This window comes from Beta vulgaris, chromosome 4, assembly GCF_026745355.1.
Source record: "Beta vulgaris subsp. vulgaris cultivar EL10 chromosome 4, EL10.2, whole genome shotgun sequence".
Taxonomy (NCBI): Eukaryota; Viridiplantae; Streptophyta; class Magnoliopsida; order Caryophyllales; family Amaranthaceae; genus Beta; species Beta vulgaris.
The window spans coordinates 4,857,712-4,918,218 of NC_079205.1; the positions used below are offsets into that span (position 1 = coordinate 4,857,712).

A 60,507-nucleotide genomic window follows, 5' to 3' on the forward strand; every position below is an offset into this window, starting at 1 on the left:
GGAGGAGACGCGTCAGGTGCCATGAAGAGAGATATGGAAAGGTGCAGACTTTGAAGGTGAAGAAGAAAGACACGGCCAAGAAGAAAGGGCATGATACCATGTAATAATATGAGAATATTCCTTAGGAGGCTTAGTAATCATCTTTACATTATATACCAAAGAGTCATACAACCCTACTTACCATAAACCACTACTTTACATAAGTACACAAGTCTAAATAGGGAGACTAAATATATTAACATATATGTACACTAATAGTTTTATATCATATAGCGAGTTCAGAATTGAAATAGATAGTGTTATAGAATGTTTAAAATAAAAACATATTGTTGGGGATAAGGGAATTAAATTGAGAGTATAATTTTCGATGAGCTGCCTTAAGAAATGATAATATGTTTCATTTTTTTTTTTTGAATTATTACCTTATTTAGAAAATAAAAAAGTGCCAAGAATTAATAGAGAAGCATAAGTAATAAGGAAGATCCAAAAAGTAAGATAGAGATAATTGCAATTTGCAAACGCTAGATTTTCCTTGCCATCGTCCCGCATTTCCTTTAGGAACACCTTGAATAAACAAATGGAGCACTTCACAAGACAATATGAATTACATTAGGAATTAAGTTATGTTAATATATACAATATAACTATGATTTTAATAATTCACCTTAACAATCTAATCTCTATTATATCTATATATAAGTTCAAAGAAAGTTGAAATATTATATAGAGAATGTCAAACCTACCATATCATAAATCAATATTGAATTTTGAGATATAGACTCTAGATCAATATAGACATCTAATTTAAAAAATGTGAGGATCTTTCTTTGAGGAAATTATGTGAGATTATTTAAGAGAAAAACATATTTGAATTTCAATATATTTGTCAAAAAATATTCTCTGCACTTTGTTTGCTTTAATATACCATAATGCTCTTTAGACTCAAACTTTTATAAATGACCCACAAACGATTTAAGACATTTGTTCCCCACTAAAGTTAGGGTATCTTTGTGTGTTTGATGAATATAGATTAATCCATTATAAAACCCACTAAAGCTCTATTCTATTCAATTTGTTTTAAATTATTTCATAAATAATAAGATAAAATAAGATGAGATAAGATAAGATAAGATAAAATAAGATGTTAGACACACATAATAAATTAGCCTGTAAAATGATAAAATAAGATAAGATAGGATCAAATTAGATAAAATAAGATAAGGAAAAATAAATTAAATCAAACAGACTCTAAAAGTTTTCGATCAACTAACTCAACTTTTTTTGGTTACATGTCTTATAAATTAGAACTAAGAAGACGTATAAGATCTGGAAGGTGGAAAATCTTTGATGCAGTTACTTGAAAACTATAAAACCCACATACATAATTAGATGTTCAAAAGAGTTTAGGTGTAACTGTTATACAATAATTTATTTTATAATGACATATTCACACGTGTAATCGTATTCACCACAAATTTCAAAACCAGATTTATCACCCTCATTTTCATCTTCCCCAACTTGGTTTTCTTTCTCCTCTTCCATCCCCAATTTCTCTCTCAATAAAACCGCCCTGCAACTCATTGAAGTGGTCCAATAGCGAATTATTGCGAACCAGATTGCGGAGAAATTAGCAAAGAGATTGAACCATATAGCAAAGAAATTAAACCAGATTGCAATGTAATCAACGAAAATATCGAACCGCAATTTTTGTCGTTTGTTCTAGAAATGGAACCATGTTGTAAGGAAATCAAGTCCTCCAATTGCGAATGTTCGAAAGAATTCGAACTAAAAACAAACTGAAAAACTCGAAAAAAATAGGTGAGGAAGAAGCTTACGCACAAACTAGGGATTGCAAGCGTCATGAAGGAGAGAGATATGTGGTGGTCTTGTGGTGATAAAAAAGAAAATTCAGTGGTGGTGGACGGTGGTGGTTTGCTAGTGCTTTGTGAGCGATGATGTCACTAGTAGAAAAAGGACGATTTGCATCAAACCATTTGCGTCGCATGAAAGGCAAAACAACGCAAAAACATAATTTGCATCGCATGATATGAAGCGTGCGACACAAAACATCAATGCATAAGCACCAGATACGAGCTATATGCGTCGTACCTTATTGATGTGCGACGCATATAACTCATGTGCGTCGGACACTGAGGCCCATCCGACGCACATTACTGCATCATGTCTACGTCGTACTTATCTCATGTGCATTGCAAAAGGCTAATTTGCGTCAGACCTATTGGCCCATCCGATGCAAATTATCCCAAAAGACCCAACTCACTTTTTTTAAACATAGCACCTCTCTCTCTTCTTTTAAATTCCTCAAACCCTAAAAATACACCCTCAAACCCGTGTCTCTCTCACTCTCTCCCTCAAACCCTCAAACCCTCTCTCTCTCTCACTCTCAAACCCTCTCTCTCTCTCTCAAAGCTGTGTCTCTCTCACTCACTCTCTCTTACTCTCTCTCTCTCTCTCTCTCTCTCTCTCTCTCTCTCTCTCTCTCTCTCTCTCTCTCTCTCTCTCTCCTTCTCCTTCCCCCACTCAAACCGCCACGCCGCTCCGCTTATCTTTGTGCGCCTCAGGCAAACATTAAAGATCTCGAGTATAATTGCGACGAACAACCATTTGAAGATCTCGAGTATCGGCTTCTTCTTCGAGTATAATTTCCGGCGACTTCTTCGATCTTCTTCTTCGAGTATAATTTCTGGCGACTTCTCTCTCACTTTGACAGGTTCGGTTTTTTTCTTTCAATTTTTCAATTTGATTTTATTTTTGTAGTCTACAATTTTCTGTATTCAGATCTACAATTTCGTTTTTTCTATTTTTCATTTTTTAGATCTAATTTTCTGTTTTCTTTTTGGCGTTTATGTAGTCTATTTCGTTTTTAATTTTTTTGGATATAATTTTATGTTTTAATTTGCGAATTTGAAAATTTATTTTTTCATTTTTAGATCTGAAAAATAAAAACGTTCTAGATTCAGTTCATGCATCTGAAATTTATGGCCTTTTGTGTTTATATTTTTTATATCTGATTTTTTATTTACTTTTTTTTGGCATTTATCCTAGTCTAGGATTTTCTTTTTAATTCTCTGAAATTCTTATCTTCATTTGCAGATCTATGGTTGTTCTTCTCGAAGTAGTCGGAAATTTCGACAGCTGCTCGCTTTTGTCCTCGATTCAGTTTTATTTTTACATTTTTTTTACATTTGCAATGTAATTAGTTTATATTTAGTTTACATATTTTTGTCTTTCATCCTAAAATTTGTAATACATATTTGACATTATTAATATAAAATAAATACGAGTTTCCAAATTCTTTATATTATTAATGTTCCTTTAGTTTAAGAATTAGTATATGAAAAAACAAATATAAAGCTGAGACAAAAAACAACAAAAATATAAAGCTGAAAGTGGACAAAATTTAAAAGCATAAGATTCATTTGCGTCGCATGTTGTGTTGTGTGCAACATTGATGAATTTTAAAGGAATTATCATTTGGCTCAGACTGTTTTGTTGGTTTTAAGAGTTATCTGCGTCGCACCTTGTGTACTGTGCGACGCAAATCACTCATTTGCGTCGCACCATATGCTACGTGCGACGCAAATGGTTAAAATATCTGCGTCGTTTCTTGATACGACGTAGATCACTTATTGGTCATTTGCGTCGAGACCTGTTCCATCGGACCTATGTTCGACGCAAATATGGGTATCAGGTCCGACGCAAATCGACGTTTCTCTACTAGTGTGTGGTGGTTTTAGTGCGTCGTGAATGGTGGTGTGGTAGTATGGTGGTGTGGCGGTGTTGCTGGTGCACCGTGAGCGCGCGGGTGGTGCGGTGATGCTGCTGGTGCATCGTTAAGGGTGGGAGGTGGAGTGGTGAGTGGGGATTAGGTTTTGACGGGGAGGAGATAGAGAGAAATTTTTTCTTTTAATTTACTCGACCCTTAAAAAAAAAAAAAAAAAAAAAAAGAGGTACTTCCTCCGTCCCATAATATCAATCCTACCTTCTTATAAGATGTCCCAAAATATAGGTTATATTTCTGGTTTCAATCAATAATTATTCTCAAATATCCTTATCAAAATAATTTAATTCCCAAAATGTCATAATTTTAGAACCCAATGCACCATTATTAATAAAAAAAGGACCTTTTACCCAATTGAACTTTTCTACACATTAAACCATGCAACATTAAATGTTCAGTATTTATTTTTTTGTTAAAAAGAAAAAGCAATATAAGTGTTTCCCAATAAAAATGAATTTATTTATCCACAAGATTCCACCCACCTTAATTTTCGTATAAAAACAGAATCATAACTTATATTACGAAACGGAAGGAGTAATAATACAAATTTTTTGAACAAACGACGTAAAAGTGACAAATAATGATTTCATTTTTCTTGTAAATGATACAATGTTGGAAAAATAATATAAGTATGCTGAAAAAAAACATAAAGTGAGTAATAATTAATGATCTATGTATGTATAGTAATGATAAGATATATAAAGAGGTGAAAAATGATACTCAAAATAGGGGATAATGACATGAAATAATTTTAAAAATAATACAAATTTGTTGAAAAATAACAAAGAAATCAGTAATAATTACGTGAATCAAATTTTTAAAATTGACATGATAAGCTCTAATATGAAATACACAAATAATAACATGATATAATTTTATAACGACATGAAAAAATAATATTATTTCACATATATGACTATATGAGGTGTTATTACAAAGTGAATATTAAAAAGTGATCCACTCAATTATAATGATAACAGTAATATTATGGTTATAGCTTAGTCCTTGCTGAGTTGCTTCACAGATGTATGGACTCATTCACGTACATATTCCAGCTCCAAGAGGAAGGTTGGGACCAACGATGCAGGTCAATCCACTACAGCATTGATAATTACCGTAAAACGTGCAAAGTTGAAGTCTCTTTTGACACTCATCTTTTGGTGGTTGTGGTGTCTGACCTGAAGGCGTGCATATTCCAGCACCAATAGGAAGGTGCTCAATCCACGGTACACAGATTAGGCCTTCGCAACAACTGTATTCACCATATCCTAAACAAACTTCTGTTTCTATCCTACACATGGGAGGTTGCTCATCATTTTCCAACCCTGGAATTCAAACCAAAATTATTACTCCTCCATTTCATTTTAATCTACACACTTACTGGAATTCAAACCAAAATTATTACTCCTCCGTTTCATTTTAATCTAGCTACACACTTACATTTTTTACGCATGCCAATGTAAAACTTTGAGGACATATATCTTTAGTTTTATATGTGTAAAAATTATAAAAAGTACTCCCTCTGTTTCAAAATATAAGGCATTCATGCTTTACGAAAATTTGCTTTGACTACAAATATCTCTCAAATATGATAAATAAAAATTATAAGAATTATACCGTTGGATTCGTCTTGAAAAATACTATAATAATATTATTTTTTAAAATTTTCTATCAACATAAATTGAGAGTACTTAACGGTCAAAGTTCGACCTTGAATATCGTGTGTGCCTTATATTGTGAAACGAAGGGAGTACATTTTAATAAAATACATTTTATGATGAATCTAACAAGATCCCACATGACTATATTTTCTTCCGCGTATAAATCACAAATGATGTTCAAAGTGTGTTGAAGCTATGATGTATAACTCACACCACATGTGAGTGTCCCACATTGATTAAATAAGAGAGATGTGTTCAGTTTATAATGCAAAGGGGTTACTCCCCTTATTGCCATATGGTTTTACGGTGGAACCTCCTTTGTGTTGTGAAGTGGACTCTCTCTCCTTGTGATGGGTGCGGCCCAGACCCATATTTAACATGGTATCAGAGCCAGGTTCACGACTGGGATCGTTAATTACTTTGGGCCAATTGAAAAAGGGACCTCACATGTGAGGGGGAGTGTTGAAGCTATGATGTATAACTCACACCACATGTGAGTGTCCCACATTGATTAAATAAGAGAGATGTGTTCACTTTATAATGCAAAGGGGTTACTCCCCTTATTGCCATATGGTTTTACGGTGGAACCTCCTTTGTGTTGTGAAGTGGACTCTCTCACCTTGTGATGGGTGCGGCCCAGGCCCATATTTAACATGGTATCAGAGCCAGGTTCACGACTGGGACCGTTAATTACTTTGGGCCAATTGAAAAAGGGACCTCACATGTGAGGGAGAGTGTTGAAGCTATGATGTATAACTCACACCACATGTGAGTGTCCCACATTGATTAAATAAGAGAGATGTGTTCACTTTATAATGCAAGGGGTTACTCCCCTTATTGCCATATGGTTTTACGGTGGAACCTCCTTTGTGTTGTGAAGTGGACTCTCTCTCCTTGTGATGGGTGCGGCCCAGGCCCATATTTAACAAAGTGAAATTTGTGAATAGTGTAAAATATCAAAGTATAACAATTAAATTGAAACGGAGAGAGTAGTAATTTTTGTGAATATGAAAAAAGATTAAGGGTGATGTTCATCAGTTTTCTTCGAAGGGGTTTGGTTGAGGAAAACAACTTCTCTTAAAAAGAAAAATATGTTTTTAACCTTTAGTTTAATTTATAGAGAGTCCCATTGGAGGTAATTACATGTTTTTTTCTTAATAGGCATATGACATTGAAACCTGATACCATCTTGTCATACTGGCTCAAATATCATGTAAGATGACTAATTCAAACAAAGTTTAAGTTGATAGTTAATGACCTATAATTGATTTTATATTCTGTATGGAAGGATTTCCATAATCTCTATTATATAAGCCAAAGGGGGAGCTATGGTGTCCACCTTTGAAAAGACCTTTTAACCCTTCATTCAATAAAAAAACATTACCTATTAAGATTTTGATATATTTCTCGATCATAACCCTTCATAATTTAAAATATGTATATCAAATGAAGTTCAAAGTAGCTAAAATACACTTTCATAAAAATATGTGTATTAGAAGAAAAAGTTTATGATTGAAGAACAAATTAACATAATTCAAATCAATTATAAAACCAAAGACATAAAAATTTTAATTTTACCTAAACTTTGAAATGCAATAACAATATACCAACATCCATTAACAAGTAATAAAAATACCAAGAAAATAACTTCTTCATCAAGTAATTTTTATATTTTGTATTTATACCACATAATATTTAATTAGAACTAATGATGATTGTAAATTACATCCTTCAAAATTGCATTTAGATAAAATTTAATGATAATAGTTAAAGTAATTGACGTTCGCATCGCGTGCAAAAAAGGCTAGTATTATCTTAAATTAAGACATGGAGAATATTTGAAACATATTTTTTTTATACTTGCAAGGATAAGAGAAAAACTACCTGATACAATAAGCACCGAAACCGCTATCATGATAACGGACACGAAAGATATGATTGAAGTCTTACCCATTTTGTGTGTTTGAAAAGTAAACAATCTAGATAATTGATGCTATTTCCGTGCACCACCTTACTACTATTTATAGTACTCCGTACTGCGTAGCACACTGTCATTAAAATACTACCTCCGTTTCTTTTTAATTGTTACACTTTGACATTTTACACTATTCACAAATTGCACTTTGACCCTCGTTTGTAATTTATACGTGAATAAAAACATAGTCATGTGGGATCTTGTTAGATTCGTATTAGTTTGTATTTTATTAATATGTAGTTTTTATATTTTTTACAAATACAAAATTAGAGATATAAAGGCTCAAAGTAGTGCATCGGCATGCGTAAAAAGGGTAAGTGTAACAATTAAAAAGAAACGAAAGTAGTACAAAGCAATGCATAAATAATTCTACGACTTTTTCTCAATAAAACAAAAAAAAAATTCTCAACGCCTTCAGATTATTTTAGAAAATACGACTTTAATTTTAGGATAACTTAAATTTATGTGTTCTGCGTCATGGACAGCTTGCGTTTTCTACTACTAAATATTTTCGATGATTGTGGCTCCCACGGAATTGGATTTGATGAATGATCACAAGATCGACTCTTTACACCCTCTTTATTCTTGTGGTGAACGAGCTAGAATTTTATATTTGAGTTAGGTAATTTAATGAAAATTTGCTGTAATTGTTTACACTTCTTTTTTCTTGTGGTGAAAGTGCTAGGAGTTAGAGTTGTGCAAAGGTTGGGCATGTCAGTTGGGGTGTAAGTAGATTTTCGGTTCGGTTTTAAAATAAATTCGGTTTTCACATTTCAAATTCATATTCAAACCAAAATATAACTCAAACCAAAACGAACACCGAAATCATATCGAACCGTAAAAACCGAATTTTTTCTGATTTGCTAAAGGACGTCTTAGAATTTCCTAGTAATGCCCTAAATATGTATAATATACCGTATTTCGCATTTTCAGATTTTCCTGCCTTTCTTCCTTCACTTTCCCTCCCATCTTCTTCATAACCACTGCCGCACCACTACCGTCGCACCACCACCGCCGCACCGCTAGTGTCATTGTAGCTCACAATTAAAATCGAAATTTTGCAAAAAAAAAAAACCTTGTGAGACGTTATTTTTTCTCCCTTCACTTTTTCTCTCTCCTCTATTTTGCGCCCCCTTTCTTATCCATTTCTTCATACAGTCAAGGTAAAAAGAAAGGGGAAAAAAATTCTCTCAAATCTTCAAAAACCATTCATTTCAATGCACAATTTTCTTTAGAAACCCTAATTTTCTCCCTCAATCGTCACCGATTCACTGAGAAACTCCTCATTTACAGTGAATTTTTTTTTTTTAAAAAAGGCAGGTGTCCACCATGGACACCCCACCACCGGTGGAGGCGTCCACCATGGATGCCCCACCACCGGTGGAGGCGTCCACCATGGATGCCCCACCACCGGTGGAGGCGTCCACCATGGATGCCCCACCACCGGTGGAGGCGTCCATGGCAGTTGCCTAACCACATGGTGGAGCGCCTGCCATGGACGCCTCCACCGGTGGTAGGGCGTCCATGGTGGATGCCTGTCGTTTAAAAAAAATCAGAAAAAAAGGGGGCGTCCTTTGGCAAGCGCCTCGCCCAGTGGGTGAGGCGCCTGCCAAGGACGTCTCCACCGGTGGTGGGGCGTCCTTGCTGGACTCCCCCTTATTTTTTTTTTTTGAAAAAACCAGTCGGTGGTTTTGATTGGTTTGAATGAAGAGTTTCTGAAAATGGAGAAGAAGATGGTTGTGGTGGTGGTGGCGTGGCGGGTTTTTGAATTTGGAGAAGAAGATGGTGGTGGTGATAGAGTATAAATCTATTCATGGGGCCTCAACCATCAGCTTAAGCTTTTGGTTGAATTGGTCCTTTGACATGGTATCAAGCCAACATGACATAAAGGTCACGGGTTCGAATCTTATCCACCCCCTCCTTTCTAAGTGGAATATTTAGCGCTAGGTATGAGGGAGAGACCTGTGCTGCATCCACACTTTAAGCCTAATGGGCTCTCGCGTGAGGGGGAGTGATAGAGTATTAAACTATTCCTGGAACGTACTCCAACTACCAGTTTAAACTTTTGGTTGAGTTGGTCCTTTGACAATAAATAATAAGGAAGATCCAAAAAGTAAGATAGAGACAATTGCAATTTGCAAACGCTAGGTCTTCCTTGGCATGGTCCCGCATTTTTAGGAACAACTTAAATAAATATGGAGCACTTCACAAGACAATATGAACTACATTAGGAATTAAGTTATGTTAATATATACAATATAATTATGATTTTCATAATTTACCTTAACAATCTAAATCTCTATTATATTTATATATAGGTTGAGAGAAAGTTGAAATATTATATAGAGAATGTCAACCCTACCATATGATAAATCAATATTGAATTTTGAGATATAGACTCTAGATCAATATAGACATCTAATTTAAAAAATGTGAGGATCTTTCTTTGAGGAAATTATGTGAGATTAAGAGAAAAACATATTTGAATTTCAATATATTTGTCAAAAAATATTCTCTGCACTTTCTTTGCTTTACTATACCATAATGCTCTTTAGACTTAAACTTTTATAAATGACCCACAAACAATTTAAGAGATTTGTTTTTTTTTTGCTAATTAAGAAAGTAGATTAATAAAACCACAAATTTACAACCAAAACAAACCTAAAGAGAGACAAACCAACTAGGTTGGACCCTCTCTCTTAACGCTGGTAAAACAAGCCTACTTAGGCCACTAATTACAACTTTTGGAACCAATCATAGTCCTTCCTAGAAATCTTTTTAGGTAAGACTGCCCAAATTCAAGCTTTTGTAAGTGATTTCATTTGTTTAACCACACAGCTAACACTAGGAACACATTGTTGCCAATAGCTAGAGTTTCTACTACCCCATATCAAATATACTAAAGCTATTAGTCCAGCTAGTAGTACTTGGCTTTGAAACTTGGATCTTCTCCCATTCCGAATGCTCCTGATTAACTGCTTCAAGTCTGTAGAAGCTGATGGAATTCCAGTCCATTCTTTAAAGTGTTTCAAACACTCCTTACTATATTGACAGGTGAAGAAGAGATGACCATGATCCTCCCTAGCCTCTGCACAAATCAAGCACACATTTGTTTGACTTATCCCATATTGTGCTAATTTGGCAGTAGTTTGAAGCTCTGACTGTATCGCTAACCAAAGTATGAATCTATGTTTGGGAATAGATAATCTACTCCAAACAATTTTATCCCAGGTGACAGCTTGTTGCTCCCCAATGAGTTTGTGGTATACAATTTTTATTGAATAAACTATCATACTACTAAGCTCATTTTGTGAAAAGATCTGCTTCAGCCGGTCCTTCACCATACAAATCCTCTTCCAATACTAGCTAGCCTCTAATGTAGGCACATAAGTCCACCAATCTCTTCCTTTCAAATACATAGAGTTAACCCATTTAATCCATACACTGTCCTGCTTAGATGCAATAGCCCAAACATACTTGCCCAAGCTAGTTGTGTTCCAAACAATGATGTTTCTAAAGCCAAGCCCCCCTGCATTCTTTTGTTTGCATACTTGTTTCCATGCGATTACCCCTGATTTAGTATAATAATGCCTCCCACTCCACAGAAAAGCTCTACAGATTTTGTTAATCTCAGTGAGCACCCTTTTGGGGAGTATGAGTACTTGAGCCCAATATACATGCAAGCTAAGTAATACAGAATTAATCAGCTGAACTATAGCAGAGTAAGAAAGATTTCTTGAGCTCCAAATTCGAATCCTTGCAGTCATTTTGTCTATGAGTGCTTCACATTGCCCAACACTCACTTTCTTTGCACAAATAGGACCCCTTGATACCTAAATGGTAGTGTTTGCTGGGTGAAACCAGAAGCCATGGCAACTCTCTCTACATCTTCTTGTTTCATTCCACAAGTGTAATAGGCTGATTTACTTATATTAGCTTTTAATCCAGAATTGTCTGAAAAAAGCTTAAAAGCCCTCCGCATAAGGTGAACAGATACATAGTACCCTTTGCAGCACATGATCAAATCATCAGCAAAACACATGTGTGTGAGTTGTAGCTCTTTGCATCTCGGATGAAACTGAAATTGTTCTACTTCTCCAAGCTTTGTCAAAATCCTTGACAAATATTCCATGTAGATTACAAAAAGAAGTGATGATATGAGATCCCCCTGTCTCAGTCCTCTGGAAGACTTAAAAAAGCCTTTCATACTTTCATTCACCATCAAAGAAAACACGGTAGTTGATACACATTCCATAATGAGTGCTATAAATGATGGAGGAAAGCCCAGTGCTTGCATAATCTCATTAAGGAAATCCCAGTTTACTATATCATATGCTTTTTGAAGATCTATCTTCATTAAGCAGCTAGGTGTCACCTTCTTCCTTCCATAGTGTTTCACTATGTCTTGAATAATCATGATGTTGTGAGCTATGTATCTGCCATGCACTAATCCCCCCTGATTTTCCATAATCAAATCAGGATATACTTCTTTCAATCTGCCACACAATACCTTAGTAACACATTTGTATAGTGTGTTACAACAAGATATAGGCCTGAATATTGTCACATTTGTAGGGCACTTTGTCTTAGGTACTAAGGTGATTATAGTAGTATTCAATGCCTTTAGTACCTTTCCTCCTTGTAAGAAATCTAAAACAACATCAATAACTTCATTCCCCACAATAGACCAAGTGTCTCTATAGAAATATGTTCCAAAGCCATTAGTTCCTGGAGCTTTATCTCCAGGGATTGAAAATAGAGCTTTCTTCACCTCTTCCCTGGTGTAAGGAGCTGTGAGTATAGCCTTATGTGCTTCAGTTACCATAGGGCCCTCTTGTATCAAAGTTGTATTAACATGCTTCCGGTTCTGACTATCCCCACTCAACAACTTCTCATAATACTTTAGGAAATAAAGCATTAGTAACAGTTGCAGTTGAATCATACCATTCACCATGTTCATCATATATACTGTAGACTTGATTCTTCAATCTTCTAGCTTTCATACTTTGATGGAAGAGCTTGGTGTTATCATCTCCTTCCTTAACCCAAGCCCATTTAGCCTTTTGAGCTAAAAACTTCGAGTAAGCAGTATGCTTCAAATGGTATTCTTTTACTCCTTCTATTTCAGCTGTTGCATATGCTTCTTCCCCTAGATGTTCATGCATCAAATTTTGTGCATTCAACATTCTCTTATGAGCCTGAAGTTCAGCTGCTTGTATATTTGAAAAACCATCCTTGTTTAGCTCCTTTTTCAGCTTATGCACCACTTTATACATTTTGGTGCCTTGTATATTACTATTCCAAGCATTCCTCATTGATGTTTCAAACTTAGGAGAAAGCCCCCACATTGTATAGTATTTAAATGGCTTTTTACCTTCTATATCAGCAGGGTAAATAGCTAAGACAGTAGGGGAGTGGTCAAATTCCCCCTCACTCTGAAAGCATACCTCAACTGAAGGAAATATGTTCTGCCAAGCCTAGTTAGCCATTACTCTATCAAGCTTGGAGAAAACTCTAGCATTCCCTTGCTGTTTATTATTCCAGGTGAAAAAATGCACAATGCTCTTAACGTCCTCGATGGCACATGTATTCATACACTCCTTAACCTCCCTCATTTCCCTCTCGCTCACTTGAGAGCCCAGCCTTTCATCAACATTCAGCGCACAATTCAAATCTCCACACAGCATCCAAGGATCAACATTAGCAATAATTTCAAATCTTCCAACAACTCAATTCTTTTATATCTTTCATTATAAGCATAAATGAAGGTACAATAAAATGCATTGCTACCACTAACAGGTTGCTTACCTGAGAACTCCCAGGTTTCCATGCTAAAAGAATTCTCCCTCCATCATGAAAACTAGAATTGCTTGTGAAAACCAACCTCGAAATACTATCTGATACAAAATCCCCAGATTTCTAGCTTTTATTTGGGTTTCCAAGAGGCTAACAACTCCAAAAGCATATTTCTGAATAAAAATTTTCACATCAGTTTGCTTATTGGAGCTATTCATCCCTCTCACATTCACTAGTACAGAATAGACGATTTGCATCGGATGTGAGGCGCCTATTTGCGTCGGACATGGGTCCGACGCCACAGGCCTCGACGCAGATGACCCACACATGATCTGCGTCGTATGATGAACGACGCAGATATATTACCTATTTGCGTCGCACCTTGTATACGATGCAACACAAACTACAAATTACAGCCTCAATACATGGGAAATTTGCGTCGCACATAGTACAAGGTGCGACGCAAATTAGGCATCTGTGTCGCACATGGCACTAGGTGCGACCCAAATGACATTATAGGAAAAATAAAAAAAAAAACCAGTACCAAAGCATGAATGCTTTAGTACTGGTTTGGAGGAAAAAAATTGCCAATAATTTAAAAAAATGAACCTAAACAAAAAACCAGATCTAGCAGACAAAGAACTTGATAATAATAAAAAAGAGATCTAACAAATATTAAGAAAAATGTGATAATAATTAAACAAGTGAAATAATGAAACTAAGAAACGAAAAAATCTGGACAGATGAATATTTATCAAAATTATATATTCAGATACAAAAGACGAAATTAAAAAAAATGAACCTAAACAAAAAACCAGATCTAGCAGACAAAGAACTTGATAATAATTAAAAAACGATTCGTTCTTACCGCACCACCTCAGTCTCTTCCTTTACTGTTATACAATAATGATCCCAATATTCACCTTCCAAACAAAACCCAATTCCAAAAATTCAAGCTTTTGAAGAAATGGAGATGTTCTGCTTCTTCGAAGCAACCTCAACACCAGCAAAATCAACCCAGAAAAAAGGAAGAACCATCAACGAGTGAAAAACGAGTTGACCCAGTTGGATTTCTCACTCGACTGGGCATTACCCAGATCTGAAAATGAAAAAAATTATATGAAAAAAATCAGATCTAAAAAATGAAAACAAAAAACTGAACATTTACCAGTAAAGAATATATATTTCAGCACGATTTTTCGTTTGTTCGTTTGTTACTTGTATGAATCTTCGTTTGTTCGTTTCTTCGAAGGAATCACGATTTCAGCACATTGCGGTTCTTCGTTGTTCGCTGGAGAATCAAACACAAATCTACAAACGGCGGTTAAGAGGGTGAGGGTGAGGGTGAGAGGACGACTCTTTGTTGTTTCGGTGACGAATTTCACAGAAAATTGTTGCTGCGAATAAGTTAGATATAGATTTTTTGAGGTTTTTCGCAAGTAGTTAGATATAGATTTTTTGACGAATTTTGAGGTTTAGGCAGAAATGGAGAAAGATTGAGAGCATGTATGTGGTGAAACTGATAGTTTTTTAGGGTTTGAGGGAGGCAAAAGGGAGAGAGAGAGAGATGCTAGAATGAGAGAGAGTGAGTGTGAGGGAGAAATAAATTTTAGGGTTTGAGGTATTTTAATGTGTGTCGCGTGCATGTAGGTGGTTATATGTTTGATCTGCGTCGCATGCTATGTAGGTGCGACGCACATGAGCAATGTGCGTCGCATGCTCCGTATGTGCGACGCACATTGTTCCAAAAATATTTTTAAATGTCAATTTTTTTTAAATGTAAAGACGATTTGCGTCGCATGAGTCAGGGTATCTGACGCACATTTGGCTTTTGCAACGCATGTAAAGCAGGTGCGACGCAAATGGGTCATGTTGTGCGTCGCACTCCTCCCACACTACTACAAAAAATGGCAAAGATAACTGTTAAATAAGGCTTTACATAACAGTTTTGAGATGTTATCCAAGTCAATGTAATGTAAAGTAAACATAACACCTGACGAAAGTGTTATGTTTGCTAGAGAAAACATAACAGTCATTTATAATACACGTTATACCGCTAGATAACACATTTTGTAAATAAGTGTTATGTTTGCTATTTATATGACAAATTGGAAGAAGGAAAATTTAACACTTATCTTGAATAACTGTTATGTTTTCCTATAATATATGTAACATATATTACCTATAACTGTTATCTATGATATTGGTTTTTTTAATTATCATATTCTCACCTGTGAGCAGGCGTTAATTGCAGCAATACAGTACCTGTTATATAATACTCAATCCATAAGATCTTACAACCAACAAATTGAATCCCAAAATTTTTATTTCACAATATAATTCAACGAATATTCATATTCTAAACTTCCAAAATCGACTATATATACAAATCAATATTAATCTAAATTATAAACAATCAAATCTAGAAGACTAGCCACATCCACATGATATTAATATCCAAATCCAAAAATATAATGTACATCCAAAAATGGATTAAGGTAAAAAAAAAATTAGGCGGGAAGTTAGAACTCATTCATCATTTGTGCTTCTTGTTGATCTCCGACATATGTAATCCACAACTCTTTGAGTTCATCAATTTTCTCTATGAGAATATGTTCGACCAATGCCGTAATAATACTGCAATAAAGGTAATTACATAATAAGTATTCATAAAACAATTATGCATTTGTATGTATGTGCCACAAATTGTCACATATCTACAACAACATCTTTGAGACTCAAACAATAAGACTGTATATTAATTCAGGTGCCACTACATTCACCTTGAAATAGACGGGCTTTCTAGTTTCTAAACTACATGCTTCAATTCAAAGTATTAATTATGAGTTGGGCCTTCATTTTATCACTTCATAGATATACATGTATGGGATGCATTAAGGTTTAAACAATCTCATTGCATGTTTGTCTACTAATGTTCTTTTCGTAAGATAAGAAAAAAGTAACCTGATTGCTAATCCAAACCTACTGACCTGACATTGTCAACTTCTCTAATTCTTTCCAGCAAGCCTCCTACCTACACCCTCTCAACTCTTCCTTCTGCCCATCAAAGATTCAAGTTTGTCTACAGTTTTGTGGGTGATAACGTCATTCTGTTCAAATTTACCATCGAGGGTCCAGTTTTTGAACCTCTAACCAAATGTGATGTAGAAAAAAGGTCGTTTTTAGCATTCTGACGTTGAAATTATATAATCCTCACATGGTATTGGGAAAAGATTATATACTTGGCCTTCTTTGCCTCCATATACCTCAGATCTCTTTTGTCGCTTTCTTAAACTTTTGTCGTTTTCCTATTAGTCTTTATACCTGATTCTTCTCAATTCTTCCTGAAGAGGAATCTATTTAAGAAAGTTATGGTTTTCTTTTCTTCCTCCAACTCAGTTAAATTTCATTCAAAACTTCTGAGATACATTCAGAAAGACTGCTTTGATATCCATGGGAAATAAAAGCAGACTAACCGGATAACAACATTTTTCAACTTCTGCAAAGCAAATAAGGCATACTTTCATGTACTGTAACACATGCATTTGGTATATCAAGGACCCAGAGATAATTAGTCTTATTTGTCTTTTTCAGCGAGATAATAACCTTAGGGATGCCTTTTCTATGCTAGGTACCTAGTGAATCAGTGCATAAAGCCATTATGTGATCTACTTGTGTTCCCTAATCCAAGGATCATACTGGAGTACATCCTGAAGGTAGGTGAAGCAAAGAAGAATTTGGGCAGTACAAGAGATGTTAATTACTATGCACAGTTTATAGATGAAGCTAAGGGATTGGAGAAGAATTTGGACAGTACAAGGAATTCAGCGTTGACAATACTAAAGACCAACAAATTAAAATTTACACAATGGAAGAACAACCATGAGAATCTCATAGTAGGTTCTTAAACCATATCCTCCAGAAAAGTCATTAAATTAATGGATCTATATTAAGCTCATTCTAGCCGGTCAAACCTTTGCTCATAAAAACTTGGATCATAATTATAATGCCTCAAACATCTATGAACTGCTTACCTTCTGCCACCTCGGAGCAAGAACCCAAAATCCCCATTCTAACCATACTGGCATGGAAGCTGCAAGCAAACACACATGTAGGTGTTATAATCAGATGATCAGAAAATCCTATCAAGTAAAAGCTTCATTAGTATACTTACATTTCGGGATTATGAATCCGCTGAATATAAAGGCAAACAGTAAGCAATAAAAGGACGCAAGATTGGAAACAACTATGGTTTGAAAGAGAGAAGCCAAGAACCAGAACGTGGTTACTGATGCCAAGTGCACTCCCGAAAACAGAAGAACTTGGCAGAAGAACCTGAAATACACAATTAATGATTTAATTTTACACCACCAACCAATTACTTAAGGAGCGTAAGAGTAAGACGCAGCAACCAAGGCATCCGCAATGTCAATCAAAGATGAATCTAGATATAACTTAACGGAGGCTCTCATGTTTCTGTCGCATTTTGTTGGTGATGTTCACCAGGTTAGTGCTCCTCCTTGCTAGCTTAGTTTTGAAGCACTGAATTCCTAAATTCTAACTTGCACATAACGTTGCACAATTCTTATTTGGCAGTATGCCTTTTTTTATAATCAAGTCAGCTCTGGGACTTTAGTGTGTGATCAAGATAAGAAATGTGCTACCAATAGCTCTTTGTAGCAGTTTCAATTTAGCATGTGAAGGGAATGGTTTGTGACCTGCAACTTAGTTATTATAAGCTATTTTATGCATATAGTCAAGCTAAACTTTTCCAAGTCACTTAATTTGTCTCTCTTCATTGATGACAAGTGATCAAGTATAGTGAAGTTGGTTCTAAGGTCCATAGCTTTTCAAATTTCAACTCTAGCTTTTCAAATTTCAAATCTAAGGTCCACAGAGACCTCTATTTTCTCCTGCAAGGTTAATGTGATGGGAAAAAAGGAGTTGATATAACAATAATAAATGGTAATGTGGCTTCTTTTTTTCACCTCATACAGTCACTGTGATAAAATTTCAGTAATAATACTGACTTATAGTAGCTGATTGGAAGTTGGAACCTTCACTCTTAACAGAAAAAGGATCCCATTTTGGAAGAAGAGAGGGGGTAACAAGTTGAAATTAGAGTTTCTTGAGCTATATTTCCGGCTTTCATTCAATTTGACTTTGTGACTTGGTTTACCGGCAGTGAACATTTTTGGGAATCTAAGGGAACTAGTAAGGGAGAAGGTGGAAGGGAGAGAGAAGGAAAACAAGACAGAGATATATATAAGCCAATAAGGTCCATGAGACTGAGATGAAAATTTCTGGAAAATTTGAATCCTTCTATATACTTCCTTTTCTTCTCCTCTTTTAAATTTGAATGAGAGCGAGAAGGAAACACAAGACATAAAGTAATAAAGGATATGCTATCCTCCCTTTCTGTTACTCTTGAGTCTGCTATGGAATAAAGGCCTCTATAAATAGAACATTTTGGAGCTTTGGAGTGAAGACAACCAAGACATTTTATAGAATTACTTTCCACTAATTTATTTTTGAAGAAAAGAATTTAGAAACCCATAGGTTGTAGATGTCAAAGATATAACAGTCCTCATCTTTATTATGTATGTAATACTTCCCCTCCATAGACTATAGTCCATGTTGACATGTCTCGCTAGGATAGTCTCGTCGTATCAAATCTTCCATATTCCATAGTGCTCCTTAGTTGCTCCTGTCAAAGTCCACAGCGCAGAAGTTCTATTTGACTGACAATGGTGTTTCTTATTTCCTTCTGTTGTTTGGGAGGAGATCATCTTGGTATGCTTTCAAGTTGACTGAATTTCCTTTTTATGAAGGACCCTTTGAGGAGTTTATGACTATGTGAAATGACATGCGAGTGCTATATAAAAAAAAGGGGGGGGGGGAAATGATACTAGATCAGAAAGATGAAAATTTCAGCATTGGCGAGGCCAGAGGATGCCTAAATGTGTGCAATATCAATCCTAAACAGTCAGCTGTAGTAGGCAAAGATATTTTCATATGGCAAAAGACGGCATACAATGAGCTAGAAAACAAAATTGTAGTCTAACAAATCAATACCCTGATTCAATTATACTATCACTGGGAACTGAATGAGTTCAATTATAAATCAACTCATATTTACAATATCCTAATAACAAATTCGAAATTGCAAACTAACAATTTCCAAAATCATGAGTTCATGACCAATTCCAAATCAACAACCATAAATCCACAATCACAAATTCACATTTCACAAGTATCATAATTCACAACCAAACAATGTGAATATTACCTTTAAAAAAAATTAAAACTAAAACTAAAACTAAAACTTAGGGTTTAGAAAACTTACGGACTGACTGGAGTGACAATGAGTGAGTGCTGGGCGTCTCGAGAGGTCCGCGACGGCGAATGGATGTGGGCGGTGGGGTGGCGGCGTCGCTTCGCCTCCTGACTCCGTCGCTTCGTGGCTTCCTCACCGCTCCTGACTCTTTCGTTCGAAGTTCGAAGTTCGTGGCTTCCTCACCGCCTCACTGACTCCGTCGCTTCGTGGCTTCCTCACTGCTCGTCATCGTCGTCTCCGGCGAATGCGAATGTGCTGTCGACTGTCGTCGTTCCTCCGCAGCCGAGCTTAGGGTTTCGTTTTTCAATTTCTCTCTTCCTTAGTCTCTCTCTTCCTTTCAGCGTGTTTATTTCAAAATCTTTCATCTCTCTTCCTCACCTTCACGCGTCTGGCAGCGTGTTTTTTCGTTCATTTTTACTGGCCCCGCCACCGAGAGAGAGAGGTGGAGGTGGAGATCGGAGGTGAAAACGGGAGTTGAGAGAAGCGTTTGGTTCAGTTACAGCAAATTGGAACTAAAAGAAAAAGTATTTACGAAGTAGAAAGTTTGTTTAATTGAAAATAAAACGGGTTTTTTTCAACATAATTATTTTAAGTGAATTTTTATTATTAATAAAATTCACCATATTCTCATAAAAGAATAAAAAAAACACAATAAACTAATTTCATAGCAAAGATAACACACGTTAAAATATGTGTTAAGGGAAATATTTTCTATACAAGCTAAGATAACAGTTCTTTTGTTAAAACGTTAAATTTAGACTTTACATAACAGTTGATAAAATAAGAGTTAATTTAGGGGTGTTATCTTTGCCCTTTTTTGTAGTAGTGCCACATGCGACGCAAATCCCAACTGTGCGTCGTTTCCGTGTCTGTGCGACGCAAATCAGGGGACGCAAATCGTCTATTCTGTACTAGTTATTCCAGCACAAGAGCTTATCCATTCAAATCAGGAGGCTCTTCCCCTCCTTCCTTTCTTGCCATATGCTGCTCTAGCTGTACTCCTACACCTCCTGGATTTTGCAAAGCCTGAAAGTGATTTTGAGTATTAATCATGCTAACATTAGAAGTCCTAACCCTGATTGGCTTCAATGCTCTCTGGAATCCTTCTTGATCAATATCTTCCTCTGAATGCTTCTGTTGTGAATCCACTGTGATCACAGTATTCTCAATAGCTACCTCTGATGTTGCTGGAACATCAGTCACAGGTATGATATTCTCAGCATGAGTCAGAGGGACCTTAATTAGGAACCCAGATTTTCTTACTTTTCTTCCTCCTATACTCCTGAGCAACATGTCCTAATCTATGACAATAATCACACTGATTTGGAAGCCATTCATACACTACAGGCACCTTAGTTAAACACCCATTTTCATTCCAAAAATGAATGGATTCAGGAAATTTTTGATCAATCTTAATCTCTACTAGTATACGAGCACATTGAAGTTTGTCTCGATTCCTAGGATTCTCATCCTTCTTGATTGGATCACCAAGTTGTGATACAATCTTGTGAAGAGAATTTTAGCCCCAATACTTCTAGCTCAGTCTCAATTGCAAATAGGCAATGTTTTAATCTCTTCCTTCTCAAAATTAATTTCAGATGACCATGGTTTTATGATCAATGGTTTTTTGTCAAAGAAATAGTGTCCTGCCAACACACTATCCCTCGAATCCATTGCTGCAAACCTTACAAGATATATCCCCTTCTTGATCATAGCCACTTTATCCACCTTAAATGATCTCCAGATTCTCCTTATAAAACCATCCATCACCTAAGCAGGGGGATTAGCACCCACTACATAACATACCATTGATGAGTTCCAGAATTCAATTTCCTCTTGTATATCCTCCATTTCAATACGCACAGGTTCAATTACATGATTATCCATCCTATATTCGTCAGATTGAGGTTTATCTAAACCCTTACCAACACGAGGTTCCACAATTTCATTTTCCAAATCATCTTCTACAGCTACATTGTCAAATTGCTGTAAAATAGGTACCTGAGTTGGTCTCACCATAGATCCTGATTGAGCATTTCTGTCACTATAATGAATGGATTGCAACCAATCATCAAAAGTGTGGCGAATATCAGATTGTTGTTGCACTTGTTGTAAGGAAGTTTTAGGCGTCAATATATCACCTAGTCCAAAATCCAGTGCTTCGATACCCATAATTTCATCTAGTGATCGTGTTCTCAAAGCTTGAGAATTGACCTCTCATATTTCCCTTCTGTTTGCCACTCTGTTTACCTTGAAATTTTTTGCCCGAGGATCTTGCCATGGCGACGGCGCACAATAAAACTTTCGTGCACCGAGAGAAACTTGAGGAAGATTTAAGAGATTTGTTCCCCACCAAAGTTAGGGTCTCTTTGTGTGTATCATGAATATAGATTACTACATTATAAAACTCACTAAAACTCTGTTTTGTTCAATTTATTTTAACTTATTTCAGAATAAATAAAATAAGATAAGATTATATGAGGTGAGATAAGATAAAATAAAATAAGATGATAGACACACACACACAATAAACTATCCTATAAGATAAGATATGATAAGAAATATAAGATAAGATAAGATAAGATAAAATTGGATCAGATTGGATATGATTAGATCAGATTAGATCAGATTGGATACGGCACAATAAGTTGAGTCAAACGGACCCTGAAAGTTTTCTAACAACTCAACTTTTTTTTGTTATTTGTCTTATAAATTAGAAATAACAAGATGTATAAGATCTGGAAGGTGGAAAATCCTTGAAGTGGTTACTTGAATACTATAAAACCCACAAAAATAATACTTCCTCCGTTCCATAATAAGTGAAACACTTACTATTTTAGAATGTTTTAAAATAAGTGAAACATACCTTAAATGGAAAAAAGAAAGTTATAAAATGACAAGAATACCCATCACAAACTTGTGTGGTTTGCTTTTCTCTCTCCTCCTTTTGATTATGAAAAGGGTATTTTATGATTTTTTGGCTTTTGAAAGTGATGTTTATTAAATTTTGTGCCCAATCCCTATGTTTCACTTATTATGGAACGGAGGAGGAAGTATGATGTTCACAAGAGTTTATGTGTAACTATTATACAAGAATTTATTTTATAATGACATATTCACACGTGTGATTGTATACACCACAAATTTCAAAAGCATATTCATTTCCCTCATTTTAATTTCATCTTCCCCAACTTGATTTTCTTTCTTCTCTTCCATTCCCAATTTCTCTCTCAGTAAAACTGCCCTGAAACTCTTTGAAGTGCTCCGATTGCGAATTATTCGAATTAGATTGCGGAGAAATTAGCGAAGAAATTGAACTAGATAGCAAAGAAATCAGCAAAGAAATTAAACCTGATTGCAATGTAATCAAAGAAGAAATCGAACCAAAATTTTCGTCGTTCGTTTTAGAAATGGAAACATGTCGCAAAGAAATCAATGAAGTCCTCTAATTGAGAATGTTCGATAGAATTCGAACAAGAAACAAACTGGAAAACTCGAAAAAATAGGTGGGTTTGCAAGCGTGATGAAGGAGAGAGATATGTGGTGGTGTTGTGGTGATGAAAAAGAAGATTCAATGGTGGTGGTGGTGTGCTAGTGCGTTGTGAGCTATGATGTGGTAGTGCTAGTGCGTCGTGAATGGCGGTGTAGTGGTATGCTGGTGTGTCGGTGTTGCTGGTGCGCGTGAGCGGGTGGTGTGGTGGGGGGTGATGCTGCTGGTGCATCGTTAAGGGTGGGAGGTGGAGTGGTGGGTGGGGATGAGGTTTTGAGGAGGAGGAGAGAGAGAATAAAAAACTTTTTAATTTACCACCCCTTAACAAAAAAAAAAAAGAGGTATTTCCTCCGTTCTATAATCAGCCCTGTTTTTTATAAGGTGTCCCAAAATATAAGTCATATTTTTATTTTCAATCAAAAATTATGCTCAAATACCCTCATAAAAATAATTTATTCCCAAAATATCCTTATAATTTAAGGACCCAATGCACCATTATTAATAAAAAAAACGGGACCTTTTACCCAATTGAACTTTTCTACACATTAAACCATATAACATTAAATGTTCAGTATGCAGGTTGTTGAATGAGGTAAACTCTATCACTATTACTCTCATTCCTAAATTGTTATGTCCTAATAATGTGGGAAATTATAGACCCATAGCATGCTGTAATGTAATTTACAAATGCATCACAAAAGTAATATGCAATAGATTGAGAGATGTCTTGCTTGACATTATTATGAAGAATCAGGGTGCATTTGTGCATAGTAGATATATATTATGCACAATATTATGATATGTCAAGATCTAGTTAGGCATTATGGTAAAGCTTATACAAGCCCAGGGTGTATGTTAAAGGTTAATATGAGAAAAGCCTATTATACCATAGACTGGAGGTTCTTGAAGGAGATGTTAGAGGAATCGAGCTTCCCTGAAAGATTCATTGGCTACATCATGACCTGTGTCACTACTGCTAAATTCTCTCAAATGCTTAATGGGGTGATGCATGGATATTTTCCATCTCAGAGAGGCATAAGACAAGGGGACCTGTTGTCTCCCCTCCTTTTTGTGGTCTGCATGGTGTATTTATCCAGGATACTGAAAAAAGAATAAGTGAACAAGCAGATTTCAAGTTCCATCCAAAGTGTGCATCCATGCAACTAACACATCTGTGTTTTGCTGATGACATAATTTTATGTTGCAAAGGAGATTTCAATTTCATTCATTTGATCCTTAGAGGTTTCAAGCTGTTCTCTGAGACTTCAGGGTTGCAAGCTAATATGCACAAGTCAGTAATGTACTGTAGTGGCATGAGGGAGGATGAAGTTTAGAGAGCTTTACATAGATCTGACTTTGCTAGGGGGTACCTTCCATTCAAATATTTAGGTGTACCTATATGCTCAAGAAGAATCACTGCTGAATGTGAGAACCTCATTGGAAAAAAGATGGTTGCCAGAATAAGAATATGAAGTTCAAAGAACATTTCTTTTGGTGGTAGAGCCCAACTTATAAACTCTGTATTGCTAAGCATACATGCTTACTGGGCCCAGGTGTTTGTTTTACGTCGACAAGTGCTACATGACATTGAGAAAATATACAAGGCCTTTCCAGAAATGAGGCTTTGTGGCTTGGAAAAGTACATAGTATAAAGTATACTGTAAAACATATTAAACATATAGCGAAGTACAAAAGTATAGGATGTATGCCAAAGAAGATTAGTGTTAGTGATAAAATCTGGATTGAATCTTTGTAATTAGAAGTTGCTATGTTCCTTCACCTGTTAAAGAGAGAAGTTAATTAGCTTGTAAAGGATTTTCTTTTTTGTCTGAACTATATATCTTACTTGTCTATCCAAAAAAAAATGTTCAGCATTTATTTTCTTGTTAAAAAGAAAAAACAATGTAAGTGTTTTTCAATAAAAATGAGTTTATTTATCCAAGTAGAACAAGATTCCACTCACCTTAATTCCCGTGTAAAAAGAGAATGAGAACTTACATTATAAAACGGATGGAGTAATAATACAAATTTGCTGAAAAAACGACGTAAAAGTGACAAATAATGATTTCATTTTTCTTGTAAACGATACAATGTTCGGAAAATGATAAAGTATGCTGAAAAAACATAAAGTGAGTAATAATTAATGATCTATGTATGTATAATAATGATAAGATATATAAAGAAGTGAAAAATGATAATGAAATAGGGGATAATGACATGAAACAACTTTAAAATTATACAAAATTGTTGAAAAATGACATAGAAATAAGTAATAATTACATGAAACAAATTATAAAAATTGACATGATACACAACTGTAAATTGATATGAAATACGCAAACAATAACATGATATAATTTTATAAAGACATGAAAAAATAATATTATTTCCCATATATGACTATATGAGGTGTTATTACAAAGTGAAAATTACAAAGTGATCCACTCAACTATAATGATAACAGTAATATTATGGTTATAGCTTTGCCCTTGCTGAGTTGCTTCACAGATGTATGGACTCATTCACGTACATATTCCAACTCCAAGGGGAAGGTTGGGACCACCGATGCATGTCAATCCATTACAGCATTGATAATTACCGTAAAACGTACAAAGTTGAAGTCTCTTTTGACACTCATCTTGTGGTGGTTGTGGTGTCTGACCTGAAGGCGTGCATATTCCACCACCAATAGGAAGGTGCTCAGTCCACAGAAAACAGATTAGGCCTTCGCAACAACTGTATTCACCATACCCCAAGCAAATTTCTGTTTCCCTCCTACACATGGGAGGTTGCTCATCATTTTCCAACCCTGGAATTCAAACCAAAATTATTATTAATTTTTGTGAATATGAAAAAAAAATTAAGGGTGACATTCATCAGTTTTCTTCCAAGGGGTTTGGTTAAGAGGAAAACATATCTTAAGAAAGAAAAATATTTTTTAAACCTTTCCTTGGTTTAGTTTAATTTGTAGCGGGTCCCATCCGAGGTAATTACATTTTTTTCTTAATAGGCCTATGATATTAAAATCTATACCTTCTTGTTACGCTGGCTCAAATATCATGTATGATGACTACTTCGAACAAAATTTAAGTTGATAGTTAATAACGTATAATTGATTTTACATTCTATATGGAAGGAATTCCATAATATTATCTTAAATTAAGAGTTAAGACATGGAGCATATTTGAAACATATTTTTTTAAACATGCAAGGATAAGAGAAAAACTACCTGATACAATAAGCACCGAAACCGCTATCATGATAATGGACACGAAAGACGTGGTTGAAGTCTTACCCATTGTGTGTGTAATTGTGTGTTTGATAAGTAAACAATCTAGATAATTGATGCTATTTCCCTGCACCACCTTACTACTATTTATAGTAGTCCGTACTCCGTAGCGCACTAATCATTAAAATACAAAGCAATGCATAAATAATTCCAAGACTTTTTCTCAAGAAAACAAAAAGAAATTCTCAACGCCTTCAGGTTTTTTGTAGGAAATACGACTTCAATTTTACGATAACTTAAATCTATGTGTTTTGCGTCATGGACAGCTTGCGTCTACTAATAAATATTTTCGATGATTGTTGCTGCCACGGAATTGGATTTGATGAATGATAACAAGATCTTTAAACAACTTTTTAATCTTTAAAGACTGAGTAAATACAAATCGGCTTCAATATCATCGTATTGAATAAGTCCAAATTAGTAATTAGAGAGCTAGAGAGTTTCTCACTATAAAATTCTCTCTGCAATGGCGAGAAATTCAAAAAGGCAGAAGACAATTAATACTAGCAATCGAAAGCCAACGGGTCCGAGTTCAGATTCAAATGCAAAGAAAACTAGAACTATGGATGAATTGCTTGGAATTTTAGCAATGGATTTCCAAACAGAGCAGAATTCGAAGGAGGAAGAAGTGTAAACTGAGTAGAATTCGAAGGAGGAGGAAGTGCATGCGAGAGGTTCAAAATAGCTTGAATACGCATTGATTCTTCTCTGAATGGCTTTCCTCTATTCATTCATCAGCTGAGAAGATGCAACAAGGAAGACATAGTAGTATGGCAGGGAGAACAATCAGACAATTTGATCCGATTTCAATACTTCAAATGTCTGACAATGAGGTATTATCTGAATCATCTGCTCATAATGCTAGAAATGATAGCTTGATTCCGAAAGTGAAAATCGATATGGAGGATGTGCAATCGGAGGTTATTTTTGGTCATCCTTTGTAATTTGTTTTGTAATTGGTGCTAATCCTCCTACCTATGTTATGGAAGGATTCATTAGACGTCTTTGGAGGAATTATGGAGTGGACAAAGTTGCAATGTTGAAAATTGGGGAATATATATTGTAAGATTCACTTCTATGGAGAAGAAGGACTTGGTATTATCGAAATCGAACCCATTTTTTGACAATAAATCGATGATTGTGCGAGAATGGGAGCAAGACATTGATATTACTAAGGAATATTTTGAAGTGATTCCTACATGGATTCAGCTTAGACTTGACTTTAAGTACTGGAGTGAAAGATGCCTTCCGAAATTGGTTAGTCCTATTGGAAAATTTATGAAGGTTGATGGTGCTACATCTAAGAGAGAGAAGCTGCAATATGCTCGTGTTTTAGTTGAAGTGAAGTTAGGGCAAGACTTTCTAGACCAAATTACATTTCTGAATTAGAAGAGTCTAGAAATGGTGATTGATGTTTCCTATGAATGGAAAACTATAGTTAGTACTGTGTGCAAGAAGCTAGGCCATACTTTAGAAGAGTGTAAAAGGCCAATACAAAAACAAGAATGGAGAGCAAAAAAAGTTATACAACTAGTTGTTGAGAAAGCACCTATTGAGAACAATAAAGAAAATGACCAGACTCGGACATTCCATAGAGTGACTCAGAAAGCTAGAAGGAGTGAACAACCAATCGTTCTTATTGTTGTCACAAACTCTTTCAATGCTTTGGAATTGATGGAGGAACAAGTTATGGTGGGCACAGTTCCATGTATCCAGGGCCCTGAGGTTGATGACAGGAGGGGGGACCTTCCTGATAGGAATGGATAATATGTTAATATGGAACATTCGAGGGGTGAATTGCTTGGCACAACAATTAGAAGTGAAAAAGACAATAAATATGATCTCGACCTAAATCGAAATTAGGAAAAAAGCGTTTTAAAGAGAGAAACTCTCTCGTCTCTCTAGAATTACTGTTCCATTGATTTGCATTCGGTTTTTGAATCTCTCGATGTGAAATCATCGGCACCATGGCAAGAAATTCAAAAAGTCAGCAATATAATGGTAAACCAAAGGGGCCTAATTCTGATACCGGAGCTAGGAAAACGAAAACGATGGATGAGTTGCTCTGTGTAGCTGCGATGGAGGTTGAAACTGTAAATCAAACTGGGGAAGATGATCTGAGAGACATTCAGAGAAGTCAACAGACTCACAGGCTATTTTCGGAATGGTTAACATCTGTACATTCCAATGATAGAAGTAGAGGTCCTGGAAAACAGGGGAAATCGATTGAACTGGCGAATAGGAAGGTACGTGAAATTGAACCTATTCCTATCCTTCAATTCAATGAAAATGAGGTGGATGACAATCCTGATAATGGATTAAATGATAATGTTGTGAGTAGTAAGATTAAAATTGATGTAGAGGATATTCAATCGGAGATTGATTTTTGGAGTTCTTCAGTGGTTTGTTATGTAATTGGTGTTGATCCTCCTGTCCATGTAATGGAAGGTTTTGTGAGAAGAATTTGGAAGAACAAGGGTGTTGATAGAGTTGCTATGATTAAAAAAGGGTTGTATATTGTTAGATTTCTGGCAATGGATAGAAGGGATGAAGTACTTGCTCAGAGTATGCTATTATTTGACAGTAAACCACTGATAGTGAAGGCATGGGAACATGATAAGGACTTCTTCAAGGAGGAAGTGGATGTAGTTCCTACTTGGATACAATTGAGGGTTGATTTTAAATACTGGAGTGAGAAGTGCTTGGAGAAATTTGCAACGCAGATTGGGAGACTTGTAAAGGTGGATCAGGCAACGGTGAATAGGGAGAAACTTCAGTATGCTAGAATAATGGTAGAAGTGAAATTAAACCAAAACTTTCCTGATCAAATCTCTTTCATAAATGAGAAAGGCATAAAGATGGTTGTTGAGGTTAAGTATGAATGGAAGCCAATCTCATGTTCCAATTGCAAGAAAATTGGACATGGAACTGAAGAATGCAGATGGAGACAAGATAAAAGAGTATGGAAGCAGAAGATTCCGGTGAAAATACCTGCAGTGGTTCAAGAACCAGTGAAGGAAAAGGTTGCTGAGGCAACTGAATTCCAGGTGGTTAGAAGCAATAAGAGAAGAGTTGATAAGCTAATAGAAGCCACTGTAGTTAGAAATTCTTTTGAAGCTTTGGAAGATTTGGAAGTTGATGAAATAAGGTTTGGTGTTGTGCCATGTGAACTGAAGAGTAATGACAGGGGGGTGGAGAACCTCCTGTGGACCATGGATAAGATTCTTTGCTGGAATGTTCAAGGGATTTCTAGTGTTCAGAAGCAAAATGATGTTAAAAAGGTTCTTAACACTAAATCCCTTGGACTAATTAGTCTCATTGAGACTAAGGTTAAAGTGAATAAAATGGGTAGTATGTATCATAATTTATTTTCTGGATGGTGTTTCAGTAGTAATTCTTCTTATCACCCTGGTGGAAGAATTGTAATGGCTTGGAATGATCAAGCTTTTCATGTGGAGATAAAGTTAGTCACAGATCAATTGATGCATAGTCATATCAGAATTGTGAATGGATGTCATGAGTTTGAGTGTACTTTTGTTTATGCACATAACTCTGATAAACAAAGAGAGACACTATGGAGGGACTTGGAATATATTGCTAGTAGGATAATGTTGCCATGGATTGCAATGGGGGATTATAATTGCATTCTAAATAGAGAGGAGCGTGTGGGAGCTGCTGTTAGAGATAGTGAGTTGCTGGATTTCAGAAGATGTGTTAATAATTGTGAGCTAGAGGATCTCAAAGCTACTGACAATTATTACACTTGGAATAATAAACAATATGGAGAAAGTAGAGTTTACTGCAAACTAGATAGAGTGCTTTGTAATGAGAGATGGAGTGAAAAGTTTCAAGATTCTGAAGCATGGTTTATGCCTGAGGGGCTTTTTGATCATTCACCAATAGTTGTGTCTGTTTTTGTGGATAGAAAAGGTGGAAATACTCCATTCAAGTACTTTAAAATGTGGAGTCAGGCTTCTGGGTTTCAGGACAAGGTAAAGGAGTGTTGGGACTCTGATATACATGGCACAACTATGTTTAGAGTTGTGCAAAAGCTTAAACTGGTGAAAAAAGAAATGAAGCATATAAATAAACTTGGTTTTTCAAAGATTCAAGTTGCTGATGCAAAGGCATATCAAATGATGATAGAATGCCAGCATCATGATAAGCATGATCCAGGAGATAATGAAAAGAGCAAAGAAAAGTGGATGCATATAGAAGAATTCATGAGTGCTACTTAGCCTTCCTTAGACAAAAGGCTAAAATAACATGGATACAACAGGGAGATGAAAATTCTGGTTTGTTCCACAGAGCAATAAGGAAGAGAAGGGTGCAGAATTCAGTTTATGGAATCCAGGATATGAACGGATGCTGGGTGGAAGGTGAAAAGGTTGAAGATGCTTTCATCACATACTACCAGGAGCTGCTTGGTATAAAGAAGTGTAGAAACCAGAAAGTTTGTGGGGAAATCATAAAGAATGGCCCTGTGTTGAACTCTGATCACCAGGAGAGATTACTAAGAACAGTAACTGATGAAGAAATTCATAATGCTATGTTCTCAATACCAGGGGACAATTAAATCACCAGGCCCAGATGGATTTGGGACACATTTCTTCAAAGACACCTGGTCAACTGTTGGTACAAAAATCAGTGCAGCAATAAAAGACTTCTTCACATCAGGTAAACTCTTGAAAGAAGTTAATACTACTATTTTAACTTTAATCTCTAAAGTTAAATGCCCTAGTAGTGTTTCTGAGTTCAGACCTATAGCATGCTGTAATACTATATACAAATGCATCACAAAAGTTATGTGTGCTAGATTAAAGTCAATTCTTCCTACCATAGTATCAGAGAATCAGGGAGCCTTCATACAGGGGAGATTCATTGGCCACAACATCATGATTTGTCAAGATTTGGTTAGGAATTATGGAAGGAAAAATTCTAGTCCAGGATGCATAATTAAAATGGATATGAAGAAAGCTTATGATTCAATAAGCTGGCAGTTTGTTGAAGAAGTTTTGGTTGGTTTGAACTTTAGGCACTTTATTGATTTAAATCTTGAATGTATCTGTTCACCTAGATTTACTCTCATGATAAATGGAAAATGTTATGGATTTTTTGAAGGTAAGAGAGGTCTTAGACAAGGAGATCCCATCTCACCTCTTTTGTTTGTGTTATGCATGGAGTACCTATCTAGGACTCTCAAAGTGGTAGGGGAAAAAACACAATTCAAGTTTCATCCTAGGTGTAAAGGTGTGAAACTAAATCACTTGTGTTTTGCTGATGATGTTATACTATGTTGTAGAGGGGATTTTGTATCAGTTTACTCTATGCTTCAGGGCTTTAAGCACTTTTCTGAAGTGTCTGGGTTGGAGGTAAATGAAAACAAAACTGAAATGTATACTTCTGGTATGAAGCAAGAGGTGATTCAAAGGCTAAAAAATGTGACAGGGTTTAAAATGGGAGTTTTCCCTTTTAAATACCTAGGAGTGCCAATTTTGTTCTAAAAGAATCTCAATTAAGGAATGCATGAATTTTGTTGAGAAGATTACTTCTAGAATTAGAAGTTGGAGTAGTAGAAATTTGGCTTGTCAAGGGAGGCTGGTTTTGGTGAATTCTGTGTTGTTGAGCATACAAGTCTACTGGTGTCAGGTATTTATTATACCTAAGAAAGTGTTAAATGAAGTGGAAAGCATCTGTAGAGCATTCCTTTGGTCTGGGGAGTACTTTAGTAGAAAACCAGGCTATGTGGCATGGGATAAGGTGTGTCTTCCCAAGTATGCAGGGGGTTTAGGCATCAGAAAGATTGGAACTTGGAATATTGCAGCAATGGGGAGGTATGTGTGGGCTGTTGCCACAAAAAAAGGTAATCTTTGGATAAAGTGGGTCAATGAAGTTTATGTTCAGCAGCATAACTGGTGGGAATATCAGCCTCCTGTGGGGAGTAGCTGGTATTGGAAGAAGGTGTGTTGTGTGAAAGATCTATTAAAAGAGAAAATTGCAGAAAATGATCTGAAGCGGATGAATATATATTCAGTCAGTACTATATACAAGATGTTGACTGGTGACCATGTAAGAGTTCAGTGGGATAAATTGGTTTGGAATAGGTTAACAACACCTAAACATCGTTTTTTTATGTGGCTTATCATGCTGGATAGGTTACAGACTACAGAAAGAATGCATAAATATGGAATTAGTGACGTTCCAAATTGTCTCATCTGTGATAGTAGTGAGGAGAATCAAGATCATTTGCTTATGCAATGCAAATATAGTAGTGGCATCTGGAGGCAGATTATGGCTTGGCTGCAAGTCAAGTTTAGCCACAATTCTATTGGAGATATGACTCGAATAATTCAGAGATGCAGGGCCAGCAAATTCAAGAAACAAGTGTATATAGCAACACTGGCAGCAGTGGCCTATCACATATGGCAAGCTCGAAATGAGGTGTTGTGGGACAAGAAAGTGGTCTCAATGCTTGTAATTGTTAATAGAATTCAAAGATCAATTGTAGATAGAGTCTATAGCATACTACCAAAGAAGATTAATAGGGGTGATAGAGAATGGATGAGGTTCATTACACAACAGGTTGTAAGTAGATGAGCCTAGCTTTGAAGGGAAGAGTCCAACCTAGTTGGTTTGTTCCCTCAAAGTCTAGTGGTTTGTTTGTAATGGTTTTTGTGTGAAATATATTCTCATCTTAATTAGCAAAAAAAAAGACAATAAATATGAAATCCCTCAGATTGATGAGTCTCATTGAGACAAAAGTAAAAGCAAAGACTATAGGTAAGCTGTATTAGAAGTTGTTCTCAGGGTGGTGCTTCACATTAAATTCTTCCTATCATCCAAGGGGAAAGATAACTATAGCATGGAACCCACTCAGTTTTCAGGTGAAGAAAGAATGGATTTCTACTCAATTGATACACTGCTGGATAAAACCTTAAAATAGTTCAGATGGCTTCTTCTTTAATATAGTGTATGCATTCAATAATGCTTTAGTGGTCTGTGGTTGGATCGGACTTAAAGACTCTAGCAGTGAAGGATAAGCCTTGGATTGTGGCAGGGGACTTTAACTGTGTTCTGCGTAAAGAGGAAAAAATAGGAAATCATGTCACGAAAAGTGAGATGGCTCCTTTCAAGAACCGTATCATGCAATGCTAATTAGAAGATATTAAATCTTCAGGATGCTTCTTTACATGGAATAACAAACAACAAGGGAGTAATAGAGTGTACTCAAAATTGGATCGAGCTCTACGAAATGAAATGTGGAAGGACACTTATAAGAATTATAAAGCTCAAATCTTTGATCATTCTCCTATACTGATCAAAGTTCATAATAGTGTGGCAAATGTCAATATACCCTCTAAATATTTCCATATGTGGCGTAAAGCTGCCGATTTTGACACAAGAGTCAAGACTGCTTGGAACACTCAGATTCATGGCTGTGTAATGTTCAAGGTAGTCAGAAAATTGAAACTATTTAAGCAAATCTTGAATAAACTGAACAAGGAGGGGTTCAATCAGATTCAAGTAAATGAAGCAAAGGCTCTGCAAACTTTGAAAGGTATTCACTTGGAACTGCAGCATGACCCCAAAAATGGAAGCCTTATAACAGATGAACTGAGAGCACCAAGGCAGTATAAATGTATAAATGAGCAATATAACTCATTCCTAAAACAGAACGCAAGACTAGATTGGATAAGGAGTGGAAAGCAATAAAGGCGAGAAGGCTTCAGAATATTGTCTATGGTATTACTGATATCAATAGTGAGTGAGTTGAAACTCCGGAGCAGGTGAATGAAGCATTCCTCCAATACTACACTTAGTTGTTAGGAACAGTTAGAGACGCAAGAAGTAGAATACAAGAAGTTGCGTTGGATGCAGGTCCTGTATTTAATGAAGATCAGGGCAGGGAGCTGATGCAAGGATTTACTCATGCTGAAATTAAGGAGGCTTTTGTTCCCCATACCTGGTGATAAGTCACCAAGGCCTGATGGGTATAGCTCTCACTTTTCCAAAGATACTTGGGAAATCATTGGTGATGACTGCATTGCTGCTACTTTAGATTTTTTTTAGCTCCAATAAAATTCTAAAACAGATTAATTATACCATTTTAACTTTAATCCCAAAGGTTAAGTGCCTAAACAGTGTGACAAAATTCAGGCCTATAGCAACCAACCAAGTTACTTTATGCTAACTAAGTTACTTTATGCTAGACTGAAAAAGGTCCTCCCTGAAATAATTGCTCCCAACCAAGGGGCTTTTATTCAAGGAATATTCATAGCTCATAACATACTTATCTGTCAGGATATTTTTAGGCATTATGGTAGAAAACATGTTAATCCTAGCTACATTTTAAAGATGGATCTGAAAAAGGCTTATGATTCAATTGACTAGATCTTTATGGAGGATTTATTAAGTGCTCTAAAATTCCCAGATAATTTTGTTCATCTAATCATGGAATTTGTAACATCTCCAAGTTACTCATTAATGATCAATGGTTATTTGGTGGGTTTTTTCAAAGGCAAAAAAGGCCTTAGATAGGGGGACCCCCTATCTCCTCTGCTATTTGTCATCTGTATGGACTACTTTTCAAGAAAAATGAAGCAAGTTGCTGAGAGAACAACTTTTCAGTACCATCCAAGGTGCTATGAAGTTAAATTGAACCATCTTTGTTTTACGGATGATATAATAATGCGTAGCAAGGGTGATTATGTGTCAGTATTGAGCATACTACAAGGATTTAAGCACTTCTCAGAAGTGTCAGGTTTGGAAGCTAATAAACAGAAACATTAGATATACACAACTGGTATGAATCATTAGGAGACTAGAAGAATTCTAGATATGTCTGGTTTTAGCCATGGTACTCTCCCCTTCAAGTACCTTGGTGTTCCCATTTGTTTCAAGAAAATTTCTGCTAGAGAGTATGACAGCGTAGCTGAAAAAATAACTGCTAGAATTAGGATCGGAGCTGGAGCAGTAGACATCTCTCATACCAGGAAAGACTAATGCTTATCAACTCAATACTAATGAGCCTGCATGTTTATTGGGTTCAGTTGATGGTTACACCAAAAAGAGTTAGGTAGGACATCAATAGTATATGTAGAGCATACCTTTGGAGTGGGGAGTATTATAACCAAAGACCCGGAAATGTCAAGTGACATCAAGTGTGTACTCCTAAGGAAGCTGGGGACCTAGGGGTTAGAAGAATTATAAAATGAAATACAGCTGCTCTAGGGAGATATGTCTAGGCTGTTGCTACAAAAAGGACAGTTTATGGTTCAGATGGATCAATATTTTATATATTCAAAATGAAGATTGGAGGAGTTATGTTCGCTCACAGGAAAGTTGTTGGTACTGGAGGAAAGTTTGTGATGTAAAACAGGGCTTGAAGTCTGTCTTCACAGAGCAACAAATGAATACCTTGCAACATTGCTCAATACAAGAATGTTACAGGAAGTTGATGGGTGGTCATGCTAGAGTGAACTGGAGGAGTTTTGTATGGAATAGGCTATCGGTATCTAAACACAGATTTATATGCTAGCTTGTGATGAATGAAAGGCTTAGCACTGCATAAAGAATGTGTAAAATGGGCATAACAAATGATTCAACTTGTAAGCTATGTGGTCTGATGGGGGAAACTCACGAACACTTATACTTTTTATGTCAATTTAGCAGAAATGATGTTCATCTTGTCTAAAGATGGCTGCAAATAGATGGTTTTGGAGATAGTACTGAGAGCATCATAAGGAATATAAACAATGGGAGAGGTACCAGATTTCAGAAGAATGTCATGCTAGCAGTTATTGGAGCTACTATGTACTTCATCTGGAATGCTAGCTAGGAATGATGCCATGTGGAACAACAAGGTGGACAAAATAGATAGTCATGTCAATAGAATTCAAAGATCATGTATAGATAGAGTTTATAGGATTTTGCCTCACAAAATTACTAGAAGAGGGAAAATCTAGCTTAGAGCTTACTAATACTATGCCTATGTGTAATTAGTTGATTTCAAGCCTTGGTTTGAGGGGGACTAACCTAGTTAGTTTGTGTCTTTCAAAATTTGTGTTTGGTTGCAAATGGTTTTGGTGAGCAATATACCTTACATAATTAGCAAAAAAAAAAAAAAAAAAGACTGAGTAAATGAAAATTTACTCCAACTCTTTACACTCTCTTCATCTTGTGGTGAACGAGATAGAATTTTTTTTTTTGAGTTAGGTAATTTAATGAAAAGTTGTTGTAATTGTTTACACTTCTTTTTTCTTGTGGTGAAAGTGCTAGGAATTAAAGCTGTGCAAAGGTTGGACATGTCAATTAGGGATGTAAGTTAGATTTTCGGTTCGGTTTTGAAATAAATCCGATTTTCACATTTCAAATTCATATCCAAACCAAAATATAACACAAACCAAATCAAAACCGAAACGAACCGTAAAAATCGAACTTTTTTAATGATGTAAATAATTGTTTTCCAAATATTACAGATACTATGAAAGCAGACTCCACCATTTCTCCACCACCTTCGCTCAACTCAATTCTAACATATCCACATTACCGCTGCACCGACTCCACCATTTTTGCAAGCTGCTCGACTACACCATTTTTGCACAACACCATTGCACCGACTCCACCATTTCTGCACGCCGCTCGACTCCACCATTTCTGCACAGCACCATTGCACCGACTCCACCATTTCTGCACGCCGCTCGACTCCACCATCTCCAATGCACCACTGCACCGGTCTTCGTTCGCCTTCAACCACTCGAGCACCTTTATCCTCGCCTTCAACCATCGCAGTCTGCGCTTTCAGCATCGCCTCTCTCAAGCGCTGGTATTCGCCGCCTCCAACTCCCTCGCCTTCCTTTCCCATCGATTGCCTTCGCCGCTTCTTGGACTCATCTGAATTTTTTTGTTACCAGAAAGAAAAACTAGGAACAACCCCCTAGTCACGGGGCCAGCCTAAAACATCCTTGCGGATGGTGAGAGAAAAATTATTAGCAGCTCGAGCCTTGCATCATGCAGAAGAGCATTAATGGCCCACGGGGGTTTCCAATTTTTTTGCATGGCTTTGATAACAGAAATATTATCGCCTTTTACAGAAACATGTTGTAAGTTGCAAAAACGAGCAGCATTAATAGCCTCCCAAAGACCAGTAGCTTCAGCTTGAACAATAGAAAACTTAGAAGGTAGAGAATTACAACTAGCAAGGATAACATCATCCAGGTGATCGCGAATGACAAAACCAAAAGTGGTTCGCCCATCACTGTATTTTGAGCCATCAAAATTAGTTTTATACACCTCCTGAGGAGGAGGGACCCAAACAACACACTTTCTAGCATTAGCATTAATCAACGCCAGGCTCCCCAGTTTGCGAGGCTCAAGACGACGGTTACTAGATAAACACATATTCCATTATTTGACAAAATTATTAACAAGAATACTAATCTTGCGAACATTAAAAGATTCTTGCGAAAAGATAACTTTGTTTTCGGTGAACCAAACAAACCACCAGACAACTACTAGCAGGCAAGTCTTGGAAGCCCCTAGAGAGTCGAAACAAATTTTGAGATTAGCTCTAAAGGAATCCAAATTTGCAGAAACAGGGATCTGGGGCCAAACATAATCCGCATCAAGTTGATGGAAAATATCAAAGGTGAAAGAACACTAAAAGAATAGATGAGAAGCTGACTCCGAAGCACAATTGCAAAACTCACACTGTTGAGGAGTAAAAAGATGTACTTGTTCCAATCTGGCCTCAGTTGGAAGGCCATCATTACAAGCTTTCCACAAAAAAATTTTAATCTTAGGAGGGAGATTCGACTTCCAAATCCACTGGTAGTCTACTTTTCCTTGAGCACCAGTCTTATAATCAATAAGCAATTGGGCACCCGATTTAACAGAGAAACACCATCACAAGAAGGGGCCCATAAAACTTCATCCTCCACATCATTGCGGGGAATAAAAATTATTGATATATGGGAGCAAATATCACCGAGAAGTAAAGAACCCAGTAAATGCAAATTCCAAGTCTTAGACTCCAAAATAAACTCACCAACCCGAGTCAGATTATTGATATTCGGGGTTTGAACAATTTTACTCAAAGGATGAGGGAGGACCCAGTTATCATGCCAGAAATTAATTTTATTTCCATTACCAACTTGCCACCAAAGACTAGTTTTAAATATTGGTTGCAGAGACATGAGTTTTTTCCATTGCCAAGAGGAGTTTCGATACGCTTTATAAGTCAAGAAATCTCTATTTTTACAATACTTTTTTTTATAGCATCACCCAAAGATTGTTATCATTTCTAAGGAGTTTCCATAAAAGTTTCATTTGATTAGCAACATTATTAACACATGCTTTCCTGAACCCTAGGTCGCCATACGATTTCGGGGAACAAAGTATGTCCCAACCTATCAGATTGGGGGCCTTAGAGTTCGGATCTCTATTCCAGAAGAAATTCCTATAATTACTATCAAGTTTGGTTAGAATAGATTGGGGGAGAAGAAAACTCTACATTTGATAATTGGCTTTAGACGCCAGATTGGCTTGCAGCAACACAACTCTGCCTGCCTATGAAAGAGAATTAGTTTTTCACTTCGGTAATTGGGCCTGAACTTTGTTCACTATAGGCATAAACGTCTCGTTAGTAACACGACGATCAAAAATAGGGCAGCCCAAATAACTCTCCAAAGAAGAGGAGTAAGTCATACCAAGGATTTGATGAAAAGCCTCTCTCTCAACGGCAGAGACATTCTCCGTACATTTAAACGCCGATTTATTATAATTAAACCAGACATTAGACAATATTTATCTAAAATGGATCGAATAGCCTTACAACTATCCACATTTGCCTTAGCAAAAATCATAGTACCATCAGCAAAAGTTAGGAAAGGAACTTTCACTCCTGATTTTCCAATGGAAACACCCACAAGCTTCCCATTAGCCACACTATTATGATGAAGCTGACGAGCTAGTAATTCAGCACTTAAGATAAAGAGACAAGGAGAAAGAGGATCTCCTTGACGAATCCCTCGAGAAGGGAAAAATCTCTCACCGACAATACCATTAGCTAATACCAAAAAAGAGACAGAGGAAAGACAAGCCCAAATCCAACTGATCCAAGTCTGGCTAAACCCTAGATGCCCTAACATAGCATACATGCATGAATCCCCACTCCAATCGGTCATACGCTTTCTCCATGTCAAGTTTAATGGCAATCCAGCCTTCCTTACCAGATTTCTTTCTAAAAGAATAGAAGACTTCATGAGCTATTAAGATATTATCTTGGATAAGTCGCTCTGGAACAAAAGCACCCTGCAAAGGATAAATAATTCGTCCAAGAACAGCTTTTAGACAGTTAGCTAAAATTTTTGCAATTATTTTGTAAATAGTGGAGCATAAGCTGATTGGTTGAATATGCGATGTTTTCTCCGGTTTTTCAACTTTGGGGATAAGGGCTAGAAAAGTATGGTTAATCTCAGTCAAGATTCAACCAGAATGAAAGAAAGCTCTGATAGCTTGGATAACTGATTGACCAACTAATGTCCAATACTTTTGGAAGAAAAGGGGGGGGGGGGGAAGCCATCAGGATCTGGGGTTTAGTCAGGGGTCAAATCAAAAGCTGCTTCTTTAATTTCATCATCCGAAACTACACCTATAAGGCTGCGATTGTCCTCCTCTGATATGATGGGAGTTATAAGTTCAAAATCAACAGAATTATCGAACTCACACCGAGACTCTATAGTAAATCTATCTTGAAAATCTTGAGTGAGTGTAATATCCTGAAAACTTAAACGTGTTTAAGTAAATAAATAATTTTTTTTATGAGTAGTTAAATTATATTTTACTTAAAGTTTCACTAATTAAGTAACGTTTAATAAAACGAATATAAAAATTCCCAACTTAAAGATATTAATATAATAGTGGCGATAATTCATAATTTACGATCTCATGAGTTAAACAAGAAGGTTAATGTAGTTGATAATTCACTTAAAGTACAAAATGTCAACATTTCACCCAAAATGTTACCAAGCCACGTTTGAAGGTGTTAGTGTGGAAAATTTTCTGATTTTTGGTTGGGAAACAAAAAGGGAAAAAGAAAAAGAGGAAGCCATGGTCAATCCCCATTAATGGTGTCTTCCTCCTCACTCCACCATGTCCATTTGTCACTCATGCAATCACAACTCTCTTCTTCTTCTTCAATCAAGATCTGTCCCAACCCATCACCATTGCTTCTTCAAGTTAACAAAATCAGATTATTTACTTCACCATCTTCCTCCCAACTACTGATTTTTAACTCCAAATTTCCCTATAAATAGTCATGGATTCAATACCAAGAACACACCAACAACAACCTTCATCATCTCTTCTCCCTCTAATAGAAATTCAGTCAATAATCGCCGGAAAAGTTGTAACTAAATGAAATAAAAAAAAGAAAGAAAGGAGAAAACCCCAAATTCATAATCTCTCTCCTCTGTTTCGAACCCCCACAACCGACCACCGTCGGCCACCGCCCGCGCCACTTGCGCCGCGCACAGTCCCGCCCACACCTCGCCAACTCGACGGTCATCAGCCCGCCGCCGGAGATCCACGCCAGCACCCTCACGTTCGCTCTCTTCTCCTCCTCGCGCACTCTCTCTCCTAGTCGCGCTCTCTCTCGTCGCTCCTCGTCGCGTGCCGCTGCTGCTGCCTTTCGCTGCCGCCGGAGACTAACATCGCTGACGCTGACCGCCGCTGCTCGACGCCGTTCACCGGAGCCGGCATCCCACCTCTGCCTCGATTACGTTCTCCCTGCTCCTAGTAGCAGAGGTGATGTTTTGTTTTAAAATTTCTGATTTTCTTTAGTTTATGATAATGCAAGCCCAAGTTTTTAACCCTTAACCTTTAATAATTTATTTGGGCCTAGAACCTTGGACTCGGGAATAAACTTAAGTTTTAAATCTGAATTATATTGTTGTTGGGCTAAAGGAGTTAAACTAAAAGCTGATTTAGTGCTTTAATAAGTCAAGTTAGGTTAAATTATTAAGTTAAGTATAATGTTGGGCTTATAATCTGATTTATTTAGCTAAGTCACTTAAGTTAATCTTGTTGCTTTAATATACTAAGCTTTAATGGACTGATTTAGTTAGTTTTATTAAACCACCCAACTTACTTACTAAAACTATGTTTGGGCTATAATTCCTAATGACTGAGTTGCATGAGTTAACTAAAAACTAATTAAAAACTAATTCATTAAGCATGTTGTTTATAATTAAGTTTAAGTTATGAGTACTTCACTAATCCTTAAGTTCACTTATAATAATTAGTTATTGACTTGTTTAAATGACTAAATAATATTAAATAATGTTAATGGTTCTAGCATAGCTTAACTTAATTAATATTATGGACGATTAATTAGTTACTAACTATGAACTAGAATAAGTTATGTTTTCGAAAGGTTGTATAATATGTAGTAATATAGCTTTAATGTTTCGTTAATTTCTAAAAATATAGCTAAAGGAGTTATTTCACCTAATTAGTTGATTTTTAAAGAATCACCTTAATTAAGAAGTTATTAACGGTTAAGAAATAATGACCGTTAAGGAGACCTTTACGACATTGTAATGACCACTATGACCTTAATAAGCGCTAAACTAATATTTAGGCTTAAAAGCTAAAACGTTCATTAATAAAATTATTCTTGAATAGATTAAAGAAGATAAAGGATATTACAAGCCTCCCCCGACTATCATGGTTGGTAAGCAGGAATTCAGGTAACGTCTACTGCTAACACCCGCATTCCCCTTCAAAGTATGTTTTATGATCATGATTAATATTATGTTTTATATATGGATTGCGGGAAAGAAATGTTTTATGATGGTTATTATGATATGATGCTATGAAATGATGATGATGACGTTATGAAATGAAAGAATATAATTATTCACGATGATGATGTTACTTAAAACCAATGAAACATGATAAATTCAAGTGAAAGACGGTTCTTGGCAGTATGATACGGGCACCGCAAGTGTCACCTATGTTTGACCGCCTGACTGTTTATGATACGGGCACCGCAAGTGTCACCTATGTTGTGACCGCCTGACTGTTTAAATGATACGGGCACCGCAAGTGTCACCTATGTTGTGACCGCCTGACTGTTATGTAGTGGGAGACGTCCCCTATGTTATGATGTACTAGCCAAGTTACCAAAGTAAAAGATATATGATGATGAACATGATAAAGAAGATAATGTAACATGTTATGATATGTTTGTGAAATGGTTTTACTTATTCTCTTTCCCTGTTTATAAATAAAATGATGGAAATGAATTTACGATGTTAGAGTAGTATGTTACTGAGCCTCGGCTCACGACGTTTTGTTTTATGTTTAGGTATGGAGAACAGTTGTGGATCACTATTATACTGCGTTATGGAGATTATGTATGATCATACGAGGTTTTAGGATATTTTATATGGATAAACAAGTATTATCTTGCGATGAGTAATTGTATAGTGGATTTTCAATTTAGGCTGTTATTTCTTAGTGGGCCATAACCCACAGGATTAAGTTATGCTTCCGCTGACGATTAAGGTCATGTAAATTTGTCGGGGCGTTACAGAGTGGTATAAGAGCCGAAACCTAGCCGGAAGTGCGAATTAATAAACTTTGCACCGCCTAGGAGTGGTCCTTTGGGAAATTAGATATTGAGGAAAACTCGAGGTTAGTAAATGACCATTTGGGTTCATATAAGATGAGATATAAGACAATGGATGAAAAATATGAGGTTTACTTCCATGAATGAGTTATTAGGAGTTGAGGATTATTTGGGTTATTAGAATCTTAAAGAAGTGAGGATTTGAACTTAATTATGATCCTTTGAAGTATTATTGGAAGATTAGAATAACCTAAAGCTTTAGGGTTACTAGAGTGTAAGATGTTAAATGGAAAATTTGCGATTTGAACTTGGCAGGAATTATCTGAAAAGATTGTGTTGAATAACCTGAGGATAAAATGATGGCTATTTGAGTAATAGGGGCCAAGGTGAATGATCTTTTGAGGTATGAGTAGTAATATTGATGCTCGAGGTAATACACGAATTAATATTTAGATATGCTATGATGAGTATGTAGGGTTATATTATTTGTGGGATGATAAAAAGGCTAAGCTATATGAAATCCTGATGGTTATAAGTTGAGATTGAATTTTACCTTATAGGAGTTCATACGACGATTTTGGAGATTCGAAAATTTTGAAGGGATTTAGAAATTCTACTCGAGGAATTAGAAAGCAATTACTATTACTTCAGTTATTAAGGATTTTAGTTTTAATGGTTGAAGCACTTCATAATGTTATGCGAACCACTTTTTGGGATGTTATGGGATTGTAGTGAAAAATAAATTATGACTAAGTAATTGAAGAGTTAGACGAATCGATGTCTTGAAGGAATAGGAATTTGTTACTTGGAGATATAATAGCCATATGGAATATAATTAAGAAGTAAGCGTTGATGTCGAGACGAAAATTAATGTGCATAAGTGCTTGACTTTTCTATTTTACCAAGATTTGGGACAAAAAAAATTCCTAGTTTGAAATGTTGTTAGATAAATGGTTTCTTCGTATATGTTAATGAGATGATCTAGAAATGAATTCAAGTGATCAAATTACCAATAAAAAGGGATAATGGAAAAATGTGGAGGAAATTGAAATTGTGATGAGAAGTAAACATTATTTGGATCGGTGCAGCCTTGAATAATTAAGATCTTGAGTATTGATGTTAGCTAGGTAAGGAGTACGTTATGTCATTGTCAGATTAGTAAGTGCTTAACATTGAGGCTATGATAATGATATTGATTTGGTATGATAATGTGATGATTGAAAATTTGGGAATGCACAAATATTAGATTTGGGGATCTTTAGTGAATACCTTATTAGATGATACTGCTATTATACAGACATGAACCAAAATGTGATATTTACGAGTGCCTTATTAAGCTTATATTGTGGAATTGATAAGAGAATGTATATTATATACCAAGCAGGATGAGGATCGTCAAATGATAATGAGTAAGAAAAGAATGGGTTGATATATATTGGGGACATGATTAACATTCGAGTTTAGGCTTTCTAAGAAAAACTGGCCGGTGTAGTATGAAATTGTGTCATGGATATCTAAATTCACAAGGGTTCAACACATGTTATGGAAAGTAAAGTTGTACTGAGGAAGTTTGAGGTTAGATTCAGGAACACTATGATCTTCATATCGTAGCGTAAATGTTTTAAATAGGTTTCATGGGTTGGCTAAAAGTTGGGTATAGATGAACTAAGTCGTTTGAGCATTTGCGCTTTTGCGTGTACAATATGAATCTGTTTATGTAAAGATGTGGTGCATGTGATTATCTGTGTTAGTTACCTCTTAATGCGTACGTAGTATCATGCATTTTTTTTGTTATGATATGTAGTTACTCAAAGTATGTATCTTGATAATTTGAGAAACCAAAAGAATTTCAAACGAGGTCTCATCAAATGAGTTAGTTGGAATTCATTGCCAACAAGTTTGCCCTTTTTGTTTTCTTTGCTCCTCGATTTCGCGAGTCGAGTTGAAGTAGAGATACAAAAGATGATGGCGGAATGGAGGCTGAATATCTAACGAAGCCATGAAGGCTTGAGATCTTGGTCTTGTTAAATGAATTTAGCTTGTTGTTATATCAATTAAATAAATTGCAAGTTTCGAGGACGAAACTTTTTCTAAGGGGGGTAAGGATGTAATATCCTGAAAACTTAAACGTGTTTAAGTAAATAATTAATTTTTTTTATGAGTAGTTAAATTATATTTTACTTAAAGTTTCACTAATTAAGTAACGTTTAATAAAACGAATATAAAAATTCCCAACTTAAAGATATTAATATAATAGTGGCGATAATTCATAATTTACGATCTCATGAGTTAAACAAGAAGGTTAATGTAGTTGATAATTCACTTAAAGTACAAAATGTCAACATTTCACCCAAAATGTTACCAAGCCACGTTTGAAGGTGTTAGTGTGGAAAATTTTCTGATTTTTGGTTGGAAACAAAAAGGGAAAAAGAAAAAGAGGAAGCCATGGTCAATCCCCATTAATGGTGTCTTCCTCCTCACTCCACCATGTCCATTTGTCACTCATGCAATCACAACTCTCTTCTTCTTCTTCAATCAAGATCTGTCCCCAACCCATCACCATTGCTTCTTCAAGTTAACAAAATCAGATTATTTACTTCACCATCTTCCTCCCAACCACTGATTTTTAACTCCAAATTTCCCTATAAATAGTCATGGATTCAATACCAAGAACACACCAACAACAACCTTCATCATCTCTTCTCCCTCTAATCAGAAATTCAGTCAATAATCGCCGGAAAAGTTGTAACTAAATGAAATAAAAAAAAGAAAGAAAGGAGAAAACCCCAAATTCATAATCTCTCTCCTCTGTTTCGAACCACCACAACCGACCACCGCCGGCCACCGCGCGCGCCACCTGCGCCGCGCACAGTCCCGCCCACACCTCGCCAACTCGACGGTCATCAGCCCGCCGCTGGAGATCCAAGCCAGCACCCTCACGTTCGCTCTCTTCTCCTCCTCGCACACTCTCTCTCCTAGTCGCGCTCTCTCTCGTCGCTCCTCGTCGCGTGCCGCTGCTGCTGCCTTTCGCCGCCGCTGGAGACTAACGTCGCTGACGCTGACCGCCGCTGCTCGACGCCGTTCACCGGAGCCGGCATCCCACCTCTGCCACGATTACGTTCTCCCTGCTCCTAGTAGCAGAGGTGATGTTTTGTTTTAAAATTTCTGATTTTCTTTAGTTTATGATAATGCAAGCCCAAGTTTTTAACCCTTAACCTTTAATAATTTATTTGGGCCTAGAACCTTGGACTCGGGAATAAACTTAAGTTTTAAATCTGAATTATATTGTTGTTGGGCTAAAGGAGTTAAACTAAAAGCTGATTTAGTGCTTTAATAAGTCAAGTTAGGTTAAATTATTAAGTTAAGTATAATGTTGGGCTTATAATCTGATTTATTTAGCTAAGTCACTTAAGTTAATCTTGTTGCTTTAATATATTAAGCTTTAATGGACTGATTTAGTTAGTTTTATTAAACCACCAACTTACTTACTAAAATATGTTTGGGCTATATATTCTAATGCTGAGTTGCATGAGTTAACTAAAAACTAATTAAAAACTAATTCATTAAGCATGTTGTTTATAATTAAGTTTAAGTTATGAGTACTTCACTAATCCTTAAGTTCACTTATAATAATTAGTTATTGACTTGTTTAAATGACTAAATAATATTAAATAATGTTAATGGTTCTAGCATAGCTTAACTTAATTAATTTATTAATGGACGATTAATTAGTTACTAACTATGAACTAGAATAATGTTATGTTTTCGAAAGGTTGTATAATATGTAGTAATATAACTTTAATGTCTCGTTAATTTCTAAAAATATAGCTAAAGGAGTTATTTCACCTAATTAGTTGATTTTTAAAGAATCACCTTAATTAAGAAGTTATTAACAGTTAAGAAATAATGACCGTTAAGGAGACCTTTACGACATTGTAATGACCGCTATGACCTTAATAAGCGCTAACTAATATTTAGGCTTAAAAGCTAAAACGTTCATTAATAAAATTATTCTTGAATAGATTAAAGAAGATAAAGGATATTACAAGCCTCCCCCGGCTATCATGGTTGGTAAGCAGGAATTCAGGTAACGTCTACTGCTAACACCCGCATTCCCCTTCAAAGTATGTTTTATGATCATGATTAATATTATGTTTTATATATGGATTGCGGGAAATGAAATGTTTTATGATGGTTATTATGATATGATGCTATGAATGATGATGATGACGTTATGATGAAATGAAAGAATATAATTATTCACGATGATGATGTTACTTAAAACCAATGAAACATGATAAATTCAAGTGAAAGACGGTTCTTGGCAGTATGATACGGGCACCGCAAGTGTCACCTATGTTGTGACCGCCTGACTGTTTTATACGGGCACCGCAAGTGTCACCTATGTTGTGACCGCCTGACTGTTTATGATACGGGCACCGCAAGTGTCACCTATGTTGTGACCGCCTGATGGTTTAAATGATACGGGCACCGCAAGTGTCACCTATGATGTGACCGCCTGATGGTTATGTAGTGGGAGACGTCCCCTATGTTATGATGTACTAGCCAAGTTACCAAAGTAAAAGATATATGATGATGAACATGATAAAGAAGATAATGTAACATGTTATGATATGTTTGTGAAATGGTTTTACTTATTCTCTTCTCCCTGTTTATAAATAAAATGATGTGAAATGAATTTACGATGTTAGAGTAGTATGTTACTGAGCCTCGGCTCACGACGTTTTGTTTTATGTTTTAGGTATGGGAGAACAGTTGTGGATCACTATTATACTGCGTTATGGAGATTATGTATGATCATACGAGGTTTTAGGATATTTTGTATAATGGATAAACAAGTATTATCTTGCGATGAGTAATTCTATAGTGGATTTTCAATTTAGGCTGTTATTTCTTAGTGGGCCATAACCCACATGATTAAGTTATGCTTCCGCTGACGATTAAGGTCATGTAAATTTGTCGGGGCGTTACAGTGAGGATATGAGATATCCCATCCGGATTGGAAACAGATTGTCTCGAAGCATCCTGGATGGATTTAATCTGATTTCAGTTACGTCTAATGGTCGCAAATGCGTGATAATATTTAGTATTTTGATCTCCTAACGAGAGATGTTGACCACGATATTTTTGTTTCCAAAATGAATTTGATAAGAATACAACTTTTGTTTTTTGTCTAAAAGGCGTTGTTTCTTTCTTTGAAGGGCAACATTGGTAGCGTCTAAGCACAACTGGGAATGAATTTTTCCTAAATCGGTATCCACTTTACGCTGCTGCGTGAAAATATTACCAAACCGAGTTTTATTCCATACTTTAATGTTGGCTTTAAGCAGCTTACATTTTTGAACTAGACAAAACACATAAGAGCCACTAAACCTAGTACACTATGGTTTCTTAATAAGAGTATCAAAGTCCTTACTTTGGCACCACATCTTCTCAAAGCGAAAAGGAGAAGCTTTGAAATCAGATGGAGTGTCCAGGGAGAGAGAGATCGGACAATGGTCTGAGGATGAGAAGATGTGGTTAGTAATCTAGGCCTCAGGGAATAAAGCCAACTACTCAATACTTGCAAATCCATGATCCAGTTTTTTATGGATATTATCTGGGCCATGGGTTTTCTTTCTCCAAGTAAAAGAAGATCCTGTAAAAGGAAGTTCCTTACAGGGGACTAAGGATGTGAGGTTTAAGAGTCGTTCAAACCTCTTAGAAGAAGTAGGAGCAGTCCCTAGCTTATCACTATGTTTACCAATTTTATTATATTCTCCCATGATAATAAATGGAATAGAAAGAGAGTTACAATAGGCAATAAGCTCGCACCAAAATTCATCTTTAAAAGCAGAATTAGCCGGAGCATATATAAAAACAACAATGAATTCTTTTAGAGATTTTGTGAGAGTTATATGACAAGAAATAAAACGACTACTTTCATATAAAACATCGAGCTTAAAAGGATTTACATTGCATGTTTTCCACATAATCCAGAGACCACCCGCCAAACCAATGGTAGGAATATGGTCCAAAAACAGAAACCCACATTGTTGGGCAAAGAGATTCAAGGGAGGAGACTTACATTTCATCTCACAGATCATGAAAATACTAATTACATTGGCTTTACAAAAAGTCCCTAACCTCATCAAAAGCATTTTTTCTTCGACAACCTCTAATATTCCAACATGCAATCTTCATTTATAACAGACAAAAAACAGCACAAACCATTTTGGTAGTAGACGAGCTGGAGAGATAAGTTTCTAGGCCTCTTCAGGGAAGAGGAGGCACTTTCCTCCTCAGGTTCCTCATCCTTCCTCTTGGATGACTCAAACTGAGAAGTGTGCTCCATAGGAGAACACTGCTCAACCCCCAATTATTCAATTTGGTGGACAATAGAGTTATCTGAGTGCATGGACTAGAAAGAGTTTTCTGTGAGAGTTTTAATCTCGTCATCCTCATTAATAGGAAGATCCAAAAAGAAAGCACCACTACCATACTTTTCTGCACTCCCATGGGGAAAAAGAGCAGCAGCAAATTCATCATCATAGAGCATGTCATCATAGTAAGGCTCAGAGAAAAGATGAGAAGTATGGAACACTTTTATAGGAGGAAGAGCAGGAACAAGGGGTAAGTCCAGCTCCCCTATGTCTCCATCACCATGCTCAATCTGATTAGTGACATCCATAGAGGGAGGGAGCACTAAGGCTATCCTCCCGGAGTCCTCATCATCAGAAGAAATCTCAACAGTGGGGGAAGCAATGTTAGCTTGCCCTTACCTTTATCAAGAGTTACGTAGCATCTAATCCCATTTTGTTCGCAGCAACAACAGGAGGAACTAAGCCAACCTCATCAGTCTTTCCAGCAGACCTAGGAACCTCATATGGTTCTTTAATTACAATACCATGACCAGATTTCAAAGCAACATTTTCAGGAACACCCACAAGGGGGTTAGAATCATCAATACCTTCATTAAACACAGTAGTTTTCTTGGAAGAGGAAGATCTGACAGAGTTATAACGTTTTTTTGGGGCACCACTTTCTTAGCCACCTTACCCGTTGCAACAATAGCTACATGCTTAGCCTGAGCTTGAACTACATAAGCTTGCTCAGCTGTAGTATCAAGATTACCTTGGCCAACTTTAGCTAGATTGTCATAGAGACATTTCTGTTTAGGATTTTTCATAAGTTGCACTTTCATCTCCTTTTTAGGGGAGGTTAGAAGAGGACAACAATCAATAATATGATCATTATACCCACAAAAGGAGCAACCTGAAGAAAAGTCTTCATACCAGATAACATAGCCTTGAACAAGGTCACCATGCCTACAGACATCAGAAAATTCTAGCAGAGGGAATTAAATATCAACACGAACACAAGCACGAGCAAATTGAATTTTATGCCTTAGGAAGGATCTAGGATCAAGTTTTATTAAAGCACAAATGCCATTGCCTGACAACAAGCCAGCCACATAATAAAAATTGAGTAACTCAGCAGGATGTCTTGGAATACGAATAATCCACAAATCAACCCGCTTTATCTCCTTAAGATACGGATCAAAAGATGGGCGCCAAGGATAAATGACAAAAATATCACCCTGAACATGCCAGGGCCTTTCACTCCATACGAGAGAAAGGTCCCCATGGTTAGAAAATTTGAGCATAAGCCAACCATTACCCATTTCTAGATATTCTACCTCCCCCTTAATAAATTTCCAATCAGCTTTGGTATGACAAATAATGGTACGAGTATCAACAGAGCTAATTAAGCATTTTACCTATTACACAAGATATTGTGAGCTCCACAATGTCTTATTTGACTTGCAGGAGTTCATCTAGGACCACACAGGCAGGAGCAAATTGAGGAACAACAGGATCTAACAATGAAACACCTCCACCAGAAGGATCAGCAGGAACTTTTGGAGTGCCAGAAGCATTCATAACATTCTCAGAAGAGATAGGGTTAGAAGACAAAGATGTAGGGGAGAGAAGAGCTTCCTTGAAAGAGGAAGATTTCTCCATACTGTGACTAAAGCAGAAATAAAGGCAATTGAAATAACTAGTAGAATTAAAAGATAGCAGAAAGTATGAAACAAGGATATCAGAACTAGTTGACTGAGCCTCCTTTATATAGGGAGTTAGATACTTACCAACCCCACTGAATTGGGGGAGGAGATTTTGAAGCAAAATTTTTGAATCCACACTCGCATTAAATGCAACACCCTTACTCAGACGCAAAGACAGCACCACCTTCACCTGAACACTCATTGAAATACCAAACGACAAAGTAATATACTCCACGCCAAGATCGATTAAAGCACTAGCATTAACTGCACCCAAATCACAAACCCTAAATCGCGATTTCCTTTTGTACTTGAACAAGAGAAAACAGAACTCATAAACCCTGAAAAAATCAGAACTTTGAAGATAGAGTGAGAAACAGCTCACCTAATTTTGATTGGACTTAACTAAGAGTAGTAGGGTTAATAGATTTGAAGAGTTTGAAAGGACGTTTTCAGAATTTTTTCCTTCATTGCTATAGCAGTAGCCAAAGCAACTTAGGTACAGTTGGGGGGCAGCTAATGCGATAATTATACTTGCAAAGTTTGCATTCAATATATTTTCATGATGATATCGATCTAGGGCTGACAATAGAATTAGGGAAATTATGGTGAATTTGCAGAGAGTTAACTCTAGGGTTTTGCGATTTTGGATGGTGTATTTGGGGATGGTGCTTTTCGCCTTCTCTCTCTTCTTTTTTCTTTTTCTCTCTCATCCTTTTTTATGAAGCTTTTATGCAAAAAAATTTGGGACTCATCTGAATGAATGTTTGCTTTCTTTTTTTTTTTTTGGTTTTTTTTAAGATCCGAGGTTAGTTGATGCCTTGATGGTATTTTAGTTTTTGATTTTGTACATTTTATTTTCATTTTGGTTGTTATTTTTAAATTTCCTGATTTTTTTGTCTTTGATATTACTATTTGTTTAATTAGTACTATTTCTTTTGTATCCATATATCTTTAGTTTTGCATTCTTTCATTTTGATTTTCTTTATATTTATGCATTACGATTTACGAATTCGTATTTATGTGATGTTGGAACATCATATATTTCTGATATGGTTCTTGCCTACCTTTTATCTTTCAAGCTTGATGGTAAAGTGCAATTTTTTTTCCTATCCCAATACTTATTGCTGCGATTTTAAGCTACAATCGCAACAATAAGCTGACCTGTCTACATTTCCAATAAAAAATCTATTGTTGCAGTCTTTGATAGAAACCGGAGCAATAGATCACCATATTGCTGCTAATAACTAAGTATTATTAGTGGAAGGTAATACTTTCCTACTTTTAGGTACTACTTTTGCAACTAAATGTCGTAGTGGGAAGAAACCTATGCATGTTGTTAGTTTCATTTAAGCTGCTATCTCAATTTCAGACTAGTTATAATTATAATCATTTTATGGATATAACCGGACAAAAGCATGTTGCTCATTTCCCTCTCTCATCTCGATTATTATTTCATCACTTATCTTGTATCCTTAATTAGGTTGTAAATGTGTTTATATTCCATCTTTTAGCTAACTTTGTAATTTGCTATATTTTAGCCATTAACACGTAAGTGACCTTAGCTTCCATTTTTTTAGTATAAGATAAAATATTAGACTACTAGGCACGTGATGACTGATGATTGGATGGGTAATTTGGGTACGTCCAACTAAGTTGTGGGTAGAGTAAATATTCTCTATCTTTTAGCAAATTTAGACCAAGACTTTCAATTTCCAAAATCTTCTTCGATTATGGCAAACTCCTTGATTTTGGATTGTTCCATTTAACAATATCTATTGGGATTACAATAATCGAATATGTTTCTGTCTAGAAATTAAGGATGCTAAAGCGTTGACCAGAGCTAATTGTCCGTATACCGAAAACATGCAAAACAAGGTTAGAATACCCTAGGGGTTGTTTCGGGATCGCTCCTCTGACGCTCAAGTTAGTTGATGATCGAGGTAGAGAGAGAAAGCTAGTTATTAGGTGAAAACTCAATACCGGTTCATTGATGAAGCTGCTGGTATTTATAGTATTAGGGATTTTCATATAGGGAGCATTGGTTGAGTGGGCCTTCCTGAGGTCAATAACTAGATTGCATTTTCAGGCAATTGACTATTTCATCCCTTTAGTGGATCTCCAAACTCTTGATTAGGCCAACTTAGTGGTGGGATCCACTGCTGCCACCTATCCACAACCCTACTAGGCTTTTTATGTCCTGATTAGGCTGGTAATCACTTGAGCCCAAATAATTAGCCCCACGCCACAGGCGGGGGAATCATGGAGGTCCAACCGGGTGTCGCCCATCCGTAGCGGAACAACTCGCCTAAGCCCTTCCGACTCGAAATCTAGCCGAAGGAGGCCGACTGAGTGAGTTATGGTGCCGATCGGATCTCTCATGGCATGGGAGAGAGGTGTCGACCGAGTCGCTCTTTAGACGAGGAATGATAGCCCAAGTGGCTTCCTATTGGAGGGGATGGAACCGACTGAGTGAATCTCCCTTGAATGCGGGTCGAGTAACTCTCTTAAGGACGGAAGAGTGTCGACCGAGTGACTGAATTTAGTTAACTTATACTTAGCATTTTTCGGACTAAGTAGATGAGCGGCTCGACAAAGGGGAAGGGGTCTCCTTTAACCGAGTGGGTACGACGTCACTCGGAGGAGGGGCTAATGATCCCCATTCTGTCCAAATGGGTGCCTTTTAGCACTTAGCCATTATTGATTAAGTAGAGAAGCTACTCGGCAAAGGAGATGGGTCTCCCTTACCCGAGTGGGTAGGACGCAACTCGGATATGGGGCTAATGAGCCCTATGATGTTCGAGTGGGTGGGTTTTGATACTTAGTTATTACTAACTAAGTAGGGAAGCGACTCGGCAAAGGAGATGGGTCTCCCTTAGCTGATTGGGTAGGACGCCACTCGGATGAGGGGCCAATGATCCCCATGCTGTCTGAGTGGGTGCCTTTTGATACTTAGCCATTACTGACTAAGTAGAAAAGCGGCTCGGCAAAGGAGGGAGGTCTCCCTTGGCCGAGTGGGTAGGACGCCACTCGGATGAGGGGCCAATGAGCCCCATACTGGCTGAGTCGGTGCCTCTCTCGCTCCAGTGGGCAGGAAGCCACTCGGATGACGGGCTAATGAGGCCCATGCTGTCCGGGTGAGCGCCTTTTGATACTTCGCTATTACTGACCAAGTAGAGATACGGCTCGGCAAAGGAGAGATGTCAAGCCCCAAAAAGTAATAACCGCATTTAAACACATATACTTATAATTTGTAGCGTAAACTAAAAAAATTAAACCTGTGGGTTATGGGCCCACAAATATAATAATTGGCTTAAATAGTCTTAGAGAATATAATTCTTAAAACTCACCAATATTAGCCATAATAATAATATATCTTCCTAGCCCAAAAGATATAAAATACAGACAACAGCATCGATACACGAGATCCATCCTGAACTCTCTCTCTTGCAGTGCTTCTAGCTTGAGCTTACGAACCCTTACTATTAGTGCCATACTAGATTCTTTAACACTCATTAGCAAAAATCCGTTTTACCAACGATCTTTCAACTGTCTGACCATACCTAAAACATAAAAGCAAAACGTTATGAGCCGAGGCTCGGTAACAAACTACCCCAGCAACGTAAGTTCATTTCAACTCATTTTATTTGTAAATAGGGAGAAAGAATAATTCAAACATTTGTCAAAATAACATTTATTCAACTTCACCTTTATAATCCATTGATCCTTTTATACATTTTTGCTCTTGTTGCTTCAAAATCAGTCAGCTCTGGGACATCTCCCAGCCATGTGTATGCACCACTGTGCAAGGACCTGTGTCCCGGGCATTACCCTACACCAGTAACGGGTCAGTGCCCTAATAACAGTAACGGGCCAGTGCCCCAGTAAACAGCTCGGTACGTATATGACCATTAATCAGCTCAGCAAACCAGTTCTTTCACTTTACGTTATCATGTTCCGTAATTTTTATTATTCATAGGTTATAATCATCAATCATTCATTTCAGCTCTACCTTAATGATTTAGGTAGCAAAAATCATTTCATATCATCTTTTCATAAACCATAGCTCATGATAATCCATCCAGTTCATAAAACTCATAAAATGTACTTACAAATAAATCATAGTAATCATCCCGCGACTCAAGAATAAACATTTTGATAAACTTTCACTAAATCACATTGTTCTCATGTTCATAAAAACATTTAAAGGGAATTGCGGGTACTAGCAGTAGGTGTTACCTTGATTGCAGAGTAATAATAATAATCGTCTTCTTATGTCCTGGATATCGTCCTTACTGAGCTCCGAGGAACGAGTTCTTTTTAAGTTTCAAAACGAGTATTTTTATAAGTTAGAAATTAATAGAACATTAATATAAGTGTTCTTTAAGTATGATTCTAGTTTATACTATTGTTTATATAAGTTATAAAGTCTAACTTATTTTACGATTACATAATATGTTGATGTTATAATAGTTTATCCACAACCTTTATACTTATCTCATGATAATCGATAGATATTACTTAGAAATCAAATTAAAAGCATTATCCATAATTTAGTCATATTATCATGTTATAAAAGCTTAGAATTTGAGAGTTGTACTCATACAAGTGAGTTAGTTATTAAAGTTATAAGTGTTATGACTTTTAAACTAAATTAAGAATATATATACTAGACATGTTGTAACTTAAATATTTTGGGGTTTGACAGCGTATGTTTTATCATAAACTAACTATAGCTAGTGTTGGCTAAACATAGATAACTATAATTTATTAATGACTTAACTTTGTTAGAAGCTTCCACTACTCTTACATTATTTAACAACAAGGGTTTAGTAAATTTAGTATACAAAGTCACTTTTTTTTAAAAAAAACAAAGCAGTAAACTCACCCCAAGAAAACACACACACACGCAGGAGAGAAACGTGGCTCGCATCGCAGCAGGAGCAATGGAGCTCCGGCAGAAATCCGGCGAGGCTCGGTTGTCGACGACGAGCAGCGCGGACCCACGGCGACGATCTTCGGTGCAGTATGCGCGTGTCCTAGCCACAGTAGCAGCGTATAATGGGCGGAGAAAGGAAGAGAGAGAATGGGCGTGCAGGGGTTCGAAGGCGACGACGGAGTGTGCGAGAGGGGAGAGGGGACTGGGGCGGTTGGTCGGCGGTGGCTATTCCTGCTCGACGGCGGCAGAAAGGCAGATTGATGATGGGTGGTGGTACCGTGGTGGTTGAAGTGGTGGCCAAAACAGAAGAACAGAGGAGTTGAAAGATTTGAAAATTTTTTGTTCCAAATTCTTTTAGTTGATGTAAATTTCTGAATTATTGTTGTTGATTTTGTGATGTCAAAAACACAATTCATTCTTCCCTATTTATAGAGAAATCTCCATCTCATTAGATGAATTTCAGAATTTTAAATTACCAAAACCATTCAAGAAAACAAGTGGCTAAATTCAGGGGTTTTGAGAAAACCAGTAGATTAAGGGTGGTTGAGAGAGTGAAAACTCAATTAAGTTTACTGAGATGGTTTTTGACTTTGTTTAGAAATCTTTATTCTTGTCCTTCCACGTATGGAGGAGGAAGAAGATGGAGTTATTGCTTTTCTTTTAATTTTTGTTTTATTTTCTGATTTTGGGAGAGAATAATACTAGGCCTTTTTGTTTTGTTTGGGCTTCAAAGGATTTGGTCATTGGGCATTGGGTTCATCAGAATTTTTGCTAACCTTAAGTCTTACATCATTTACAAGATTGATGCTAAGACTTAGGATTTTAATTTATGAACTTTGTTATCCTAAAATTATTAAACAACATATCTTAGAAATTAACTTAGAAATTTTTATTTACTAAAATTAGTTCACTATTAGTTTAATCATTAAGATTAGTTATTAATTAATTAAAAGTAAAACTTGGGGTATTACAAGAGAGGTGTCCCTTGACCGAGTGGGTAGGACGCCACTTGGATGAGAGGCTAATGAGTCCCATGTTTTACGAGCGGGTGCCTTTTGATAGTTAGCCATTACTGACTAAGTAGAGAAGCGGCTCGACAAAGGAGAAGGGTCTTCCTTGGCCGAGTGGGTAGGACGTAACTCGGAGGAGGGGCCATTAAGCCCCATGTTGTCCGAGTGGGTGCCTTTTGATACTTAGATTGTTGACTAGGTATTGAAGTAGCTCGGCCAAGGTGGGGGTCCCCCTTGGCAGAGTTGGTAGGACGTCACCCGGAGGAGGGGCTAATGAGCCCCATTCTCTCCGAATGGGTGCCTTTTGACACTTAGCCATTACTGATTAAATAGAGAAGCTACTTAACAAAAGAGATGGGTCTCCCTTACCCGAGTGGGTAGGACGCCACTCGGATATAGGGCTAATGAGCACCATGATGTTCGAGTGGGTGCGTTTCAATACTTAGTCATTACTAACTAAGTAGAGAAGCGACTCGGCAAAGGAGAGGGGTCTCCCTTAGCCGAGTGGGTAGGACGCCACTTCGATGAGGGGCCAATGATACCCATGTTGTCCGAGAGGGTGTCTTTTGATACTTAGCCATTACTGACTAAGTATAGAAATGACTCGGCAGAGGAGAGGGGTCTCCCTTGGCCGAGTGGGTAGGACGCCACTCAGATGAGGGGCCAATGAGCCCCATGATGTCCGAGTCGATGCATTTTAATACTTAGTCATTACTAACCAAGTAGAGAAGCGGCTCGGCAAAGGAGTGGGGTCTCCCTTGGTCGAGTGGGCAGGAAGCCACTCGGATGAGGGGCTAATGAGCTCCATGCTGTCCGAGTGGGTGCCTTTTTATACTTCGCCATTACTGACAAAGTAGAGAAGTGGCTCAGCTTAGGAGAGAGGTGTCCCTTGGCCGAGTGTGTAGGACGCCACTTGGATGAGAGGCTAATGAGTCCCATGTTGTCCGAGTCGGGTGCCTTTTGATAGTTAACTATACTGACTAAGTAGAGAAACGGCTAGACAAAGGAGAGGGGTCTCCCTTGGCCGAGTGGGAAGGACGCCACTTGGAGGAGGGGCCATTGAGCCCCATGCTGTCCGAGTGGGTGCCTTTTGATACTTAGATTTTTGACTAAGTATGGAAGTAGCTCGACCAAGGTGGGGGGGTCCCCCTTAACAGAGTGGGTAGGACATCACTCGGATGAGGGGCCAATAAGCCCCATGTTGTCTGAGTGGGTGCCTTTGATACTTGCCTTTAGTTATAGGACTGAATGAGTATGTTAGGCCCCAAGTGCCACTTGGCAGTTAGGGATACCTGGGACTGTGGGATTCCTCGTGACTATTGAGCTTCCTGGGAGTTGGGGATGGCTTTTGACGTTTCGTCTTGCTTGGACCTTGGCCTTTGGACCAAATAGGTCCATTCAGAGTGCTTAAGACAGACCCATTAAACGATGCGGGAAGGTTTGCGTTGCGCGTTTTCCGAGGTCATCTATATATATGAGGAGAGTGTGAGAGTTTTGGATTATTTGTCATTCTCAAAACTTCTCTCTCTAAGAAAAATTCTCCTTCTCTCTCTACTCCCTAGTCAAGTCTCCTCAGTTGTCTCCGTCCGATCATGTACGCTCTTGTATTTTCTTTAAGTTCTTCATTTCCTTTCAATAAGTCTCAGCCGACCCCTTTAGTCTATAAATAATGGGGTGCTCGTCCGAGTCAGTGACCCCTAACTTCAGCTCCTATAATTTATCCGAGGAGGTGAAGGGGATGGGAATAGTTTTAGTCTCAACTTTAATAAGTTGTCCTGATCCCTCGGCTGTACCCGATGAGGTCTCTTTCCCGAGTTCTCCATCGCAAGTGAAGGAGGAGGCCGAGGGCATCGTTCCCTATCCTTGGGAGGTGTCCCTGGTCTATCCTTCTTCGAGGAGTTTCTTAAACTGTTACTTATCTTGTATCCTTAATTAGGTTGTAAATGTGTTCCTCATTTCCCTTTCTCATCTCAATTATAATTATTTCATCACTTTTCACTTATCTTCTATTATTAGGATAATTATATGGAAATATTCTGTGAATATCCTTGATTTATGTAATTATCTTCTTTTATCTTATTTCCCTAAAATATCTAGGTTATCTTGTTTTCTAGGTTGAGGGAAGTTTGTAACATATATATTGTGCCAAGTGATTAAACAGAAGTTAAGCCGTCATTACGTAATTCTTCATGGTATCACGAGCAGGTTTTTGATTTTTTTTTCTAACACTTTGTCATGGCCGGTGATGATGAAACACCGCCACCACCGCCCCCACCACCACAAAAACTCGAACCCAACTCCCCTTTCTACCTCGGCGCTCATGACCGGCCCGGGGACTTCATCACTCCAGTTCGTCTCAAGCTCGATAATTTCGACACGTGGGCCCACGCTATCTACGTCTTTCTTTCTTCTCGCCGCAAGTTTTGTTTTCTTGATGGCACGATCGTTGACTGTATTCCACAGGCGACAAAGGAGGATTGGGTTGTTGTTCAGTGTATGCTCGTTTCATGGCTTATGAATACCATTGATACGGAGGTAAAGGGTATGTTGTGTAATTATGATAATGCTAAACATTTATGGGATGATTTACATGAACGATTTTGTGTCAATGGCCCTCGTATACAACACTTAAAGTCTCAAATTAATAGTTGTGCTCAATCTAAGACCATGACTGTCGCTGTTTATTTTAGCAAATTAAAGATTTTATGGGATGAACTTGCAAAACTCGACCCTTTGATTTCTTGTAAGTGTGGGCAGTGTCGTTGTAATGTTGGTAAACAACACGAAAAAAGGCGTGAGGATGATAGGTTACAACAATTTTTGCTGGGGTTGTGTTCTGATTACTATGCCCAGACTCAGTCGCATCTTCTTGCCCAGGACCCCCTACCCATGCTGAATAAGGCATATCAACAGGTTTCACAAGATGAACTTGTGCGTGGGCTTGATCGGGTGAAGGAGGAACCCACGCCTGCTGTGGGGTTTGCGGTTCGCTCGCCAGCAGGGGCGGGTCGTGGGCGTGAAACTTCTGTTGCGTGCTCTCACTGCAAGAAGCCGGGGAATTCGGCTTCTCATTGTTATTTTTTGCAAGTCTGTACGCACTGTAAGAAGAAGGGGCACGATGTTAGTCGTTGCTTCGACATTGTCGGGTATCCTGAGGGCTGGAACGAAGGACAAAGGGGTATAAAACCCACGGTTGCTCAAGGCAAGGGGGGTGTGCGTGTCAATGCTGCTGCTGGCAGCCCCTCCATCGCGGCTACTGCTGCCTCTCCGCCACCCGTGCCGGCCTCAAATGGTCAAGCCTTCACTTCCAAACAATGAAAGGCTATTACGGGATTTTTTGGTAGTGCTACAATACCAGAAAATCGCCTTAATGGTATGTTTGGTGCCTCTTCTTGGATTATAGATACAGGTGCTACTCGTCATGTCACAGGTAACGAGTCTTGGTTGTTTGACATTCATCCAACTCATTGTCCGGTTGGTTTGCCTAATGGTGAAACAATGTTTTCTACT

General features: G+C 37.1%; 3 protein-coding genes across 3 annotated transcripts; 1 reads left to right on the forward strand and 2 right to left on the reverse strand.

The window, feature by feature from the left end:
- Positions 1–4,631: 4,631 nt before the first annotated feature.
- Positions 4,632–7,428, reverse strand: LOC104907029 (uncharacterized). The gene is made up of 2 exons (XM_048641812.1): positions 7,348–7,428; positions 4,632–5,127 (listed from the first exon to the last, which is right to left on the reverse strand). Exons 1-2 carry the CDS (start codon positions 7,415–7,417, stop codon positions 4,841–4,843), a joined length of 357 nt encoding a protein of 118 aa, XP_048497769.1. The 5' UTR covers positions 7,418–7,428; the 3' UTR covers positions 4,632–4,840.
- Positions 7,429–25,383: 17,955 nt separating this feature from the next.
- Positions 25,384–26,394, reverse strand: LOC104907030 (hypothetical protein). The gene is made up of 2 exons (XM_048641813.1): positions 26,291–26,394; positions 25,384–25,870 (listed from the first exon to the last, which is right to left on the reverse strand). The coding sequence occupies exons 1-2, from the start codon at positions 26,358–26,360 to the stop codon at positions 25,584–25,586; spliced, it is 357 nt and encodes a 118-aa protein (XP_048497770.1). The 5' UTR covers positions 26,361–26,394; the 3' UTR covers positions 25,384–25,583.
- Positions 26,395–28,317: 1,923 nt separating this feature from the next.
- LOC125496278 (uncharacterized) lies at positions 28,318–30,588 on the forward strand. Its single transcript, XM_048641715.1, has one exon. It carries the CDS (start codon positions 28,318–28,320, stop codon positions 30,586–30,588), a length of 2,271 nt encoding a protein of 756 aa, XP_048497672.1.
- The last annotated feature ends 29,919 nt before the right edge of the window (positions 30,589–60,507 follow it).

Bases quoted from the DNA above. Each gene is read 5' to 3' on its own strand.
- LOC104907030 (XM_048641813.1), bottom strand. From the start codon at position 26,360: ATGGGTAAGACTTCAACCACGTCTTTCGTGTCCATTATCATGATAGCG. The intron at 25,871-26,290 runs GTAGTTTTTCTC...TTTGAATTCCAG, and splicing joins TTCGGTGCTTATTGTATCAG to GGTTGGAAAATGATGAGCAA.
- LOC104907029 (XM_048641812.1), bottom strand. From the start codon at position 7,417: ATGGGTAAGACTTCAATCATATCTTTCGTGTCCGTTATCATGATAGCG. The intron at 5,128-7,347 runs GTAGTTTTTCTC...TTTGAATTCCAG, and splicing joins TTCGGTGCTTATTGTATCAG to GGTTGGAAAATGATGAGCAA.
- LOC125496278 (XM_048641715.1), top strand. From the start codon at position 28,318: ATGGCAAGAAATTCAAAAAGTCAGCAATATAATGGTAAACCAAAGGGG.